A 72089-nucleotide genomic window follows, 5' to 3' on the forward strand; every position below is an offset into this window, starting at 1 on the left:
CAGGCTATGACGTCTGACACACTGCTGCTTATTCAGAAACTGGAGTGTACTTTTATTTCTCTGACTGCAAAGTGAGAGGATTCTGTAAAAGTGATCTAGGTGATAATAATGCTGGGGTACAGAATACGAATGGAAATACTGTGGCATGCCAGTTTTATTGTAACTCATTTAAATATTAGTGAATGAACTAGACACACATTTCAAATCATATCAGCAATTAGGAAAGCGCAATCGAAGCACTTTTGTGTAAATCTGGTGTGATGAAAACAAAGATTTTAGTAAGTTCCAAACAAATCCACTTTATTTGATAATAATCAAATGATAAATATTTGCTAAAACCCAATTTCCACATATTATCATTTTTGAGCTATAAAGTGTTTTTTACCAGTAAAACTGCATTTCTATTCAAATTTAGTGGCCATTTCAATGGAAAATGTACTGTCTGTTGGTAACAGTGGATTACCAAACCAATGCTCCAAAATGCACCATCAACTACATACCACATCCTTACCACTCTCCTTTCGAATGGGCATGGAAAATGTACTAATCTTGTTTTTTTTTGTATGATGCTTGGATTATTTGCAATATATAGGACTTTGGTGATTTAACATTAATTGCAGCACTCACACTCTGAAAATTGTTCCAGTAACATGGATGGTCAGGGTCAATTGAATGATGCAATTCTGCATCTGCCTCAACTTCTTCACAATTATGGAGTGGCCGCATTTGCTTCATAATTAAGGTTCCCTGGGGGGCGTGGCTTGCGCGCCGCTGAGTGATGGCGGGTCGCGCTTGAGCTCCAGGGCGGCGAGGTCCGTTGGAGATTCCTTCATCCGTTTCCAGCTGCCCTTCTGCGGTGGAAATTCTCTCCTGGTCTACTGAACATGCCGAGAGCGGTTTGTTTATATTTCCGTCGCTCTCCAGCCCTCCGTGTGTGATTTATGACAGACAGCGGTGACGCTCGTTATCTCTGTCTGCGACCGCCATTTTAGCTGCTGGTGACGGAGCTCACAATTTCCTCTCAGAAAGCACGACATGAACACAATCTTGCAGGGTCAACGAGTTCACAGGTGCCATTCCCCATATTTGGTTACTTTGTGACTATCTATTATTTTCTCTTTTTTCTCTGCACTGCTTGGCTGATATTTTGAGGCGATTTATGCTCAATGACGCATTGGATTACCCTGGGTATTAATTCCAAACTGCAGCTGCATTTGTTTCTTCTGTGTTTCTCTGCTTTCGCCTGCTAGGTTTTTTTTTGGTATTCTCTACTATTATCTCCTGAGACTGAATGCATTATAAGTCCGCCTTTTTGGGTTCTTTTGCCTGCGTGCTTCCAATGTGCTATATTCCTTACTTTTTGTAGGAATATTCTACCTTTGACCTTCCTTGCCTGCCTCTATTATACCTCAAGTGGCCTTTCATTTTTTTTTTCTTCTGTGGCTGGTATCCCATGGCTTCAAATATGGGACGGTCATCAACTACTAAAGATGTTAAAGACCCTGGTACCTCTCTTAAAAGAATCAAATCACAGTCCCCTACGCCTGAGTCTTCTCAATCGGATACCAATACCACTCTTGATGCAATCTTGACCAGACTTAATGAAGTTCATGATATTGCGCAGTCCACAAAGACTAATACAGATTTACTGCAAGTGGAGGTGTCTGCTATCAGGAATGACTTTAAGGCTCTTTCTATCCGTGTTTCGGCCACAGAATCACGTATTAGTGGGGCAGAGGATAATATGCAGAAGCAATCTAGGTCTCTCTCCAGCATGGAGCGCTGCGAAGGGATCTCACGGAGCAGGAGGATCGTATCTGCGCATTTTTGGGCTGCCGGAAGATGCAGAGAAATCATCCTCTTCTATGCTTGACTTTTTATACCAATGGATTCCTTCTACTCTACAAATCTCCTTCCAGAGAGACTTTGAGTTGGAAGGGCTCATCGTGTTCCTACCTTTCGTTCTAAATCTGCCACACAGCCAAGAGCCATAATTTTTAAACCATTGCGTCACCAACACACGGAGCAGATTCTTGCCCACATGAGGAAGGTTAAAGCTGTTATCTGGGAAGGTAATCGAATCTCAATCTCTCAGGACTTCGCCAGGGATACGGTGATAAGGAGAAAAGGCTTCCTTAATCTTCGGAAACGTCTTTCTGACATGAACATCCCTTTTTCCTTCTCTGGTCCATCGAAATTTCGTATTACCTTCAAGGGTCGCTCCAGAATTTTTGACGAACCCGCTGACCTAACCTCCTTCTTGGACAATCAGATGGAACTGCAGATGGAGCTTCAAATGGCGACTTCTCTTGATCCTGGTGCTTCTGGCACTTGAAATGTATACTTATATCTTCTCTGCTTTCTCTTTTGGTTTCAGATCTGTTGTTCTATTGGTCTCTTATAATCTGTTTGGTGGTTTGATGCTTCCCTGTTGTGGATATATTGCGATTGTCTGTTTCTGGCTTAACCAATTGGGTGGTTTGTTCTATGCAATGACTTATTTTTCTTTCAGATTCATTAAGTTTATTTCTTTTTGTTCTGTATAGTATTTTTACTCTTCACTGTTGTTTGTATTCTTTTACTATCCTGTGTGAGGTTTGCCAACTAATGATTTACGGTCTATCTTCTTCTCTCCCTTCTCTATGTGTTTTCTATTTCTATGTTATACTTTACCACTCTTTTCGGTATATCTTATTTATTTCTCTTCTAACCTTTTTGGAGCTATTCCTTTTATTTATGTTGTCCATATTCCTATTTGTTTTTTCTTGTACTTATTCGTCTTCTTCCTTCCCTTTGCTTGTTCTCTGCTCGAGTTAGTTTTTCGGTTCTTCTAGTATTTCTTTTTCTGCTTCTTTTTATTTCCCTTTCTTTTATGTATGAGTCTTGGTCTTATGTCCCTCTTTTCTTCTTCTCTTTCCTTTGATTCTAATTTATCTCCCATTTACTGTTGTTGTTGTTTTATATGTTCATTTCGTATGGCTTTTTTGTCATCTGGTTTGTTCTTCAATGTTTACATCGTTACTTGTTAATGCATGATATTATACATTGGTTAGATAAACTGTTTCATAGATGCTTATTATGTTCGCTTATATAGTTAATGCTCAATTCCTATTATTGTATAAGTTGTCCATATATCTAGCTTATGATAAGTCTCATCACTTGCTTCGTTACCTAGTATTATAATTGCCTCTCTATCCTAGTTCTAAGTTTTCTATACTTATTCTCCATATTCTAGTCTCCTGCTCTCCTATTTTTCATTACTCTATAGTTAATATGTTCTTCTATTTTTAAACAAAAAATCAAATTGCGTATTACAAGTTATTTCTATTTACTAAATTTACTTAATTGATTGTCGTTCATTCTTGCATATACATCTGCCTGATATGGCGGTTTTTTCTATTTTTATCCTTGATTTTATTCTCTCTAAATCCTGATTTTGTTCTATATACATCCTCGTTTACTTCTCTATGTTTTTGGCGCTTTCTTTTAATTCTGACTTGGCATATACAATTTCACTATTTCTTTTCTCTGCTAGATGTCTTTCTCTCTTCTTCCTATGCAACTTGTCTATGATATACTCGCTATATTACCTATGTATTAATTTGCTACATGCTTACTGACTCTTTAGACCCACATTATGAATTGTTTTTGCATATAATCTAATGGTTTTAGTTCATTTTTCAGATGTTGCTTTCTCCTCATTAAGCTTAACCAGTTTATACACTGTATTAGGGTTGTTGTTGTTATTATTGATTGAATTTTATTCTTCTGACGGTATCCTTGCTCGCCTTCCCACGTTCCCCCCTAATATGAAGTTGGTCTTTTTCAGACCTCCCCTGCTGGTCCCTCTCCTTCTTCTTCTTTCTTCTATTTTCTCTCTCTTCTCCTTTCGGATTTCCCCCATGGCCTCCTCCTCTTCGACAGGTTTGTTTCTTGTCTGGACGCTTCTATTCGTGCTCTCTGTTTTCTTTTATTTTCCATTTAGGGTCTATGTTATCCTTTTCTATGTATATTAATGGCCGGTTTGAATGTGTTGTCCCTTAATGTTAAGGGTTTAAATCATCCAGTGAAACGATCGAAAATCTTAGACTATTGCAAATCTCTCTCATCAGATCTAGTCCTTTTTCAGGAAACTAAGGTTTCTACTAGAGAGGCGCTATTTCTGAAGAAGGAATGGGTATCAGATGTGGTTTGTTCTGATGCTTATGGTAAAAGAAATGGATTCATTACTTTAATCTCAAAAAATTCTGATTTATCCATAGTCTCTTCTGATCATGATACTGAGGGTCGGTGGTTATTAACTAAGTTGTCTGATGGCAATACGGATCTTTGTTATTTACAACAAGGGGTGGTGATGGACAGAGTCTCTGAATTAAGCAGAGTGCTCTCACCCAGTCAAGAGATCAGGGCTAGATCCAACACCGTTTTTTAGCTCATTGCACCATCCCAGTTTCAGAACCTGGCTGTATGCAAATTAGTCTGTCCCTGGCCCAGTGCATCATGGGAACAGGGCAGACCAGACTACAAAAGCCAATTCTTACACTGGGAAGGAAACAAGCTTCCGGGGACCGGTTTCTGCCATTTCAGGCGTCTTCGGCCCGGCTTGCTTGAATCCTGATGGTGCAATGAGCAAGGGACTCACATCTGAGTATACCCTTCCACGCTTAGGGTGGACAAAATTATTTACAACAAGGGGTGGTGATGGACAGAGTCTCTGAATTAAGCAGAGTGCTCTCACCCAGTCAAGAGATCAGGGCTAGATCCAACACCGTTTTTTAGCTCATTGCACCATCCCAGTTTCAGAACCTGGCTGTATGCAAATTAGTCTGTCCCTGGCCCAGTGCATCATGGGAACAGGGCAGACCAGACTACAAAAGCCAATTCTTACACTGGGAAGGAAACAAGCTTCCGGGGACCGGTTTCTGCCATTTCAGGCGTCTTCGGCCCGGCTTGCTTGAATCCTGATGGTGCAATGAGCAAGGGACTCACATCTGAGTATACCCTTCCACGCTTAGGGTGGACAAAATTATTTACAACAAGGGGTGGTGATGGACAGAGTCTCTGAATTAAGCAGAGTGCTCTCACCCAGTCAAGAGATCAGGGCTAGATCCAACACCGTTTTTTAGCTCATTGCACCATCCCAGTTTCAGAACCTGGCTGTATGCAAATTAGTCTGTCCCTGGCCCAGTGCATCATGGGAACAGGGCAGACCAGACTACAAAAGCCAATTCTTACACTGGGAAGGAAACAAGCTTCCGGGGACCGGTTTCTGCCATTTCAGGCGTCTTCGGCCCGGCTTGCTTGAATCCTGATGGTGCAATGAGCAAGGGACTCACATCTGAGTATACCCTTCCACGCTTAGGGTGGACAAAATTATTTACAACAAGGGGTGGTGATGGACAGAGTCTCTGAATTAAGCAGAGTGCTCTCACCCAGTCAAGAGATCAGGGCTAGATCCAACACCGTTTTTTAGCTCATTGCACCATCCCAGTTTCAGAACCTGGCTGTATGCAAATTAGTCTGTCCCTGGCCCAGTGCATCATGGGAACAGGGCAGACCAGACTACAAAAGCCAATTCTTACACTGGGAAGGAAACAAGCTTCCGGGGACCGGTTTCTGCCATTTCAGGCGTCTTCGGCCCGGCTTGCTTGAATCCTGATGGTGCAATGAGCAAGGGACTCACATCTGAGTATACCCTTCCATGCTTAGGGTGGACAAAATTATTTACAACAAGGGGTGGTGATGGACAGAGTCTCTGAATTAAGCAGAGTGCTCTCACCCAGTCAAGAGATCAGGGCTAGATCCAACACCGTTTTTTAGCTCATTGCACCATCCCAGTTTCAGAACCTGGCTGTATGCAAATTAGTCTGTCCCTGGCCCAGTGCATCATGGGAACAGGGCAGACCAGACTACAAAAGCCAATTCTTACACTGGGAAGGAAACAAGCTTCCGGGGACCGGTTTCTGCCATTTCAGGCGTCTTCGGCCCGGCTTGCTTGAATCCTGATGGTGCAATGAGCAAGGGACTCACATCTGAGTATACCCTTCCACGCTTAGGGTGGACAAAATTATTTACAACAAGGGGTGGTGATGGACAGAGTCTCTGAATTAAGCAGAGTGCTCTCACCCAGTCAAGAGATCAGGGCTAGATCCAACACCGTTTTTTAGCTCATTGCACCATCCCAGTTTCAGAACCTGGCTGTATGCAAATTAGTCTGTCCCTGGCCCAGTGCATCATGGGAACAGGGCAGACCAGACTACAAAAGCCAATTCTTACACTGGGAAGGAAACAAGCTTCCGGGGACCGGTTTCTGCCATTTCAGGCGTCTTCGGCCCGGCTTGCTTGAATCCTGATGGTGCAATGAGCAAGGGACTCACATCTGAGTATACCCTTCCACGCTTAGGGTGGACAAAATTATTTACAACAAGGGGTGGTGATGGACAGAGTCTCTGAATTAAGCAGAGTGCTCTCACCCAGTCAAGAGATCAGGGCTAGATCCAACACCGTTTTTTAGCTCATTGCACCATCCCAGTTTCAGAACCTGGCTGTATGCAAATTAGTCTGTCCCTGGCCCAGTGCATCATGGGAACAGGGCAGACCAGACTACAAAAGCCAATTCTTACAGTGGGAAGGAAACAAGCTTCCGGGGACCGGTTTCTGCCATTTCAGGCGTCTTCGGCCCGGCTTGCTTGAATCCTGATGGTGCAATGAGCAAGGGACTCACATCTGAGTATACCCTTCCACGCTTAGGGTGGACAAAATTATTTACAACAAGGGGTGGTGATGGACAGAGTCTCTGAATTAAGCAGAGTGCTCTCACCCAGTCAAGAGATCAGGGCTAGATCCAACACCGTTTTTTAGCTCATTGCACCATCCCAGTTTCAGAACCTGGCTGTATGCAAATTAGTCTGTCCCTGGCCCAGTGCATCATGGGAACAGGGCAGACCAGACTACAAAAGCCAATTCTTACACTGGGAAGGAAACAAGCTTCCGTGGACCGGTTTCTGCCATTTCAGGCGTCTTCGGCCCGGCTTGCTTGAATCCTGATGGTGCAATGAGCAAGGGACTCACATCTGAGTATACCCTTCCACGCTTAGGGTGGACAAAATTATTTACAACAAGGGGTGGTGATGGACAGAGTCTCTGAATTAAGCAGAGTGCTCTCACCCAGTCAAGAGATCAGGGCTAGATCCAACACCATTTTTTAGCTCATTGCACCATCCCAGTTTCAGAACCTGGCTGTATGCAAATTAGTCTGTCCCTGGCCCAGTGCATCATGGGAACAGGGCAGACCAGACTACAAAAGCCAATTCTTACACTGGGAAGGAAACAAGCTTCCGGGGACCGGTTTCTGCCATTTCAGGCGTCTTCGGCCCGGCTTGCTTGAATCCGGATGGTGCAATACGGATCTTTATGTCATGAATATTTACGCCCCTAACAAAGATGATCCGTCCTTTTGGAAAACGGTTACCAAAAAATTGAATGACACACCTCATTCTGGGAATCTTATTGTTGGTGGAGATTTTAACTTACCAATGGACCCCATGCTTGATAGGAATTCAGCTTTTCAATTTCGCCCTCGAAAATCTCATAAACAAATGCTTAACATGTGTTCCTTAATTCATCTTCAAGATGTATGGCGTCTTCACAATCCCACTGGTAGTGATTTTTCCTTCTTTTCCTCACCTCATTCTACCTTTTCTCGTATTGATTATTGGTCCACTCCTCTCTAGTCTCGGCTTCCTCTTCTCCGCTTATTCATCCTATCTTGATTTCTGATCATGCCGCGGTTACTTTTACTTTGTTGTCCTTTGCTCCTAAATCAAATGCTCGTTCCTGGAGGCTTAATACAGAAATTTTGTATGATGAGGCCCAAGTGGATCAATTTTCTACGGATATCGAGACCTTTTTCCTTGAGAATGAAGGCTCGGTCTCTTCCCCAGTTGTCCTTTGGGATTCGTTTAAATGTACCTTCCGTGGACAGGTTATTAAATGTATGTCGAAAAGGAATGCTAATATTAAAAAAGAACTTTCAGATTTAGCAACTGAAATAAAATCTCTAGAGTCTTCCTTTCGACACTCTAAGGATAAGTCTTGTTTACAGGCTATCAAGTAATTAAAGTACAAATATAATACTATAGTTACCAAAAGAGCCCATATAGGGGTTCAAGCTCAAAAATCCAAAAGACTATTATTAAAACATCGTGCTGGGAAGATTCTCGCGGCTACATTAAAATTTCAGGATTCCTCCTTTAAGTCTTCTCAAATCTCCTCTATTAATGATCATCTTGGTTCTAAAAAATTTCAGACTGGGGAAATTCTTGAAGTCTTTCGTGACTTCTACGATAAATTATATACCCCTTCTAATCAAGCTTCTTTTGAGCAGTGTCAGGACTTTTTGAAAAATGTCCCGGTGAAGTCGATATCTGAGGAAGATAGCACTTTTTTAAATGGTCCGATAACTCCTGAAGAAATCATTGCCGCAATTAAAGCTACTCGTTCTGGGAAAGCTCCAGGGCCTGATGGTTACCCTATTTTGTTCTATAAAACCTTTCTTCCAGTGATTGTTCCCAAGCTTCAATCTGTCTTTGAAGCTTTTATTAAGAATGGCTCTGTCTCTGGCACTGCGGCTGAAGCTACCATTGCCGTGATTCCAAAAGAGGGGAAAGATCACTCAGAGCCCAAAAACTTCCGTCCTATCTCCCTTCTTAACATGGAGGCTAAAATTTTTGCTAAAATCTTGGCCAAGAGATTAGAGTCCTTCATTCCTGAATTGGTTCACCCCTCTCAAACGGGCTTTGTCAAAGGCCGTCTTGCGCGCGATAATATACGTACTTTTTGCCATATTCTTGGTGCAGCTAAACGTTCTCTTCTCCCTGCCGCGGCCTTGGCCCTTGATGCTGAAAAGGCCTTTGACAAGGTCTCTTGGCCTTTTCTTCGAGCTGTCTTGGGTGCACACAATCTTGGTGACTCCTTCATTAATATGGTAATGTCCCTATATTCTCAACCTAAAGCTAATATAAGGGTCAATGGGGCTACCTCGTCCTTTTTTACTCTTCGCCAAGGTACTAGACAGGGATGTCCGTTATCTCCACTTTTGTTTCTATTATCCATTGACCCTCTCCTCAGATTGATCGACACAAATCCAAATATTAAAGGTTTTGCTTTTGGACCTCATTGTATTAAAACTGCGGCCTACGCGGATGATGTTCTTATTTTCTCAGATGATATTGTTTTGGCTATCCCGGCGATCTCGGATACGATTTCCCTTTTTTCGAAAGTTTCAGGATACACCCTAAATAGGGATAAGACTGAGATGTTCCCCTTGAATGCCTACTGTTTTTCTACGCATATGGGTTCTGCTGGTTTCAAATGGCAGTCTAAGCAGTTAAAATATTTAGGTATCTATTTTTGCTCTACCTTATTTGCTACAATTGCCTATAATGAATCTCAGACTATTCTTAAAGTACGACGTCTTTTGGATACTTGGTCGCCTAAACACATTTCTTGGTGGGGTCGCCTGCAGACCCTCAAAATGATGATTACGCCTATTATTAATTTTGTATCTTCTATGCTCCCAGTAAAGTTATCGGACTCCTTCTTTCACGAAATTGATGTTCTGACCTCTAAGTTTCTATGGAATGACAAACGGGCTAGGATTGCATATAAATTCTTGCGAAAGCCTTATGATATGGGAGGTTGCAATCTTCCTGATTGGGAAAAATACCAAACTGCCTTTTTGGCGTCTCAAGGTGCTCTTTGGTTTTCTGTTCCCTCTATTCATATTCCTTCTTGGTTATTAATAGAGCAGGAATTGGCGTCTCCATTACCGACTGCCTCCTTTTGCACTGCATCTACCCTGTCTATCCTGTTCTCCCGCTCGATTATTCTTGATACTCTTGCTGCGGTTCGGAGGGTAGACAGGAAAGTGGCGATACCACTGCACAAATCCAGGTGGTCATCTATTTGGCGGAATTCTAAAATCAAAATTAATATTGATCCTTCTCTGATGTCTTATTGGGCTACTAAGGGGATATCGCTTGTTAGACACCTTTATGGCTCTAATAATGAGCCACTTCCCTTCTCATCCTTAGCTCAACAACATTCTTTAACTAATTTGGACTTTTATACTTTTCTTAAAATCAAAGTAGCTCTTGCTAAGGTGCATTTTCATCCTACTTCCCCTACGATTTCTCTCTTACAAATATGGACTAAATCTGGTCATGTAGCCTCTAAAATCTACAGATTCTTATCAACCATTTCATTACCTACTCACACGGTTGCTCAACATAAGTGGTTGCATCATTTTGATCATGGTGTTACTGACCATATTTCGTCCGATACCTGGCAGATGATTGGTAAATTTTCTCTTCGCAATAAGATAGCCCCATCGTTAATGCAATCTAAATTTTTTTCCATTAACCTCCTTCATTGGACTCCTGTTCGTTTACATTCGCTCAATCTCAAAGAGGATAACCTATGTTGGAGCTGTGGTTTGCTACCAGGTGACTTTCCGCATATGTTTTTTGAATGCTCCCTCCTCCTTCCCTTTTGGGACCTCATTCACAAACACCTAATGCTCATCTTTAATATTAAGCTCCAACTTTCCTTTCCATTAATTCTTCTGGGTCCACTAGCTGCCCCAGTTCCACTTCCCTTAGATACCTTGGATTTACAGCTGCTGGATCTCCTATTGACTATTGCAGTAAAAGTAATTCTTATGGAGTGGAAATCCTTTTCCGCTGTTTCTTATCACACCTGGTGGGCTTGGGTTTCCTTTTTACTCAGTGCCCATACTTCGGTCGATCATGCTCACCTTTCTCCTCCTATTTCTAGTGGGGTTTGGAGTTCCCTGGATAATTATATGGATTTGTCAGCAAAAGGGTTGATTGCACAATTTTCCTTCGATTTGTCTGTATGACTGGTGTCCTGTTTGTTGTGGTAGTTTGGTGGAAATCCTTCTCTCCTTTTTTTTTTCCCTTCTTCTTCCTCTCTGTCCTATTTCCTTTTCCCATCTTTTTTCTTTTTCCTCTCTCTCTTTTTTCTTTCTTTTTTCCTTTCCTCTCCTCCCCTGATTATACCAGCTGATAGTGATACTTTTGATTGTAGACTTTGCCTAGCCACTTACTTTATTTCACTTCATCCATTTATCAGTTTTTGGCAGGCTGCTTTTGTTTATTGAGGTCCTGGGTACGACTCATTTTTGAATTCCAATTTCTAATTGCTTCTTATTTCTTTTTTTATTGATTGTGTCACTTTTTCATGTATTGTGTATATCTATTTGCTTTTTTCTAATAATAAAATTCTTTTGAAGTAATAATTAAGGTTCCCTGATTTCCATGTTTACAGATTTTTGAGTGATTCTAAATACACTTTGCCATGAGTGGCAGGCCAATAACTGTGTAGATTGATAGGTAAGGGGGTTAAAAAATGAATTTTAGTAAAGAGGCTCAAATAGCAGTAGATATGCACAAGGCTGATACTGAAATCTGCTTATTTTCATATAAGTGCATTGATTTATCTTCTCTGGGTGTTCATATACCTGAAACCTGGCAGGCATTCAAACATGACTGCATATTTATTGGTTAAATAAATGTGGAACTATACCGGGTTCAGCTTTATTTTTTTTCACAAAACCCAAAATAAATATGGATAAATACAGATAAAGTTGACAAAAAATAAATATGGATAAATACAAACGGAAATGTAAAAAAAATAAATGCCAGAGAACCAGGAGACCTATGCATAATCCACCATTGGCAATGCTAATAGGCATTGAAATGACAAAATAACTAATACTGCCATAGAAGTTGGCACATTGTGTAGCATAGCTTTTCCTTTCCTTCCGGCATCATTTTATTAATGCTGCTGCATGATTTGATTCTCCGTTGCTGCAATATTTCAGTGGCATTGGTAATGGATTGTCTTCTCTTAGGGAAACCTCAACCATCATGTGTGTAAGCCTACAAGAGTGCTGTTACTGTAAGGAGTTCTGAAGTGTCTAAAGGCTGGCTTTGCTATCAGCATAAAGAACAGTTGATGGACAGAATGCAGAACAATGTCATACATTCACCCCAGTACAGAGCTCTGGGCCTAACTTCATCGTTTTTTTGCTCACCATGCCATTCCAGTTTGAACCCAGCCATATGCAAATCAGTCTTGACCCTGTGCCTCATGGGAACAGTCCAGACCGAACTGCCAAGCCAGGCCCAGCCTGGACTGGAAACAAGCATCCTAGGACCGGTTTCGGGGTTTCACCCCTCATCAGTCAGAATAGCTTGACTCAAGTGGCATGGAGAGCATGGGACCCACGTCTGAGCACACCCATCCCACTCGAGTGACAAATGCAAAAAGAACAGTTGATGGACAGAATGCAGAACAATGTCATACATTCACCCCAGTACAGAGATCTTGGCCTAATTCCATCATTTTGTTGCTCATCATGCCATTCCAGTTTGAACCCAGCCATATGCAAATCAGTATTGACCCTGTGCCTCATAGGAACAGTCCGGCTAGAACTGCCAAGCCAAGTCCTCCGTGGACTGGAAACCAGCATCCAAGGACCGGTTTCGGGGTTTCACTCCTCATGAGCCACGATAGCTTAACTCCAGTGGCATGGAGAGCATGTGAACCACGTCTGGGCAAACCCATCCCACTCGGGGTAACAAATGCAAAAAGAACAGTTGATGGATAGAATGCAGAACAATGTCATACATTCACCTCAGTACAGAGATCTGGGCCTAACTCCATCGTTTTTTTGCTCACCATGCCATTACAGTTTGAACCCAGCCATATGCAAATCAGTCTTGACCTTGTGCCTCATGGGAACAATCCAGACCGAACTGCCAAGCCAGGTCCTCCTTGGACTGGAAATAAGCATCCTAGAACCGGTTTCGGGGTTTCACCCCTCATCAGCCAGGATAGCTTGACTCTAGTGGCATGGAGAGCATGGGACCCACGGCGGGGCATACCCATCCCACTCGGGGTGACAAATGCAAAAAGAACAGTTGATAGAATGCAGAACAATGTCATACATTCAACTCCAGTAAAGAGATCTGGCCATTTGCTTTGCTTTGCTATCAGAGCATAACCATGTGAGAATATTTACCCGAAGCAATATATTTTTATCTAATTAGTTTTTTATTGCAATCTGATGTAAACATAACAAAGGGCAAAATATGACAGTCACCAGTCAATTGTACATTCATTTTAGTAAACATATCAGTACACAGTTCGGCTATATTTAGCTATGGCTAAATTAACTCAAGATAAAGTATCCCAACTGAAAGTGTTCCTGCCATCCTTCCCAAATCTTGATATGTGTCTGAGGACATACTCGTTCCCCATAAATAGGTTTCATCGAGAACATATATTTATTTATTCCATTCAGCCACCTAAGACTTGAGAGCGGGGGTGGTATGCCACCCTAAAATATGTTATGTCAAGACTAGCCCAGGTGCAGTAGTGCCTCCAAGTATTGGTCTGCATCTAGGACTTTAAAGGTGGCAGCAGGGCTAGTTTGGGGAGCACGGGTAGAGCCACTCTATCACTCAAGATAAAGTGGTGAGTCTCTCCCCCAGAAGAACTTGTTGACAGTTGTCAGAACCCATTCAATGTCCATGGGGCAATCGGGGGTCACTGCGCCATAACCATGATGGAAGCCTTTTACTACATGCTTTTCCAGGGCCTGACCTACTAGGACACTGAAAAGGGAACACTGAGTACACACTTTCAGCACTTAACCATCAGTGTAGTGGTGCAAGTAGTCCAAGGATTTTCAATGAGGTAGTTTGGCCATTGGAGATTCAGAGCTTGATTATTACCAAATAGCAGGTAATAATAATTGTTGAATCCACTGCTTAACTTTGATAAAAAAGAAACACTTTATTATACTAAAGCAAAATACTCCTTAAACAAATACGTTCATGGGCATAGGCTTCCTTAACAGGTACTACAGTGTAAATTGACGAAAATGTACCACGTTAGGAATAATATAAAGGTGCAGGCTCACTGTGAATAGCATGCAGACTACTATTTCTGAGGCCTGTAGGCCAGTACTTCAATGCCCCAGCCACTAGCATTCCCTATCATACCTATTCTTAAAGCCAAAATAGTCCCAATGTCTAGTGAGCACAGTTTCAGGGTTGCATGAGGAAGCTGAGTGTAGCAGCATCAAGGTTCCGAGCATAAAGCCCTCACTCGGTGTGCATGTGTCATATTTATTTATTTATTTATTTATAGTCTTGTAGCGCGCATGAATCAGCCCCGAAGGGGTATCTCCGCGCGTGGCTTCTGAGAGAGATAAGGCAAAACTGTAGGTCGGGAAAAGGCAGAGGGGGAGCTAAGTTAATCCTGTGTAAATAGGTAGGTTTTCAATTTATTCCTAAAGTTAAGAAGATGAGGAATTTGTCTTAGCTGGGGGGGGAGGGAGTTCCACAGCATTGGACCTTTAAGGGAAGGGGCACGACCACCCTGTCTTGCTCTGTTTACTTTAGGGACGTATAGCAACATAGTGTTGCTGGAGCGTAGGGTACGTCCAGGAGAGTAAGGACGAAAGATATCTTTCAGATATTTGGGACCAGAACCGTAGATGCATTTATGCATAATGCAGCAAAGTTTAAAATGGATCCGCTGTTGTACCGGGAGCCAGTGAAGATGGGAGAGGAGGGGGCGGGAAGGAGTGCGGGGGGGAGCATTCAGGATGAGTCTTGCCGCGGTGTTCTGTACTACCTGCAGTCTGCAAAGTTGTTCCTGGTTGGCAGATATGAGTAGACTATTACAGTAGTCCACTCGTCCAAGGACTAGTGCCTGAACCAGCGTCTTCCTATGGATGTTTGGTAGGAAGGGGAAGATACGCCGTAAAAGACCAATTGTGCGAAAACACGTTCCCGCAACCTGATTGACATGATCTTTCATAATCAGGGATTGGTCCAGGCGTACCCCCAGATTCTTAATGGTTTGCTTGGGCGCTGGGACAGGTCCGAGCTCAGGTGGCCACCATTCCGGGGACCAGAGCAGGGAGGCCCCTCCAAACAACATGACCTCAGTTTTGGTCACGTTGCATTGGAGAAAGTTCTGGGCCATCCAACCTGCCACCGCTCTCATACCGTCTTGGAAAGATTGCATGACTGCGGGTGTAACGGTTTGAAAGGGGAAAAGCAGCTGAGTATCGTCAGCATAAGAGATGGGTGAAAACCCGTGAGATCTAATGATCTCTGCTAGGGGGGCCACATATACGTTAAATAACGTAGGGCTTAGACATGAGCCCTGTGGCACCCCCTTGGTAAGCTTCCTGCAGACAGATTTATAGGAGCCTAATTTGACCCCTTGTTGTCTGTCTCCAAGGAAGCTTTCCAGCCACGCAAGGGCGGTCCCTTCTACTCCAGCTCCCTTCAGACGGCCGAGAAGAACTTCATGCGACACCGTGTCGAAGGCAGCGGACAAATCCAATAGCACCAGAATCACTGAGCTCCCTCTGTCAAGTAGCATTCTGATGTTATCTGTCACTGACAGAAGGGCTGATTCGGTGCTATGGTTGGGCCTAAAACCAGATTGTGAGTGGTCTAGGCCGCCCGCTGCCTCGATGTAGTTGGACAGGTGTGCATTAACATGTTTCTCGGCCATCTTGCTGTAATAGGGTAGGAGCGAGATAGGACGGAGGTTGGAGAGCTCCGTCCAAGGAAGGGCCGCATTCTTGCGGATTGGGTTCACCACTGCTCTCTTCCATTCAGTTGGTACTTTTCCCTCTTTGAGAGACTGGTTGATGATATCCTGAATGTAGGGAGCTAACAGGGTACGAAGTGGGGTTAAAATTTTGGCGGGAATAAGGTCATCCGGAGATCCAGATTTGACTTGAGTCATTATTGTGTCAAGCTCTTCGATATTTATAGGGGGGAATGTAGTTAAGGTAAGGTTAGTGTTCTCATTGAGGGAGGAGGCCTTTTGAGAATCGCTATTAGGTTGAGATCCTAGGATTTTGTCATAAATGGATTCTATTTTATTTTCAAAGTAAGATGACACTTCTTCACATAGACTTAGTGAGAAGTCATCTGGGCAAATACATGCTATAGGTTTAACAAAAGTGTCAAGAATCCTATACAATTCTCTAGGAGAATTATCAGCTTCCATGAGCTGTTGAGCGATGTTGTTTTTGCGGGCAGCCTTGATGTGTTTATAATAATTAGCTTGGGCTGCGCGATGTGCTTTTTTATTTTCCTCAGAGTATGATTTCCTCCATCTCTTCTCTATCCTTCTGCATTCTTGTTTCTCTTTTCTTAGGGCCTCGGTGTACCATTTTTCCTGTTTGGCCACCGGAAACTGTCTGAATGTTTTCAAAGGGGCAATTTTATCGATAGCTACCGTCAGAGTATGTTGAAGCACGGTTAGCTTTTGCTCTACTTCGTCAGTGTCTCTGATCTCGGGTTTTTTCCACGCCTTTTCTAACGCATCCAGGGTAAGTTTATGCCACTGTCGGCGTGTGGTGGATGGAAGGGGTTTCTGTAGAGAGCCCTTATTTACTTTGAAAATGCTGAACTGCATTAAAAAGTGATCTGACCAGTGGACTTGGATAGGTTTATGGCACCGAATGTTGTCGAAGTTGGTATATATCAGATCGATACAATGACCGCCTTCATGGGTGGGATCCTGATTCTTTTGTGTTAGACCGATAGTTGTCATATCAGTCAACAAAGTTTTTGTCCCTGTAGAGTCACATTGGTCTGTATGGATATTAAAATCTCCGAGGAGAAGAAAATCTTCATTGGCCCGCATATAAGGGCCAAGTATCTCTAAAAGAGATGTGGAAAAACTGGGGCATGGAAGAGGGGGGCGGTAAACAAGAGCACCTTTAATAGTCTTTCTATTAGGGAGGATAATTCTAAAAACCATTGTTTCCATATCTCTGCAACATAGTCTATCTAAAATGTCCAATTTCATAGACTCCCTGTAAATTATAGCAATGCCACCGCCAATTTTATCAGGGCGGTCAGAGTGGTGAAGTTTATAACCCATAGGTACTCCTAAAGTAATAGCAGCCACCGTATGGGGCTTTAGCCAGGTCTCAGTTATGAAACATAAGTCTGGGGATAGGGAATGTAGTAAGTCCCAGATCTCAGTCTGGTGTTTAGGCATTGAACGGACATTCATAAGAATGCATTGTAGGTCACTATGAGATTTACTAAAATCATGGAAATTGTTTAGGAACAGAGAAGTGTAGTGACAATTGTAGCACGAGAACGGGCCATTAAAACAAGGTCTGTTATCCTCAGTATAACATGGGGCAGAGAGTTGCCTCAATGAGGTCAGGAATGTGGAATCATACCTGATGTGTTTGTCAGCGCGAAGTGGCGGCATGATGTAAGAATCCCGCCCCGTCGCCACGTCCTGTCGCGGACGGGCGCAGACGGGCAGCTCTTTGGCTGGTCTTCGGCTGAGATGAGGCTGCGCGCAATCGCTGCGCGCTTCCTGTGAGGCGATGGCTAAATAGCCCTCAGTTGAGCACTAGAGCGCTGACCGCTCGCCGGAAGTGTGGCCCTCACCTGTCCGCCCTCCGCACAACGGTAATAATTACCGAGTCGGACCGAGGCGGGCAGGCACAGATATCGAGACCAGCACTCCGGGTAAATTTTAAAAAGTTATTAAACAATGTGGGTGTAGTACACACTCTAAAATCGTGCGCAAGATATTTTAAAATGAGGAGGTTTAAAAAGCGCTATGAATCAGTAACGCTCTACCGTTTACCAAGTAGATTTGTCAGCTCATCCAGTAGCCAGCAAGCGGAGTGGGACACTGCCACTGTCTTCCCCCGCAGCTGCGCTAACCTGAGGCTCCGCCTAAATAGCCCTCAGTTGAGCACTAGAGCGCTGACCGCTCGCCGGAAGTGTGGCCCTCACCTGTCCGCCCTCCGCACAACGGTAATAATTACCGAGTCGGACCGAGGCGGGCAGGCACAGATATCGAGACCAGCACTCCGGGTAAATTTTAAAAAGTTATTAAACAATGTGGGTGTAGTACACACTCTAAAATCGTGCGCAAGATATTTTAAAATGAGGAGGTTTAAAAAGCGCTATGAATCAGTAACGCTCTACCGTTTACCAAGTAGATTTGTCAGCTCATCCAGTAGCCAGCAAGCGGAGTGGGACACTGCCACTGTCTTCCCCCGCAGCTGCGCTAACCTGAGGCTCCGCCTAAATAGCCCTCAGTTGAGCACTAGAGCGCTGACCGCTCGCCGGAAGTGTGGCCCTCACCTGTCCGCCCTCCGCACAACGGTAATAATTACCGAGTCGGACCGAGGCGGGCAGGCACAGATATCGAGACCAGCACTCCGGGTAAATTTTAAAAAGTTATTAAACAATGTGGGTGTAGTACACACTCTAAAATCGTGCGCAAGATATTTTAAAATGAGGAGGTTTAAAAAGCGCTATGAATCAGTAACGCTCTACCGTTTACCAAGTGGATTTGTCAGCTCATCCAGTAGCCAGCAAGCGGAGTGGGACACTGCCACTGTCTTCCCCCGCAGCTGCGCTAACCTGAGGCTCCGCCTAAATAGCCCTCAGTTGAGCACTAGAGCGCTGACCGCTCGCCGGAAGTGTGGCCCTCTTTCCTCCAAAGCCCCTCTCCCAAACAAGTGAAAAGACCACTTCCAATGCCAGTGATTCTTCAGTGATCCTCCTCTCACTGGCAGAGTCAGCACAGGCCTTCAGGTGCAGTCTTTGGAGGACATGGAAGTGGTCATGGTTTCTTGCCTCTTCTTTCTCCTGGTTGCTGCAGCACACCAGCAATGGTCTAAGCAGCATTCACGAGGTAGGGAAGCCCACTCGAGAATGTATGACAACTGCTGCATTCCTGCCTTTCCTTATGCTTTAGTGCTGCTTACTTATCGATATCTAACAGTGATTGGGGAGACAAATACACCCACTCTAGCACTTGGGTGGGCTCCTGAATGGCTGCCATGCCGGTCTGCACCTCTGTGCTGTCGCTTCAGTGGCGGCTGCAAGGAATGGGGGTGGTAAGGCTTTGAAAAAGAATTACTTACCTGGTTACAACCACTGCCTCTTCTTTGTCCTCTTCTGCTCCTCCTGACTCTCAGAAGCAGGAAGCTCCAAAGCTCCCTTAAGCCAATCACGATGATGGTGTCACAAGCATGGCAGCAGCTTTGTGATTGGTCTGAGCGGCCTGTTTGGCTGCTCAGGCAGTGCCTGGGAGCCTGAGACATTTTTCCTCTGCAACACAGCCGGGTGGAGAAATGCAGAGTGCATGACAGTTTGGCCGGCACAAGGCAGCCAGCCAAACCATCATGCACACTTAGCAGTGCCCATACCACTCCTCCTGCAAACCAGCCCCGCCCGCCTCAACCTGGCTCTGTGCAGAAAAATAAAATGGTAATAATAATGTGTTATTATCATTTAATTTTTAATTGTTGCACTGTTCTGAGTGTAGTGAGGCGACGCACCCCCGCCTTAGTGGAGGAGCCATCCCTGTGTCCCCCCCACTCCCCTCTCCAAGCAGGCAATGCAAGCCTTGGTACCAATACAGTCCAATGGCTTCTCCTGAAGCTCCTTGCAGATTTTTCAGTTGATGTCTTTCCAAACCTGGAAGACAGGCTGCCAGTGAACCAGCCCTGGATTTTAGGAATTCCTCTAGTACTCTGTAGAGTAGCACCTCTTTAGTCAGCAAGAACCAAGTGGAGAAGTTTCCATCCCACTTTTATAGTCAAGTTGCAGACAGGGAATGTGAATTTAACTGTCAAGGTCCTGGAACTGGTCCTAAATTCAGAAGGTAGTTAATTGAAGAAAAAAATTATTATTTGCGCGAGGGATAGTGAAAAAGGGGATCACTTTTTCAAGTTTCTCTATGGAAGGAATCGGGAAGACAGTGATGGTATTATCAAGCAACTGGGTGTATTACATATACCCAAGTATTTAAAGCTGGATTTTTCTCTTCAGAGTTTAATGTCACAGTGTGTTTTTTTCCAGGGCTAAGACCGATTCTGAACATTTCATATTTAGGCCTGAAATTAAGGAATTGCATCATTTGCAGGACAGAAATGAGAAGGGTAGCTAGGATAAAAAGGAAGACACTCAGAATTTAGGAATACCTTGTCTTCCATGCCCAACAACTAGCAGAAACCCTGGACATCATCATCTGTCCTCAGCCATCTAGCAGGGGGCTCAATGACTAAATTAAATAGCAAGGGAGAAAAAAGGGCAGCACTGTAAGGTTCTTTTCTTCATAAAGAAGGGAGTGGAGAGGATTCTGTCACCTTGTACCCTGGCAATCTGTTATGTTTGCAGTAAGCGAACATAGGATAGAAACAGATGTCTAAGGCCTGTGCCAATCAGTTGCAAGGAGATAATCCCACCCCACCGAGTGAAAGTCCTTTACAGGGTTGATCAAAGGGTGATCTCAAGAAGAATAGAAAGCCAAATGAATGAGGATAGAAGAAGACACTAGATGAACTGCAACATTTCTTTCGACTGTTTATATTAGTGCGTGTTCCTGGAGTAGGTTATTGTTTTTTTTTCTCTATGCTCTTGCCTATCCCACTTGCCCACACTGAAGCTGATTGTTAACAGTTTTATGCTGAAGGCTGAATGTTGATTTGTCATCCTACCTGACAGGATTACTGATTGCAGTTGCTGCTGCTACTGCATGATTATTTTTGCTTTTTTGTGAACATCTCTTTATGGGAAGTTCAGCTGATATTGACTGATTGAATTTTGAGCTTCATACTCTCTCACTCTTGCCACTCGAACATGAACTCTTTATGGGTTTCTGCTAATATCCATTTCACCTCATTCTTTAGAATAAGGGTTCTTTCCTTTATGGAACAAGATGATGTTAAACCGTTTTTAATTAAATGGATTCCCACTCCAGCAGTTCCTTAACATAGTTCTGGAAATTTACTCTGGCCAGTAGCCATCGCATAAGATTTTCAAAGCTGACTGCCTCTCCCATGATGGAAAGATCACCTGACCCATTACTAGATGTCCATGTTATCATTAGTATATAAGCAGAAATGTGAATAGCGACCCTCCTGATAAAAAAAATCATGCTTAATAGTTTGTCTTTCTCCTCAGCTGGTAAAACCATAATCACAGGCTTCTCCCTTAGGCACCCGCCATGACAAGAATAAGCTTTGATGCATTGAAGTTGCTCTCCTGAATACAGCCTCAACTTTGACGAGCTTACGTGAAAATCCTGTTTTCCAGTATTCTGTTATAGAAGTGGATTTGGAGATGATGGTTTGACCATAACAGATGTCTGCCTAGTAATTCGCTGAGCCAAGTCACTTGGATAACGTAAAATATGTGGTGGAGTTGCCCACTTGCTGAAACAACCATTTTACCACTCCCATTAACGTAGAGCGTTTAATAGTATAATACTGTCTGTCTTATTTTCTTATATACATTGCCTTTACACCAGCTTGTACCTTGCAAACTCAGGCCCAGATTTATCAAGATTTGTACTGGCGCTTATATGACACAGACCAATGCAACAATAGCATTGATCAACTATTGCATGCAAAAGTTTTGTTTCCTCCAAAAGTCTCAGTGAGTGTAGTGCAACATGACATTGCATCACATAGCATAAAACCCCATATAATGTATGTAAAATGGACGTTATGAGATTGGAGTTGTTCCAACACCAACTGAAGTCACTGGAAAGCCATACTGCTAAAGTCATACAAAGTAGTCTGACCTAGTGCTGTGTGGAATACTGAAAAATGTAAGCTGGTGCAAATGATGGCGGGCAGCACATGCAAACTCCTACAATGTACACATGATATACACAATTGAGCAGTCATTGGTGTGAAAATAATTTTAATAAATATTATGCCTCATCCACAAAGGTGAGGGGGTAGCACTCTCAATATTGAGAAGTGTCCTCCGGGCTCCTCAGATGTCCTTACATGAAGGTTTCTTACAGGGTTGAGTATAAAGATAATAGTAAAGTTCAAACGATAATGAGTGTTCAAGTATTTAATCAGATATTTTTTCCTTGCATCTCATTGTAATCACAAGTATACATTGCATGATGTCATGATGATTCAGTAAATGCACTCAAACATTCCAATGCATTTCGGCATTACAATCATGCCTTCGTCAGGGAATAAGTTCTGTTGACAAAAAGGAAACAATGATGGTCTAAGTATTGAATGAAGGGGTAAGTTACATGTTTCAACGTGATTAAGTGTTCGTGTTATAAAAGATTGGGGTCAGTGAACGTGTAATTCAGAATGAAAACAAGTGAAGTGCTCCTAACGTGCCTGTTAAATATCATTAAAAAAATCCACTAGTAGCGTGACGATGCGGTCCAATTACCCTACTAAGATAGATGGCAGTCTCGGGGAAAAGACGCGTTACGCGGCGGGTGTTCGTCAAAAAGTTCAGAGTGAAGGATGTAGTTCAGTACAATACTTATAATCAGCAAGTGCTAAAATAACCAAAAAGTGAACGTGCAGCTTACCGTTAACGTGCAAAGGGGTTCCGTTTCGTGTGTGCCTGGGTTCTCATACCGGGAATAGATAAGGCTAGAACCCGGAAGTGTTTAAGAGGGAGGTTACATAGACGGGTGGAACAGGATTCTTAAAGGTACAGAGTGTATTAGTCCCGAGTAAGGATTAGGTTAGAAAAAAAAACAAAAACAAAAAAAAACGCGATCAACAAATGAAAAAAGACTAAGTGTTATGGTACCAACTGGGATGGGGAGAGCAGGGTGTGTCGAAAAATGAACCTGCGGTGCTTGAAACGATAAATCGAGTGATGGTTCCAAACAATAAATACATAATCGTGAATCTATGGATCAACATACTTGCCAGCAACGAGTGGATATAATTCGAGGTTGAAAATCAAAAGGTGAACAAGAAGTCCCAAGGGGGTTGTGGCTAATAAAGTTATCAATACTAATGATGTGACCATAAAGGTGACTGAGCTAGTCACTTAGCGCATTAAGGGAGCATTAGTCAGAAAAAACAGTCTATTATAGATAACATAGATATTCCACACGATCATTGAGACCGTGTGGTTTCATGCTGCACAGGGTAAAAATCCAGAAATTCTCTCTTCTCAACAGTTCAATGTGATTGTCTCTGCCTTCTTTCTTGATGACTGTTTCCAAGGCACAATATCTTAATTGGCTGATTCCGTGTCCTGCTTCAAGGAAATGTTGTGCCACCGTGGATTTAAGTTGTTTAGTGCTGATATTAGATTTATGTTCATTGAGACGTATTTTTAGTTTTCTCTCCGTTTGTCCAACATAAATCTTCCCACAGGGACATTTTAGCATGTAGATAGCATTAGAGGTGTCACATGTCGCTGTTGCTCTAACCTTGATTTTGTTGCCCTTCATGGGGTGGTTTATGGTAGTACCTTGAATAACACTGTTGCAGTGATTGCAGTTTCTACATGGAATTGTTCCTTTGAACTTGGTGATTGTGGGTTTGGGAGATTTAAGAACTTCTCCTAGATTTTTTGCTCTAGTGTAGGCAAAGATTGGTTGGTCATCAAAAATCTTGTTGAAGTCAGGTTCTATTCTTAGAATCTCCCAATGCTTTTTAATGATCTGCTTGAACTTGTTGCTGGACGTCGAGTATTTAGACACGACGGTGATGGAATCTCTTTTGGGTGTAGTTGTGCAGGATAGTAGATCGTTTCTGGATTTTGTTTCACAACGTTGTTTGGCCTGCTCGAGGACTAGGTCAGGGTACCCTCGAGATTTGAATCTCTGTATGGTGGTTTGAACTTCCTTCTCAAAATGGTCAGTGTCAGAGGTAATCCTTTTTGCCCTAATGAGTTGACTGTATGGTAAGTGATTTTTCAAAGGTTTGGGGTGAAAACTTGAGTAATGTAGAGTGTTATTCCTGTCAGTGGTCTTGCGGAATAAACTAGTCTTGAATTCTGTAGTGGTTTTTGTGACTTTGACGTCAAGAAATGTTATGGAATCAGTTTGAATTTCATGGGTGAATTGGATCCGTTGATCAATGTTGTTGAGTTCAAATAATTGTTGTTGCAGAATGTCTTGTGGACCTTGCCAGATCAGGAAAATGTCATCAATGAACCTCACAAACATTTTAAGGTGGTCCTTCCATTCTATCTTGTTAAGGATGTTGTCTTCTTCAAATCTGTGCATAAAAATGTTAGCATATGCTGGTGCTGCTGAATTGCCCATGGACGTTCCAGTCATTTGTTGGTACCAACTGTCTTTCCAGGTAAAGTAACTATGGAACAATGTAAATTGTAACAGTTCCATTAAAAAAAGTTTTAGGTCATTTTTTAATTCAGTTCTCAACAAGCAGTACTCAATGGCTTCTATGCCCATAGAGTGTGGGATGGAGGTGTATAAGGATGATACATCCACTGTGCATAGTAACAGTTGGCTATGGTCCTCTATTGGCACTTGGTGAAGTTTTATGAGGAAGTCTGTGGTGTCTTTGATGAATGTTGGTAGAGTTATGACAATCGGCTGTAAGTATTTGTCTAAAAATGTTCCCACTGGGTCGTGGATGCTGCCAAAAGTGGAGACTATAGGTCTGCATGGAGGTGTCTGGAGATTCTTATTTATTTTGGGCACCAGAAAGAACGTGGGGCTTTTAGGATGTTTCGTGACTAGATATTTAAATGTTTTATCAGAGATCACTCCGTTTTCCAGGGCTGAATTGAGTATGTTGTCGAGTCTTTCCTTGAACTGGACAGTAGGGTTATTTTGTAGCTTGAGATATGTGTTAATATCCGAGAGGTGAAGGGATGCCTGTTGATCATAATATGATGTGTTTAGAATCACGATGGCTCCACCTTTGTCTGCCTTGACACAAGTTATCTCGGTGTTGTTGGAAATGGATTTGAGGGTTTCGATCTCCTTAATGGTGTAGTTCTTGTTGTTAACTGAACGGTTGCAGTTAAGCTTTGATAAGTCATTCCTGACTAAAGTCTCGTAGGTGTCAAGAGTCTTGTGTGAGACAGGTGCTAGGAAGTTGCTTTTGGGTCGTAGACCTCTAAGTTGATCTGATGGTAGATCTGCAGGTGTTTGTATCACATTTTGAAAAAAATGCTTAAGGCGTAGTTTCCTCACAAGTTTGTACAGAGCTATTTCCAACTCAAGTTTGTTGGTTTGAGCCGTGGGAATGAATGACGTTCCTTTTTGTAAAATCCTTGTTTGTGTTTCACTGAAGTTGTAATCAGAGATATTGATGACGAGATTGTCATCTACTTCACTTTGAGTTTGTCTTTCTTGCTCGTTACTGTTCTGGTTTGGGGAGGTTCTTTGGTTTTTTCTTTTTGCCCTCCTGGTTCCTCGCCTGGATCGTGGCCTAATTCTAAAAAAGGCTCCGCTGATGTTGAGGCTGTTTCCGTGTTTTGTTGTAGTGCCTTGAACGTTGAATGTTGGTTTCTGTGTTGTAAATCTGGGTCTCCTCCCTTGTTGATTGGTTGTATCCTCCTCGGAGGATGACGTCTCCGTGTTGGCAGTGTAGGGCTTATTTTGTCGTCGTTTAGCATAGATGTCTGCCCAGGTATATACCTCGCCCATTTTATAATCTATAGTGTCTCTCCTTAGTTTTCTGATTTTGCGTTCACTGACTTCCGCGGCGTGTTTGTTTAATTGTACATTAATGTCATCCATGATTTTTTGAGCTCTTCTGTGGTATAGCTGTTTTCCAATTCGGTCTTAACTCGAGATATATCGGTGGATAACTCTTCTAGGATTGTGGATAGTTCCTCAATTATCAGTAATATAAGGCCTAGGCTGCACTTGTTTAAGATGGCGTACCATAGGTCTTTACATTTCTGGACATTTTTGCATAAGGATGGTTTTAGTGGTATCCTTAAACCCCTAGGAATTCTCTGGGCTTTGTGGTACTTGACCATGGTACTCGCATGCAGGCGTTGGTTAATTAGCTTCTTAGATAAGTACAGCAATTGTCTTATGTTCTGCTCCTTGGTGCGGTTCGTGGTTAACTCAGTAGTCTCCTCGCTGATGAGTGCATAAATTCTACTAGCTTCATCATTAGAGTACGCAAAAGTTTCTGCTCTTGTTTCTGTGAGGTTGAATATTTCATCCATTTTGTATGCGTGCTGACCAGTAAATGCAGAAAAGTGAATATATACAAAGGGTTATAACTGGGCGCACAGCTGTTTATATGGTATTTTTGATTTTGTAAGGTGCTCCAGAGTATCGCCTTCTGACTGGAGGCGTAAATAATATGAGGGGGTAGCACTCTCAATATTGAGAAGTGTCCTCCGGGCTCCTCAGATGTCCTTACATGAAGGTTTCTTACAGGGTTGAGTATAAAGATAATAGTAAAGTTCAAACGATAATGAGTGTTCAAGTATTTAATCAGATATTTTTTCCTTGCATCTCATTGTAATCACAAGTATACATTGCATGATGTCATGATGATTCAGTAAATGCACTCAAACATTCCAATGCATTTCGGCATTACAATCATGCCTTCGTCAGGGAATAAGTTCTGTTGACAAAAAGGAAACAATGATGGTCTACGTATTGAATGAAGGGGTAAGTTACATGTTTTAACGTGATTAAGTGTTCGTGTTATAAAAGATTGGGGTCAGTGAACGTGTAATTCAGAACGAAAACGAGTGAAGTGCTCCTAACGTGCCTGTTAAATATCATTAAAAAAATCCACTAGTAGCGTGACGATGCGGTCCAATTACCCTACTAAGATAGATGGCAGTCTCGGGGAAAAGACGCGTTACGCGGCAGGTGTTCGTCAAAAAGTTCAGAGTGAAGGATGTAGTTCAGTACAATACTTATAATCAGTAAGTGCTAAAATAACCAAAAAGTGAACGCGCAGCTTACCGTTAACGTGCAAACGGGTTCCGTTTCGTGTGTGCCTGGGTTCTCATACCGGGATTAGATAAGGCTAGAACCCGGAAGTGTTTAAGAGGGAGGTTACATAGACGGGTGGAACAGGATTCTTAAAGGTACAGAGTGTATTAGTCCCGAGTAAGGATTAGGTTAGAAAAAAAAAAAACGCGATCAACAAATGAAAAAAGACTAAGTGTTATGGTACCAACTGGGATGGGGAGAGCAGGGTGTGTCGAAAAATGAACCTGCGGTGCTTGAAACGATAAATCGAGTGATGGTTCCAAACAATAAATACATAATCGTGAATCTATGGATCAACATACTTGACAGCAACGAGTGGATATAATTCGAGGTTGAAAATCAAAAGGTGAACAAGAAGTCCCAAGGGGGTTGTGGCTAATAAAGTTATCAATACTAATGATGTGACCACGGAATCAGCCAATTAAGATATTGTGCCTTGGAAACAGTCATCAAGAAAGAAGGCAGAGACAATCACATTGAACTGTTGAGAAGAAAGAATTTCTGGATTTTTACCCTGTGCAGCATGAAACCACACGGTCTCAATGATCGTGTGGAATATCTATGTTATCTATAATAGACTGTTTTTTCTGACTAATGCTCCCTTAATGCGCTAAGTGACTAGCTCAGTCACCTTTATGGTCACATCATTAGTATTGATAACTTTATTAGCCACAACCCCCTTGGGACTTCTTGTTCACCTTTTGATTTTCAACCTCGAATTATATCCACTCGTTGCTGTCAAGTATGTTGATCCATAGATTCACGATTATGTATTTATTGTTTGGAACCATCACTCGATTTATCGTTTCAAGCACCGCAGGTTCATTTTTCGACACACCCTGCTCTCCCCATCCCAGTTGGTACCATAACACTTAGTCTTTTTTCATTTGTTGATCGCGTTTTTTTTTTTTTTTTTTTTTTCTTCTAACCTAATCCTTACTCGGGACTAATACACTCTGTACCTTTAAGAATCCTGTTCCACCAGTCTATGTAACCTCCCTCTTAAACACTTCCGGGGTCTAGCCTTATCTAATCCTTGTATGAGAACCCAGGCACACACGAAACGGAACCCGTTTGCACGTTAACGGAAGCTGCGCGTTCACTTTTTGGTTATTTTAGCACTTGCTGATTATAAGGATTGTACTGAACTACATCCTTCACTCTGAACTTTTTGACGAACACCCGCCGCGTAACGCGTCTTTTCCCCGAGACTGCCATCTATCTTAGTAGGGTAATTGGACCGCATCGTCACGCTACTAGTGGATTTTTTTAATGATATTTAACAGGCACGTTAGGAGCACTTCACTCGTTTTCGTTCTGAATTACACGTTCACTGACCCCAATCTTTTAGAACACGAACACTTAATCACGTTAAAACATGTAACTTACCCCTTCATTCAATACTTAGACCATCATTGTTTCCTTTTTGTCAACAGAACTTATTCCCTGACGAAGGCATGATTGTAATGCCGAAATGCATTGGAATGTTTGAGTGCATTTACTGAATCATCATGACATCATGCAATGTATACTTGTGATTACAATGAGATGCAAGGAAAAAATATCTGATTAAATACTTGAACACTCATTATCGTTTGAACTTTACTATTATCTTTATACTCAACCCTGTAAGAAACCTTCATGTAAGGACATCTGAGGAGCCCGGAGGACACTTCTCAATATTGAGAGTGCTACCCCTTCATATTATTTACGCCTCCAGTCAGAAGGCGATACTCTGGAGCACCTTACAAAATCAAAAATACCATATAAACAGCTGTGCGCCCAGTTATAACCCTTTGTGTTCATCCACAAAGGTCAAATAGCATTCACTGGATAGTGTTTTCTTAGTGGTTCAATTGTAGAACGAGTTTCATATCACATGATCGTCTTATTATTTGTGTTTGTGATAGTAATGTCATCATCTATCCCCGTGCCACGCACGTAAGTGAGATGTAGCATTACATTTAATGTTTGTGCAGCTTTGTGTTGTAGGTTCTTAGTACATCTACCCCTTAGTTTCCTAAGTCATACTTTCCAAAGATAAGTCGGCCTTGTCTACAAATCCAAGAATATTGGACCTTGATTTGCTATCGGCATGTACTGCATTACAAGCTTAAAATCTAGTAATTCTAGGCATCGATGAAATGCTGATTGGGTCGACATGTTAGGTGTTATTAATTTTTACATATGGTTCCAATTACTGTTGGTAACCATAGTTAAAATGTAATAAACCTGTCAAAAATTGGCCTCCCAACTCCAGTGGAGGAAGGAAGGCCAGTAGACATAATCAAAAGTAGAAGAGTATGTGTTGTGTGTTGGAAATAATCCTGATAATGTTCCTTTCCTTGTAAGGCGAATGTCAAGGTTAAAAGAACATTACTTGCCCACTTAACAAAACTTGAAAAATAGCTGTAATAAGTTCAAAACTCTCCTTCTTGGCGTTGCTTATTACTTCCTTTAAAATATCCTGACTATTCTCTTCTAAAACCTCCAAGATGTTTCTCCCTTTTACCAGTATCTCCAGAGCCCTTAATATTTATTTTTACTCATGTTCTTCTGAAAACCAGTTCTGGGTGATTCAGTACTACTTCCCCACTAACTTTGGCAAGATCATGTTCTTTGCTGCTCCTTCTACTAATGTGTGCCTCACCCTCACTGCTCCTTGATTTTGTTACCTGCATGAGACTGCCATCCACTAAGTGGATGCATACTTGTTATCTTTCAGCCCTATACCAGAACCTCTTCTTACAGAAGTCCTTTACTTTCATAAATCTTATCATGCTCAGCACCCTTCTTCACAGGCTAATAATAACAATAATGATATCTCTTTTTGGTTTAATAATGTGGGAATATGTTGTTCTTTAGCAATAGTTTCTTATACATTTATACTTTTTTTTGCACTGGAGCCACAAAGTCTAGTTTACATTCATCAGAGAGCTCCAGTTGGCATTAGAAGAAACAAAGATGCATGTACTCTTTGTGTTCTTTTTCAGAGAAGTCATACTTAACGTTGTACTGACTAAAAGACATTACTGAACCTACGAAGGAACAATGTAAATCACTCGTAATGCAGGTTATTAATATAGTAGATGGGGGATGGGAGCACACTGCTTCACCTCCCTGCACAGTTCAGCCCTTAGCATCCTGGTAAATGCATTTCAGTTTAAATATCTACTTGAAATTTTGCTGAAGTGTTTCACCAAAGTTGGCGCAGGTTAGTGCTGTTAATCTCTAGACACATGTGTTTCTGGATATTATCCTTCATCAGTAGAGATAAAACCAAAATTCATCTGGGGTTGCTGAGAAAGCTGTCACAAACCTCTCAGGTCTCTGTACCTCTCCCTGGCACACAGGTGCATCTCCAAGAGCTTGTCAGCTGAGTGGCTCAAGGGAGCCTTTTTAAACAGAAGGGGGATGGGAGCACCTTGCTTCACCTCCCAGCAAAGTTCACCCCTTAGCATCCTTGTAAATGCAGTTCAGTTTAAATGTTTACTTGACATTTTGCTGAAGTCTTTCACCAAAGTTGGTGGCGGTTAGTGCTGGTGGTAAATTTGCACTCATTCAAGAAGTGCAGATTTACTACTTATTTGGTAAATAAGTCAATCGACACGGTCGCTGTGACAGCAAAGAATGGCCGCACTCCAGGAATAGTTGTTTAAAGCACGTTTACACAAGGTTATGTGTTTCGACCACGAAGGTCTTTGTCAAAGCATCATCTATAGCAGACATATATATATATCACATACCATGTCATGAGTGATGTAAAATATTAGGTCATAAGCAGTGCATTGCGGGGGCGTACATTATAATTAGCTCAGGTAACTATAACTGCTGAGTTTCTATGTTTTAGTGTGAGCGAAAACTGAGGCTAACTAGAACGTCCATGTTACCTTTGTGTTTTTTCAGTGAGTTTCTACCTATTTTTAAAATTATATTTTCTAACTATAATGCCTGTGTAACATTTGGTTTTTCCAGTGAATTTAAAGCATTTTTATTTTATTTCCTAACTGTTACCTGTGACCTTTTAGAGTGGGTGTATGAGTGACTGTATTGGTAGGTGAGTGAGTGTGTGTGAATGGCTGTATGGGTCTCTGAGTGGGTGTGTGAGTGGCCTTGTAAGTGTGTGAGTGAGTCTGTGAGGGGCTTATGGGTTTGGGAGTGGGTGTGGGTGTGTTAGAGTCTATATTGGTCTGTGAGTGACTGTGAGTAGCTGTGTGGTGTGTGAGTGGGTTTGTGAGTGGCTTTATGGGTCTATGAGTTGATGTGTGAGTGGCTGTAGGAATCTGTACAGTGGGTGGAGAAAGGAGGCAGTGCATTGATAAGCTCTCATCAATACCGCAGTGTGGGATTTACTGGTGGTAACTGGAGGGGTTCTTTACCCCCAACGATCCTCCGCATCCAAGGGGACTTTATCCCTCAACCAATAGTGCACCAGGAGGAAAGTTTGCAGAATGCTGGGTAACAAGTTTGGGGCCTCCTACAAACTCTCACCAATCCCGCTGTGTGGGACTTATTGGAGGTAACAAGAGGGGTTCTTGGCCCCCAAGGACCCTTAGCATCCAAGGGGACTTCATCCCCAACCAGGAGTGTGTCAGGAAGTGCATTTGCAGAGTGGTTGAGAAAGGGGTCGGGCCTCCAACAAGCTCTCAACAATTCCACTGTGTGGGACTTACTGGTAGTAATAGAAGGGGTTCTTGACCCCCAGGACCCTCAGCATCCAAGAGGACTTCATCCCCCAAAGAGTAGGGCACCAGGAGGTCTGTTTACAGAGTGGTTGACAAAGGGGATGGGGCCTCCGAGGAGGTCTCAGTAATCCTGCTGTGTTGGACTTAGTGGTGGTAACAGGAGGGGTCTTTTGTCCCCCAAGGACGCTCAGTATCCAAAGGGAATTTATCTCCAAATGAATAGTGTGCCAGGAGGAGCGTTTGCAGAGTAGTTGACAACAGGGGCGGGCCTCCGATGAGCTCTCAGTAATCCCGTTGTATGGGAATTGGTGGTGGTAACAGGAGGGGTTCTTGGCCCCCAACGACCATCAGCAGTCAAGGGAACTTCATCCCCCAACCAGCATAGCGCTATCAGGTGTGTTTGCATAGTGCTGGACAAAGGGGTGTGGCCTCCGATGATCTCTCAGCAATCCAATGTATGGGACTTACTGGAGGTAACATGAGGGGTTCCTGGCATCCAAGGACACTAAGCATACAAGGGGTCCTCATCCCCCAATGAGTAGTGTACCAGGAAGCACCATTGCAGGGTGGTGGAGAAAGGGGGCGGGCCTTTCATTGACCACTCAGCAATCCCACTATATGGGAGCTACAGATGGTAACAGGTGGGGTCCTTGGCCCCCAAGAACCCTCAGCATTGAAGGGGGCTTCATCCCCCAATGAATAGTGCACCAGGAGGCACGTTTGCAGAGTGGTGGATAAAGGGGGCGGGCCTTCATAATTTGAGCCCTGGAGAGGTGGTCCTGCAGCTTCAAACAGCCCCAGGAAGGGTCTCCACCAAAAACCTCCATTAAAAAAATTAAAACCCCACGGAGAGGGTTGTCCCAGGGCTCAAATCTGCCCATGGAGATGGGTCTTCGTGTCCTTCTCCAATAGATACATAAAGCCTAGGGCAGGTTCAAAAAGCCTTAGGAAGGGGGCTCCATGCACACCCTTCCTGATTAAAAAAATGCGCCCGGATCCTGGCTCAGCCGGGGCCCTAATAAAAAAGTTAGTCAAACATTTCACTCGTACAAAACCAGAGAAATTCTGCCATTATAGTTAGCTGAGCTAACTATAACTCACGCCCCCGCAATGCACTGCTTATGGTATCATATATTACATCACTCATGACATGGTCAGTGGCATCACTGATGACATCACTGATGACATCTCTAATGACATCACTGATGACATCATCCACTTAAATTCTGATGTACCTCGTCACACCCTAATATAACCTTTCAGATACCCAGTCTAAAAATAGACTACCAATCTCAATATCATAGACACACCAATACTAGTTAGTACATACCACTTACTGATTCTAAGGTCTACACACACATCCACTCACTAACCCATACATTTGCTCATTCACGCAATCACTCATCTACACAACCACTGATATATGCTATCATATACCCATACAGACACTCACACACCACCACTCACCCATTAAGTTACTTACACACCTACTCAGTCATGCAAAGAATCAATCATATTGCCATTTACTCACTTATAAAGTTATACACACACCACTTCACTTATTCATACAGAAACTAACACATAGTTATTCTCTTATACAATCATTCACACAAGCACACACTTGTCCATACAGCCACTCTAACAATCAGTCACTCTCACATAGTCACTTATATACTCCAACACTCACATATACTGCATTTCCCGTCTGTAGTTACTCATACATATACCACTAAGACATCCATTCACTCACCGCCACAGTCATACGCAAACTCACTCACACATACAGCCTCACGCAGATACACTCATGAACCCATACAGCCCCTCACACACGCACTAATGAACCCATATACTCACTGAAACATCTAGTCACACATCCTTGCAGGGAGTCATACACAATACCCACCCACACACACACACACACACACACTCGAACACCCATACAGGTACTCAGAATACCAATCATTAACCCATATCCACACTCATTCAGCTACTAAGCCCCCATGCTGTCACTTACACACCAACTGACAGACTGATACAGACATTCACACAGATTAGTCTTTCTCCCATGCATACATTAAGACATGTTTAATCACTCACTTATACAGTCAGTCATGCACCTACTAAATCATCCAGTCAGACACTTATACACCCACTCATTCTGCAATATACCTTGGCGCATATATACATAACATTCTTAAACTATTTAGAAACACTCCATCAATGGATGATGTCATCAGTGATGTAATTTGAGATGTCACTGATCATGTCATGAGTGATGTGATATGTGATGTCATCAGCAGTGCATTGCGGGGGCACAAGTTATAGTTAGCTCAGCTAACTATAACGCCCGAATGTATCTGGTTTTGTCTGACTAACTATAACGCCCCTGAAACGTGTAGTTTTTTTCAGTGCATTGGAAAGGTTTTTTAAATGCTAATTCCTAACTATTACGTCCTTGAAACCTGTGTTTTTTTCAGTGAATTGCTATGTTTTTGTACAGGATTTTATTTTTTAAAACATGTTTGAAACTATTTTGTTATTCTATGTCTGTCTTTTTAACTATTTGTTTTGTTTAAAAAAAATTATAATCTGTTTTTAAAAAATGTATAACATAGCTGATGAAAGATTTATAGTGTTATCTACTTAATACTGTTTTATTGTTTGTAATTTTGATCAGTGTGATCAAATATAATAGAATTTTCAAATGAAAAAAGATTTTTATTTTAAATATTGTTTTTTTCAAATTATTTTTTGCTAAGTTAAATTTTGTAAGATTGCTTTGAATACTATAAAAGTTGCTTTGTTATATGTTTATGGTAACTATCTTTTTAATTTATAAAAACGGATCGCTCACCCTACGCGATCCCACGCAATGGGTTTGTGCATCTGGAATACAAACGTCATGCTCAAAAACATACTTAGAATGAATTAATATATGAATCAAAATGAATCAAAAATTAACTTTATTTGGTTTGTCACAACCATAAAGTATACATATACATTTTGCAGTTTTAGATCAAAAAATATAAAATATATTTCTATTTTTTCGATTCTTAAAAGTAAAACATTATTTTACAGTTCCCACTATTAAATTAATTCGGTTTTTAAAAGCAAAGTCTCTACTTTATTCATAAATTTCACCCCGCGGCATATTAAAATGTTCGAACCCGCTCCCATCCAGCTGGTGACAGCCTGCCTGCAAGTACGGATCTGAAGAGCATTTAGGACTGATTTCCGCAAAGTTCTTCTCTCATCTTTTATTGCCTCGCACGTGCACAATAGGTGGCATAAGGTTTCCGTATGGTACCCACATAGTCTACAACTTGGCTTTTGGTGTGTACTTTTCCATGATGGGATCAGATCTATACAAGAATGGTCGCCCAATCTAAAAGCCATGAATTTCATTTTTAAAGATAGCCAAAAGTGTGCCACGAGGTAAGGTTACGGTTTTAATTGTTTTTATGAATTTAATACAGTCCATGCGTGTCGACGTTTGGCCAAAGTCTTTTTATCTTCTATCAGAGACAGAGCTTTTGCATTTAGTTTGCAAATCTTTTTAAAGGATGCCTCCTCCAGTTGGCTGATCCAGATTTCCTCTAATTTAAGGGTTTTTAAGGTTGTGCGCAGATCATCGCCCCAAGAGTTTGGTTCTTGTTAATCATATTGTTTTTTGATTTCTAGCCAACATAGATTATTTAGTGATCCTGGTTCTGCTGATCTAAGCTTCCAGCACCATTTCGCTAAGACCGCTTTCCTTTGATATGATTGATTTTGTAGGCCAAATTCCAATCTTATTTGTGCTGGGGCTGATCCTTTGTCTAGATTGAACGTTGATTTATATATTTTTATCTGCAGTGAGTTTAAAATATCAATTTCTTTCCCATGCCATATTTCTAGCCCATAGGAGAGAGAAGGTAATAATTGGGCAGCCATTACTTTTAAAAGGTGGTCATATGATGGACATTGAAGTTTCTTTTGTAGTGTTCTGTAGGCGAAACTCAATGACTGTGCTTTAGCAATGATGTTCCTTTTTTGATGTAATATGGACATATTTTTGCTTACTGTGACCCCTAAGTATTTATATGATGTTGTTTCCTCAATATGTTTGTTTTTTGTATACCATTTAAACGATCGTCTACTTGAGCCCGCAAATCTCATCACCTTCGGTTTTTTTATATTTAAATCCAGACCTTCACAGTCAAAGTATTCCGTTAATTTGGATATTAGTCTTTGGAGACCTATCGGTGTTTGACTTAAAACCACAATGTCATCTGCATATTGTAGGAACTGGATACATTCGTTAGCTAATTTTGGTGAGTGTCCGTTCACGTTCTGCAGATGACTTTCTAAATCTGCCAAATATATGTTAAAAAGACTTGGAGAGAGCACACAGCCCTGTTTAAGGCCATTTTTTATTTTTAATTCTGCGGATATTCGTCTCCCATCGCCAAGCTTTACTTTTGCCCACGTTCCGCTATATAAAGCTATTATGATGTCAATACAAGGAACCGGGAGACCCCACGTTTCAAGTTTTTTCCATAGACGGTCTCTTGGGACTCGGTCAAAAGCCGATTTCAGATCTATGTAGCAGGCTAGTAGTCCGGTCTTCTTTTTTCCCGCTCCTTCGATTAGCAGTGCCAGTGCTGAAAGATTGGTTGTACAACCCATGCCTTCCATAAAACCTGTTTGGAATTTTGGTACTATTTTGTTTTTATTTATCCATTGTCGGAGGTGAATCAGTATGCAGGATGCGAAGAGTTTGCCTCTACGTCAATTGGGGCTATCAATCTGTAATTCCCGGGTTCCATTCTACACCCGTTTTTATATATTGGGTGGAAGATGGTACCCTGCCAGGACTGCGGTACCCTTTTTTCCATATAAAGGTAATTGAATAACCAAGTCAGATATTTTGCCCAAAAATCGGGGTCATATTTGAATAGAGCATTTGGCAGCCCATTGGGGCCTGCTGCTCCTGCCGCTTTCAGTTTTTTTATCAAGGCGGTAGTTTGTTTAACTGTGGTCAGTGGGGTTAGTTCTTCTAGATCTGGACTTTCATGCTGATCATCTTTTTCATGTCCGGTTGCTTCTTCTCTCTGAACCATTCCTTTTTTAACGTCTTTATTTATTTCTTTGTGTGGTTGATTCCTGTGTGTGTTATACAGGCTTTCAATATAATGAACCCATGTTGTTTCACTGATTCCGATATTGTGCTGTCCACCCGTTCCTTTTGATAATTTATTAATTATATTCCAGAATTCACTACTATTTGGGAGTTTGCTCGTCCGTAGTAAATCTTCCCAAAATGTCTCCATGTGTGATCTTTTCGCTTTTCTACATTCCTCTTTATATTCTTTTCTCATTTTCAGTATTTCATTGTTGTCTGCGTCTTTTCCCAACCTCTTTTCTGCAGCCTTTGTTCTTAGTGTTTTTGCAATTTCCCTTTTTTATCTCTTAATTTGGTGGTGTACCATGAGTCTTTGTTAGCATCTTGTCCATGTTTTACTGATGTTTTTACCGAGAAATTTCCTAGCAAAAGTTTGTGTAAATTCTCCCATTTTCTTTCGAGCGATTGGTTATCAAAGCTCTCCATGGTTTTTACTTGTTCGAGCACCATTTCCATTATCTCGTTTTTTATGGGACCCTTCCATTTGAGTTTCTTCAAATTATAAATTACCGGATTAAATCCTAAAGATTCTATCTTTGTTTGTTCTTTGATGTTTATGCACAGTCTGGTCTCTTGTGGGAAGTGATCACTCTCCGGTCGGGTTATTATTTCAAAATGATCCACCATCTTTATTAGATCTTTGCTTATTAGTGTGAAGTCTAGTATGGAATTAATATATGTTTTAGACGAAGAGGTTTATTACGGACTACATAAAAATAATAATGTCTTTTAAATTTTTATTCCAATGTTTTGACATATTTTTGTGGTCGCAATGGTATTGTGTAGGGAAAGCGGTTCTACGCGGTGGGTGCATGAACCCTGCTGTCATATATTTCTGAGATCGCGTAGGAGTCACGACTTCGGCATTGTTTCAAAACTCTAAAATATGACTGTTTCTATTTAAATATCGGTTTTACAAAAGAGTTTTCATTGAAATACTTTGGAACATCATGTCTTAATAGCAAATTACCGTTATATATAACACCTAGTTCATTTTACAGGTGCACAACATAAACGCGCAGGGTGCGTGACCCCTAAATAGAAAGAAAGCTTCTCATTGGTTGAACAGCTTTTCATTCTGTTCATGGCTGGAACCAGCACCTGTTACAGTCCTTTCATTTTGGGTGTGTCCGCAATAAAGACAACCTGTGTTGTAGGCTCTGTAATTTAAAAAAATTTTGTAGTGTTTTTCATTTTCCATCTTGAAAAATGGCAGCAGCTTTCCCAGAGGAGTACGAGAAGAGATGGAGGATATTGAAGAGCCAGTGAAGAAGAGGGCAGAAAGCATTGTGTGGGCCTTCTTCATTGTGCCAGAAGGCGAAAAGAAAGTTAATGCCCAAAAAGTGACACATAACATCTGTCACAAAACATGATCGAGCTGCTCTGAGAAGAAGTACTCTTGTGGTACTTCTTCTATGAAAAAGCATTTGGAAACTATGTATCCAATTCGCCTGGCACGTGAGCTGGAGCGTAGAAGGCAAGAACAAGCAGCCAACAATGATGGACAACAATCATTAACATCTCCACAGGTTGTTTTGACCACTCTACAACACCTGATAGTTCCGGAGTTGGCGGATACTTCAATCGTCTGCCGCTACTCGGTACGACCCTGTGCGTGGGAGAGCTATCCATTGATGCTGTGAAGACACTCATCAAGTCACAAGTGTTAATTTTTTGTTTTGTTCTTTCTTATGTTTCTAGTTATGCAGAAACAGCAGAGTTGGTCTGTTTAACTTTTCTTTTTTAAACAAAAGAAAAAAAACAAAAGAAAGAAAATCAGAAAATAAAAAAATATATAAAATTGTTTTAAAAAAAGGTTCTAATGGAACCACCTAAACTGGTAAAAATGTGAACAATTGTACTTAATGAAAGTGAATGATTGTATGAATATGTGATAATTAATGTTTGGGTTGTGTGTAAGTAGTGTTTTAGTAACTAAATGAATGCATGGATAGTATTTGAGGTCATGGATGAATGCAACCGTAGTGTCTAAGTGATTGCATGAGTGTTTGGATAGTGTCTGGCTTATTGACTGAGTTAGGGATAGTGCCTGGGTGAATCGAGGAGTGCATGGGTAGTATCTAAGTAATTGCAAGAGTGCAAAGATAGTGACTGTGTGATTAGAGGAGTGTATAGGTAGTGCCTGAGTGATTGCATGAGTTCAGGGGTAGTGCCTGAGTACGTGGATGAGTGCATGCATAGTGTTTGAGAGAATGGATGAATGCAATACAAGTGACTGAGTGCATGGATGAGTGCATGGGTAGTGTTTGAGGGAATAGATGAGTGCAACAGAAGTGCCAGGATGATTGCATGAGTGCATTGGTAGTGCCTGGGTGATTGAAGGAATGCATGGGTAGTGTCTGAGTGATTGCATTAGTGCAAGGGTAGTATTTGAGTGCATGGATGAGTAGATGGGTAGTGTTTAAGGGACTGCAATAGAAGTGCTGAAGTAATTGAAGGAGTGCAGTCGTAGTTCTTGGCTGATTGCATGAGTGTATTGGAAGTGCCTGGGTGATTTAAGGAGTGCATGGGTAGTGTCTGAGTGATTTCAGGAGTTCAGGAGTTGTGCCTGAGTGATTGGATCAGTGCATACGTAGTGCCTGAGTATATGGATGAGTGCATGGGTATTGTTTGAAGGACTAGATGAGTGCAGCAGTAGTGTTTCAATGATTGCATGACTGCATGGGTAGTGCCTGGGTACATGGATCAGTGCACGGGTAGATCCTGAGTGCATCGATGAGTGTGTAGGTAGTGTTTGAGGGAATGGATGAGTAGTGTCTAAGTGATAGCATGAGTGTATGGATAGTGCCTGGCTCATTGGATGAGTGTAGGGGTAGTGCCTCAGAGATTGGAGGAGTGTATCGGTAGTGTTTGAAGGAATGCATGAGTGCAACAGTAGTGTCTAAATGATAGCATGAGTGATGGGTAGTGTCTGCCTGATTGCAGGAGTACAGGGATTAGAACAGTGCATGGGTAGTGCCTGGTTGTATGGATGAGTGCATAGGTAGTGTTTGAGGTAATGCATGTGTGCAGCAGTAGTGCTTGAGTGATTGTATGAGTTCATGGGTAGTGCCTGAGTGCATGGAGCAGTCCATGGGTAGAGCCTTAGTGCACGGATGAGTAAATGAGTAGTGTTTGAAGGAATGGATGAGTGCAACATAAGTGCCTGGGTGATTGCATGAGTGCAAGGGTAGTGCATGTATGATTGGATGGTGCCTGAGTGATTGATGAGTTCATAAGTAGAGCCTGAGTGCATGGATGAGTGAATAGGTAGTGCCTGGGTGACTGGATGAGTGCATGGGTAGTGCCCGAGTGCTTGCATGAGTGCATGGGTAGTGTTTGAGGAAATGGATGAGTGCAATAGTAGTGCCTCAGTGATTCCATGAGTGCATGGGTAGAGCCTGCATTCATGGATGAGTACATGGGTAGTGCCTGGGAGATTGGAGAAGTGTGCATAGTTAGTGCCTGAGTGATTACATGAGTGCATGGGTAGTGTTTGAGAGAATGGGTGAGTGCAATAGTAGTGCCTGAGTGATTGGATGAGTGCATGGGTAGAGCCTGAGTGCATGGATGAGTGGATGGGTAGTGCCTGGGTGATTGGAGGAGTGCATGAGTTTTGCCTGAGTGATTGCTTGAGTGGTTGGGTAATGTTTGAGGGAATGGAATACATGTAATAATAGTGCCTGATTGATTAGGTGAGTGCAGGGGTAATGCCTGAGTGATTAGAGGAGTACATGGATAATGCCGGGTGATTGCATGAGTGCGTGGGTAGTGCCTGAGTACATGGATAACATCATGAGTACTGTTTGATGAATTGATTACTGCAATAGTAGTGCCTGAGTGATTGCATGAGTGCAGGGGTAGTGCCTGAGTGGATAGAGGAGTACATGGGTAGTGCCTGAGTGCATGGATGAATGCATGGCTAGTGTTTAAGTAAATGGATAAATGCAACAGTAGTGTATCAGTGATAGGATGAGTGCAAGGTTAGTGCCTAGCTGATTGCATGAGTGCAACAGTACTTCCTGAATGATTGGAGGAGTGCATGGGTAGTGCCTGAGTATATGGATGCGTGCATAGGTAGTGTTTGAGGAAATGGATAAGTGCAATAGTAGTGCCTGAGTGAATGCATAAGTGCATGGGTAGTATTTGAGGAAATGGATTAGTGCAGCAGTAGTGCCTGAGTGATTGTATGAGTATATGGGTACTGCATGGCTGATTGCATGAGTGCAAGGGTAGTGCCTGGTTGATTTAAAGACTACATGAGTAGTACGAGAGTGTATTCATGAGTGTATGGGTAGTGATTGTGTGAAATCATGAGTGCAGGGGCACTACTTGGATGATTGGAGGAGTACAAGGGCGGTACCTGAGTAAATGGACTGATTCAATGATAATGCCTAAGTGAATGGATGAGTGCATGGGAAGTGCTTGGCTGATTGCATGAGTGCAAGGATACTACCTGCGGGATTGGAGGAGTGCATGGGTAGTGCCTGAGTAATTATAGGAGTCCATAGGTAGTACCTGGGGGATTCTTTGAGTGCAGGGCTACTGCCTGGGTGATTGGAGAGGTACATCAGTACTTTCAGAATGCACAGATGAGTGCATAGGTATTGGTTAAGGGAATGAATGAGTGCAACAGTAGTATGTGAGTGATAGTATGAGTGCATAGGTAGTACATGGCTGATTGTATGACTGCAGGGGTACTGCCTTGGTGGTCAGAGGAGTGCATGAGTAGTGCCTGAGTGAATGGATGAGTGTATTAGTACTGCATATGTGATTGTATGACTACATGGGTAGTGCTTTGATGATTGGATGAGTGCAGGGATTTTGTCTGGGTTATTGTATGAGTGCATGGGGTTTGACTCTTTGAAAGGAAAAATGCAAAGATAATGTTTGAGTTATCCAATTAGTGCAAAAGTTAAGCTACATAGATTACATTACAGGATGGATATTGTTTGTGGGAAAGGATCACTACGTGGCTCATGTTTTTTTAAAAAGTTTTTATATAGTGTATAGGATCAACATTACTTTTATTCGAAATAAATAACAATAAAATGAACTTCAAACATTGTTTACGTTACTTTGCATATTATGGTATGTGTTCTTACCTTTTGTAGTATTTTAGATACGTAACTCTATTGAACTGTTTGAGAGTAGTATTTTAGAGTAGTATTGTGATGAACAGCATTAAAACTCTTTTCAAACTTCACCTTTACCTACTGTAAACAAAAATGTAATGTATTATACAAATATAATATTATAATTTTATGAACACAGTATAATTTTAGATTTACATAACAGTTTCAGTTTCCCTTTTTTGCTGTTCTCAGATTCTATTGAATATCACCATGCTCAGTGATTTCAATGTAGTATCATCAATGAAGAGCGTAGAAGAAAAACAATTAACGAGATTGTAAAAAAAAACAAGTTAGAGCAGAAAATTACTGGCAATATGTGTAGCTATGTGTTTATCTAGCTATACTTTCTTAATTACAACCTTCTTGCACATTAACTCTATTATTTCTCTCAAGTACATTTGCTGAAATGTACACTCTCATTTACATCTGGTACAATATAGACAATACATATAAAATCTATTTCCAAATGCAATATCAATTAGCACAAATAGTAATCCAAAGTCTAAATTAAATAGTAATTCTTTCAATGGTGTCTATTTTCTGCTCACATCTTGCCAATAGGCCAAATAATTTATTTAAAACTGTTGCTTCAAAAGAATGCAATATAAATGTGTTATTTTAAGTTCACATCCTCCCAATAGGCTGAATAACGTGTTCAAAACTTTGGCTTAAAAAAATATTAAATATGAACTTGGTAATTCATAAGGCAATCTAGGTTTGAATTCCAAGTGTGCATCATTGCAATGTGTCCATCCTTTATTACACTTTAAATAGACAGTATAGTCTCCAGATGTGGTAGTAGGTCCAGCATGGAAAATATTAGCCACTCCTATAAAAGTTCTTTCTTAAATAGATATTTGACTTGCAACAAATAAAAAATTTTGTTTCCAATTTTCTTCCATTTGCTCTACAATGTTTTAGCATTAAAATTAGGTATTTAATAGGGGTGGTGGAATTTGCGTAGTCGCGCTACGCAAAGCTCTGCAAAACAGTAAAAATTCTCCGCTAACACACAGAGTTCCGCGAACTCGCAGAATTGCTTGTTTACCCCTTTCGCAATGCTTTTTTCCTGTTTGCTAACGCTGTTTGCGTGCTCGGAGGGAAATATCTTGCGAACACGCATTTTGCAAGTGCGAACAAGCAAAAAATTCTGCTGAGCTGCGGATTGCGGAATTTTTGGCAATTCCGCTTTCTCCGCGGAACACAAAATTACTAAAAATTTGCAAGCGGAACAGAATTTCCCGTCCAGGCCTAGTATTTACCATATCTTTCTATATGTAATGTAAACAACATCTGTGATTTACAATGTGAACATCTCATGTCCTGATTGACTGTTTTATTCAATTTATTAAAAGGTAGTGATTCACCGAGAATTGTCCCAAAGGTAAGTCCCAGGATTGGTTTGATTCCAAGTGCACCCGAGCCTACGCAAATTTAAAATATGAACTTCACAAGGCACCCAGAAATGTAAATGGCGTGAGGCAGGCAAGAGTGGAGTATAGATGTGCGCTTAAGGAAAGAAGATTTACTCTTAGAAACAAAGTCTGAGAATCCCTACATGAAGCCTCCTTAATGAAAAATAGCTTGTACTTCTGGAAAGCAGTAAAAGCCCCATTTTTGACAGCTGGATATGGTCCTACAATTGAAATTGCGATAACTGAGGATCAGTGGATCAAGCACTTCTCAAAGGTATATAATGGGTAGGGTACCCACGATGTACAAATAAATATTAATGAGGGAGAAGATAGCATGGATCCTTCAGTTTTCTACTCTGATCTTCAATTTACACTGAAGGAAGTGACCCGGTCAATTTCGGTAAGTCAGGGTAGCAAGGTCCCAGGGCCAGACGGTGTCCCTGTAGATGTATTTAAGTCAAACGTGGATCTATGGGGCCCAATAATTATGCAGGTAATTAATGCCAGCTGTGCTGCCCCTTTTCTACCAACTTGGGTGGAATCCACCATTGTCCCAATTTTCAAAAAGGGGGACCGTCAGGACTCGGATGTTATAGGCCCATCTCTTTACTGGATTCTTTGAAGTAGTTGGTCAAATCCTTTTAGAATGCTTACATGAGTGGGCTGAGGATAATATGGTCCTATCTGACCTTCAATACAGTTTTCACGAGGGCTTAGGGACGACTGACCAGAGTTTAAATCTAGCTATCTTGGTGGGGAAATATGCCCGGGCTAAGAAGGGGCAATTGTTTTTAGCGTTCTTGGAGCTCAACGCCGCCTTTGGCTAAGTGATGCACGACAAGCTGTGGGAGATCCTCGAGCACATGGGGATTGATCTAAAAATCATTAATTTTCTCAGCGCCTGTATAGTAATGCAAGGGCGCGTGTACGTTTTTGCTTGGCCAGTGAGTGCTTGGCCTCTCTCCCAATAAGGAAGGGGGTTAGGCAAGGTTGTGTCTTGGCCCCCTTTCTTTTTAATCTTTATGTTAATGGGCAATATAGGCCTCAGAGTTAATATCTCAAAGACCTACATTATGAGGTGTGGCCGTGGTAATCAGAGGTGCAGGGACATGTTGTGGAAGGCCAAAAGCTCGGGATAGCCAAGAGTTTTGCTTATCTTGGTATAATTTTTAATCACAACAGCCTATGGGCCCAAACTGTTTTAACCAAAAAATTGCTACTAATGGAAGAGGCAGCCAGGTTTTCAAGAGGTTTGCACTGCCCAGTCTAGTCACAACCTTTCTGGAATATTGCCCACCTCAAATGGCCAGCTTCCACTTGACCATAAAATTAAACACTTCATACAGGGGGTATGAGAGGCAACATATATAGACAGTAAGTTACAAGGCCTCTGTTGTGAAAGAATGAGTCCACGTCGCTGTTTGTAGCCTTGGTGTGTCTTTATTGCAGAAATGCTTGGTTTTCATAAATGCACAGCCTAAAAATAAGCTTTTTTAAGAACAACTTCTGCCCTTATTTATTTATTTATTTAGAGTTTTCTATAGCCCAAACCAGACCCAAGGTATTGTATCAGAGCGCTTTACATAGTAAGCTAGGTATGAATAGCACAATAGTAAAAACATGGCATACAAAAACAACACATACAAAGTAATAATATAGCAAAACAGAGATCGGGGATAAAAGCAGAGTAGAGAATTGTTCTGAGCAGTGAGAATCTGTTCCAGATTGTGCATGTCTTAGCTTTGAATTAGCAGTGGATGTAGAGTATAGGCAAGTTTGAGGTTGTAAGCTGGAGTGGTGTTTGTGCGGATTCTAAGGGAAGAATTTGCTCATCAAGAATAATTTTGCTTCCTTTTTGAAGAGAAATCTAGCCCTTGCTAGATTTGCTAAAGAGCTGGGTAGGAGACCACCAGTAGAGCTTATTCAGATCTACAAGGCAAAATGTATCACCATTGCAATGTACGAGGCAGGGCTGTGGGGCTTCACAAACACACTTTCATTTGCAGGTGGTAGAAAATTCCTTTTTAAGATACATTTTAAGTGTACCGATTAGCACCTCCTCATATGTTTGCCATGCGGAGTTGGGGTTACCATTTATAACTGATCTTATTAAAATAGAGCCTATTATTTTGTAGCATATAATCTGGTCCAAAGAAGAGACAAAGTTAGATAGGGACATTCTATTGGACAGCATTAACCTGGAGGGGGCCCTAAAGATTCCCTGGATTAAATATGTCAGAGATTTTATGCGTGATTTGGGTCACTCAGAGTATTTTACTGACCCGAGCTCCATCCAGACGATCTCGAGGAATAATTGAAAAAAGAGGCTTTCATATAGCTGGACTCATTGAGAATGTCGGCCGAGATTGTTAAGCCGTCTGTCCAGCATAACCAGCTGATCTTAACTACCTTCAGGGTCCAACCGTATTTAAACTTTGTACCGGGGGGATACAATAGTTTTATATTGACTAGATTCAGGCTGGGGGTTTTTCATAGACTTGTTAGTGTCCCCAAGATGAATGATTGGGCCTGGGAATTACAAGTATGTTCCTGCGATAGTCTCTCTGAACAACCAACCATACACGTAGTTTTATTTTGTAAACTTTACATGGAATTAATGAAAATTTGGATAATTCCAATTTTAAAATCCATGGGGATTCGGCAGTGCCGCCCGGAGTTCATCAAGTTGCAATTCCTGGATAATGTACATAATTTATGGAGGATTTGAATGTATCTAGAGAAGGTTCTTTGGCAAAGAAATCTATGGTAATCTAAGTAGAGAATTTTTTATGTAGCATTGGATCATCATTATTTTCTTTTTTAACTCTTTTTTAGCTTGAATTTTACAATGTATTCTATAATCGTTTGAGATTTTTATGTGGTTTTATGATTGTATGTAACAGCAATCGAATAAAGCTAATTTTTACTTCGACAGTCTGGTATTGTCAAGTATAAAAATCATTCTGTTTGTATTTCAGTGATGGTAGAAAAAAAACACTCTTCACATTTATGATCCCAACTGTAACTAAGTCCAAATAAGTTTTCAACCACAATTCCTTCACCTTCTAACACTGCAAACATAACCATTAAAAATTCTTGAGTATCCTGTTGTATTTTAAGAGTAAATGTCAGTGAACCACTACATATATCCAAAAGATGACGAACTCCAGAAGCAGTATGGATTTTAGTTCTGTCATTTACCAACCGTTGAAATAGATGATGTAATAAAGACCAAAATCTTTTTTCATGATTTCACGATAAAGCTCTTCTAGATAAAACACAACATTCAAAATCACATTAGCATAGCAGTTGATACTTGAACTATTTTCCAACTGGTATCCTACAATGTCATCAACTGTGTCCATTTACTTTTTCTTTACACCTTCAGGTTTCTCTTAAAAAAGAAATCTTTTTTTGAACCTCAGTTCCATCTTTGACATATTTCCATTTTGGACAGACTATACATTTCTCATATATGGAGTATTCACCTAAATCAGGAGCATAAGTCTCCTTAAACGATTATACTCTCTTACACAATTTGCATCAGCACTAACCTTTTTGTCATCAAAATCTAACAAATACAAACCAGACAATTTTCTTACTCAAGATGATACTACATATGCCATTCCTTCTTTGAACACTGTACTTCCAATATTTACAAAAGCAAAAGCGCTGTCTATACTTAAATCTTGAGAATAGTTACTGCACATGCTAAAGACAAAGGAAACTGTTTTCTGCAAACATACAAGTCTTTCACAACCAAAAGACATACAATTCAACTCCCAAACTGTCTTACCTCTTTAACCTGATCAAATTTTATCTTCAAAAATTCTATACAATCTCTGTTCTTAAAATTTACAAAATCAACAACTTGTGCCATTACTCCATTTACTAAACCTTCTTCAACATTCAAATTACGCCGTAAAATTACCCGACAGTTTATACATACATGTAAAGTCTTTTCTGAGCCCGCAGTCTTAGATACAGACTTTTGCAAAGAATCCAATTTTGATTGTGATTTCTCTTTGAGAAGAATAGTCACTCCTTGATGTTCAATTTCCTCAATAGCAGTAATTTCCACTATTTGTTGTTTTTCCAGTTTTAAAACTTCTTGATGTAGAACACTCTCACAGTGTAGCATTAGGCAAACTATAGACTTCTTTTCTCCAAGCTTATTGTACATTATTTAAGCCTCTGTGGTTTCCAGTTGTAAACAAGTTTCTTAGTAGCCGACTTTCTAAAGCTTGCTTACCATGTTTCGTCAAGACACAAATTCTTATATCTTGAAGAATATTTCCATAATGTTCATCACTTGCTTGTCGCATATTCATAATAAGTACTTTATATTCAAAATGAGACACAATGTTCACATTTCCAATACTTTCCAAAGATTTTCAAGTATCGTCATGGACACATGTTTTAAAAACAGGTTGCCCTTTTGCAGCAGTAAGTTTTAGTAGATCTCCAAATACAATTACATGTTTTCCTCCAAAAAGAACATTGTGATCAGTTTTTAAAATCAGTTGCATTCTCAAGTGAACAAAGGCAAGCATCAAGTTTGAGACCATTCTCACCTCATCAATGATTAGAAGTTTCATTTTCTTCAGTACTCTTGAGACTTCATATCAAGCTTCTCCACATGGCTTGTGATATTCCAATTTATTTTCATGTTCAACAGGTAGCATAAGTAATCGATGTAAAGTAATCCCTTTTATGTTATCTGCTGCTAATCCAGTAGAAGCTGTAACAACACAAGATGCATGTGATTTTGTAGTTTCGTATGGATAACTAGTCAAAACTTTAGTTAAGAAGCATTTTCCTGTTCCAGCTTGACTACTGATGTACATTATATTAGGTTTAAATGATGAGCATTGCATTCTTTTGTTTCATGTTGCAAACCATGTTGTATTTGTTTTGTTACTTGTAGATATATATATCATTCTGTTCAATGTTTAATTGTTCTTCTAACTTTTCCAACTGAATAATATCCTGTTGTGCTTGTTGCGTTGCAGTTCTACTTCATTCATGGCTATTGCTGCTTTATTTTCAATAATTGGTTGTCCTAATGTATCTTGACTAAGTGGACCCGAACTTTGACTATCTTGAGAACTGTCTCTAGCTATTTCAGCTGTCTCTAGCTATTTCAGTTTCTTGTTCAATCTCATTATTTAACATTTGTAGATAAGTTGGGAAGATTGTGCATTAATCGCTATCTTTAGATGCATTAAAAGAATCTTCATAGCAGTCAAAATCTCCAAGTAATTCCACTTCACTACGCCAAGGCTTGAACAGTTACAGAAGTGCTAAAAAGAAAAATTCCCTCTTATCTGGACTTTCGTAACTGAGTTTTCAGTGGCTAATAAGATTTCCTTTGACATGTTTTACCAAACATCTGTCACATCCAATTACTGCATATTTTTCTTCATTTATATTTTCTGTAATGTTTCCTTTAAAGCTATAATGTTGAAGTATTTCATAGAGACATATGTGGTCCTTACACAGACTCCTTTTGGGATAGTATGTATCGAACATATTAGTTTTACAATAGCTGTACTTTCTGGTTCATTCAGTGCTAAGCATTCGATTTCTTGTAAGGTTTTCAATACTATATTTCGTGTACAGGCAAGACCTCAACTTATCCAAATGATTCCTCTTGACTTTGAATATAAACTCGCAGAGCTCAACCAATCCGAACAATCCTAGGATCCAATCTCTCTGTGGAAAAGCATTTTCAAACTGAAGCTGTACAATTTTTTGCTAAGACTCTTTTTCTGCGAAATTTCTTCCCACATTTCTTTCATCTCTGTCTTTTCAGATTTAGTTATATATGATGTAACATAGCGAGCAACAGCAATTGAATTATCTGCAACATATTGAATATCCATGTTTGCATTCCACAAAATCATTGGATTGTAGTCATTAATACACTTTGAATCTTCAATTCTTTTTAAGTTGTATGTATTCTTTTGAGATTTCCGAGTTTCTGCTGACATAAAACTATTTACTCTTCCTTCAGAAAATATTTGATGTGGGAATCCAAAACAACATTTTGTGTAATCAAATTTTCCCTTTGACTTGTATGTTCGTTGACAATATTTTCCACATCGATGACTTTGAAACCATAAAACTTGTTGTCTCAAGCTGTTTTCTCCTCCTTCTTTTGGAATGGCACAGGTAACATACTCTTCAATGAAAGACAAAACAGTTTCATCGTTATTAGTTCCAAATGTTGGTACATTCTTGATCCATAATAGCATGTGTATTTGAGGAGCACCTCTGGCTTGGTACTCCTTTCTCCAAAAGAAATCAGTAACTTCTCCAGGAGGTAGACTCTTTTTATTGCAGATAAAAGACATCATAGCTTGAAACCTATGATTAAAATATCTGCACACATTTACAGGATACAAGGAACAGAGTTCTCCAGCTATCTTCAATTCAATATTTTTAAATTCAACAGAACATTTGAATTTACTTCTTGTAGAAATTCAAGTATATCTTCCCATGCATATTCAGCACAGCTAAGTGTTACAAACCACGTAGGGGTACCAAAGTTTTGTAACATAAATTTAAGTTCTCCGTGATGATGATACCAATACTCATTGGTACCACGTTGACATACCATCAAATTAATTAACTGAGTTGCTAAATGATCATCTCTTTGTTGAACTTTGTCCATGAATTCCTTTGCAGAAACATGTGTAAGATGAACTCCCGTTTTTAATATGTGGTTCACTGCATATGTAAGTGCAGACAAGTCACTTTCCAACAGAAGATGAAATATATATGGAATGCACTGTCGAAATCTTGGATCTTCTGAGTACAGTCTTGTCGAGCGGTATTCTGAATCTGGAATCTGTACTGCTCATTCAACATATTGTCCACCTACTACAATGGGGAACAGCTGTGGAAAACAACAAGCTTCTAAACTTTTTTCCCATACACTCATGGCAGTTCCCTTTGCTTTTTTCATTTGAAATAATTCAATACTGTTTCCTATCACTTCTTTTGAATGTAGAGGATGTATACTGTAATGTTCGAACATCTCTTGGACTTGTACACTTTTTCTATTTGTCCACTTTGAATGTCTGTTCCATCTTCTTAACATATTTCCTGTTCTTCCACATTTACAGTTTTAAAAAAAATATTGTTCCGTACACAATATAATGTAGCCTTTTGAAGTTTGTTAACATCTACTAACTCTTGCCATATTTTTTTAATCTTTGTTGGTTCACCATTAACTAGAATAGCTACATGCCCACTCTCTTCTCTCTCTATACCAATAGTTTTAATATTTCTCTTAAAATCTAAAGGTAAGTACACAACTCCTCCTTTCAGACCTCTTTGTAAATCATTTGGAAGAAGCTTACCTGTTTTAGGCTCCATATCATATGAACAATGGCCTGAAATGTGTGCACAGATTTAATTAGAATGGACTCACATGCATTTAAATCTGCCAGTTCCAGATGTATAGCTACCAACTCTAAGTTGCTATGTACAGCTCTAGCTGGCATTTTGTTCTCTTCTAACTTGTTGTAACAATATCTACAAATAAGTTGATCAGTACCCAACTCAAAACGACCTTCCACCAACAAATAAGTAGGCGGAATTTGTGGAATTTAGGCAATTTCGAGTTCTGCGGAGAATGCAGAATTGCTGAAAATTCCACGATCCGTGATGTAGCTGAATTATTTTCTTGTTCTTGCTTTAAAAATGCATTTTAGCTCACGTGATAGCGACTTACCGGGATCCCTCTGTTCGCCGATGAGTTTTCCTATCCGTTCACGTCCACCATGAGATTTTGGTAGCCGGCCGCCTGATCCCGCGAGAGTGTGCTATCGCAAACACATCATTCGCCACACCATCGGACACCTCAAGAGTTTGCGCTCATGAACACCTCATTCGGCGCACCATCGTGCACCACAAGAAGGATTGCGAACGCAAACACATCATTTGGACGCGCCATCGGACATCCGGTGGAATGTTGGTGAAGCTCGCGATCCCGAACATGCTAAATTTTCAATCAGGAGAAGAAGAATATCTCGAGCAGCATAAATCTTCTATAAAATGGTGATTTGGATGAAAAAAACTCATAGATTGACATTTGGCTGTTCTTTTTTGTGCAAGGAGTCCTTTTTAAAAAAAATCTTTTTTTTGGGAGAGGGAGGAAGTACCACAGAGCCTCCAACTTCCTGTTCCTGTACAGCAGGCTCCTCCCAGTGCTTTGTCCATCTCCTTTTTCATTTTCATTTGGATTTTGAGCCAGCAGGATCACTCTTTGTGTCTGCTGCATCATTATCATTGGATTTGAGGACTTTTGGACTTGAGATTTTACAAGTAAGTTGGTGTTGTTGTTTGTTTGATTGGGTCATTGCAGTTGCTGCAACTACAATTTTGGTACTCTTCACTTTAAAAAAAAAATTGTTGTGGGTAGCCAGTAGGCCCAGAGCCACTCATGGGTGGGTGCATGATGAAACAACTGTTTCTGTGTGTTCTGTTGAATTTAAACATCATTTAGGGCATGGATGGCATTGGATTTAATTGCAAAATGTGTATTTTTGGGTGTGTGTCAGTTTTGGGTTTGTGTTAAATAAATGCCTTTGATGTGTGTGGTGTGTTGTGTACCTTGCAGAACTTGTTTAGCCCTGTGGAGTTTTGTTTTTGCATTTTATTGCATTACAGGCAAAGCAGTGTGGTTTAGCATACAGTCTTTGCCTGGCTATTATGGTCTGTTTTCAGTATATTTTTTTCCAGGCCTCCTGCTTGTGATTTGTGACTGTCCATGTGGCTGGTGGCTATTTCTGGTGGGAGTTATAATTGTGCTGCTCTTGCCATATAGGCGTGGATGGTTTTCCTCTTGGCTTACTGATTCCATCCATCCCCTTTGCCAGCTGCAGCTCCTTGAATGATGTGATGAGCAAATAATCCAATGCCTAACAGGGTCCATTTCCATTATATTTGTATTTATGTTGTTGTTCCTCTTCTTTCCTATCCTTCCTGAGAGTGTACACAGTATATTTTGAAAGCCCTTGTTGACAAAGTCTCAGAAATGGCTACACTAAGTTATATATTTTATTTGTTTGTACTATTAGTAATTTAACCACAACAACAAATGCATCTTTTCACACATGTTCTTCTCCTGGCTTCTTTGCTTTTAGGTGCACAAAAAGACAGAGGAGGATGTGTCATTATCACCTGTTTTACTGACAGACAGAAGTATCCGTGGGACCACAGACATCTCTGCAATTTGTGCACCTGCGTCCTGTTGACATCTGAAGAAGATGGCCCCAAAGAAAGGTACCAGGTCCTCCAGTGCCAAGAAAGTTGCCTGTGAGAAGAAGGTACAGAAGAAGGAAGTGGCACTTGCCAAGACTGGTGTGCCGCCCAAGTTGTTTTTTTAAGAAAAAAAACGTACCCCTGCAGCAGGGGTGTCCGTCGGGAATAAAAGCTGGGAGCAGCACCCCGCATCTGCGGACCCACCCCACAACCGAACCTAGGCCCAAGCCCATGAGTGTGGCAGAGGTAGCCAGTCTACTAACGAGCAGTGATGTTGAAATGTCATTATTGCAAAGTAGTACCTAATCAACGCACTCGCAGGCGGAAACTCAGAAGATATGTGGGCAACATCATCCGCAACAACAGCCGCAACAACAGCCGGAAAAACAGCCGCAACAACAGCCGCAACAACAGCAGCAACAACAGCCACATCAACAGCCAAAACAACAGCCCACAATAGTAGTTGTGTCTCCTGAAGTAGGGGAGTTCAGGAAATCGAGCGTTTTGCAGACGAAGAGGAGCAAGCCACTGTTTCAGAGAATCCATTGTCTTTCAGACCACCAGCAAGGAAAAGGAGGCTTAGTCCATCAACTTCTTATTCAAGCCCCGCTTCTGATAATCGAGATGCCACTTAGAAGCCACCAGCTCAGTCTGAGAGTGATGCACGCCACAAGACAAGGCTAGTGAAAAGGAAGGTTTCAGAAAACCTTAGAGTTATGGAGGTAGATGTAGAAGAAGGGGGTGATGATGATGACGAGCCAGTCATCATGAACTTTACTCACGGCCCAGAGGAGATGGAGACCAGCATTATTAGACTATCCAAAATCCCTGCGAGGGATGTAGCACGGATACCACCAACACAGGTAACACCAACACGACCTCCAGCTTCCATATTTGCATTAACCCTGGGCGTAGTTCACGAAGTAGTGCTACGGAAGCTACGCGAAGTGCACTTCACACTACGCGAGCTTCAAGTAGCACTATGCGAGCTGCGTAGTAGCATGTTCGCACTGTGTAAGATGCATTTTCAATGATTGCACAGTGCGGACAAGCATCCGGCACTGTGCAATCATTGAAATCGGCATCTTGCACAGTGCAAGCTGTAGTTTTCTGCCCAGTAGATTTTTACTCGAGCGGCAGCTTTCTCAACGCGGACTGGTAGTTTCTCATTGCGAGTGGTCGCGAGCATGCGCGACCACTCGCAATGAGAAACCTGACCTCCCTGCATTGAGAATCTCGCCGGGATGTCATTTTGCTTGCTCGCGGTCGCGAACATGACGTTGAGGACCGCGAACAAGCAAAAAATGACCGCTGCACTACGCTACGCTGCGCTACGCGTGTTCGCACTGTGCTACGTGCAGCTCGCGTAGTGCGAAGTTGCGCAAACTTTGCAAACTACGTGAGCGTAGAGTAGTGCTTTGCCCAGGGTTAATTTGCATTTGCAAATGCCCGGAAGGGACCTACATCCATCTCACCACCACCTCAATATGTAGTGGTACTGTAACTGCACAAAATCCAGGCATACCTTCCAGTTCATCTGGTATTGAAAGTAGAACCTCCAGCAGTGCCAGAAAGTTCTGCTCCCCAGTTTGGGACTTTTTTTCGGTTAGCAGTAAGGAGGAGAACATTGCTATATGCTCAATTTGTCGACAAGCTGTTAGGCTGTTAGGCGAGATAAGCTTGGTACAAACTATGGTACCGGAGGCCAAACAAGTCATCTAAAAAAATACCACATCATCCAGTGGGTGGCTCACCTACTTTGCTTATAAAAAAGTTGAACTGCACCCATTGCTGTTGGTGGGGATGAAGAAGTAAAAGAAGATATGATTGCGGTGGAAGGTCAACAAGAGGGAGACATTTCTAGCCCTGTCCCTAGCAGTGTATTGGTACCGCCCACATTCTCAGCAACAACTCAGTGGCACCATAGTAAGAGTCAGGCTGAGACACCAAGGCAAGGGAGTACTGCAATCAAAAGCAGTGCGCCGTTGAGCCTAACTGGGATCAAGAAGACAGCTGCAGTACAAAGGAAAATAATCCAGCCTACCATTGACAGCATGCGTAGGTCGGAGGGGCAGTACCAATGCAACCACCCAACGACACGGTTGTACAATGCGAAGCTGACTAAAATGTTAGCGCTGGACCTTCTCCCTTTTTCATTTGTGGAAGGGGTGGGTTTCCTTGAATTTGTGTCAGCCATTTGCTCTAAACAGAAGGTTCCCAGCCGGTCCTATTTCACCAGAGACGCAGTTCCAGCACTACATCACGATGTGCTGGAATTGGTTGAACAAGCTTTGCAGCAGAGTACGGTTCACAATATCCACCTGACAACAGACATGTTGACCAGTTGCCAAGCCACTGATTACATGTGCATTACTGCACAATGGGCCTCTTTTGTGGGGGTTAGAGAAAAGCTATCTGAAGTAGGTGCTATTGACACAGCTGAGATTTTTAATGCTACTCGGAAACATGCAACTGTAGCCATGTTCACCATGGAGAAATCTCATACTACTGCAAACATTTTGGAAGAGTTTAACAGCAAGGCCTTTGAATGGCTGCACCCAAGAGGGCTTAACATTGGTTTTGTTGCCATGAATAATGGCAGTAATGAACTTAAGCTTAAGATGAGTGTGTTACGTATCGCTAGTAATAAACATCTCAGACACCAACCTCACCATGAACCAAATTAAAGTTCTACAGAAGGGTATATCATTCATTCCCACCAGCAATACCAACCTCCTCGAATTGGAAGTTAGCACCTTTAAGTTAACCAGAAAACTGCGACTCAAGCACTTTTTTGAAAGAATTTTGGAACCATCTAAAGAAATCAAACCAGACTTGCTACTTGGATTACGACCCACTAGCAATTATATGCCTCCTAGTAGTCATAAGAGCATTGACACTTTTGAGACCCTCGTACGATAAGACATCGCCAAAATCAACTTCAGGAAGCAAACTCGAAAAAATCTCACCAATAAGGACTTTGACACACTCAAAAACATCGCCAACAACCCAAACATAAAATGTTTGAAAGCCGACAAGGGAGGCGCCCTAGTCATCCTCAATACTGATCTCTACAACCGCAGAGCAAGAGAACATGTTCTTGACACTGACACCTATTTACCCCTTGAGGGTAACCCCACCAACGAATACAAGGCCGTTCTACTTGACATTGTAGACAAAGCAAAAGAACAAGACATCATTGACGAAAGAACCAGGCGATACCTGATAGTTGATCATCCTAGGAGTCCCACTCTAACGATGCTCCCAAAAATTCACAAAGACCTGATGGATCCACCTTTTCGACCAATCGTATCTACAAGGGGTTCAATCCACGAACCGATTGGCAAGTTCATCGACCGCTATTTACAACCGATGGTCACCAACCTAAAGAGCTACACCAGAGACACCACCGACTTCATCAATAAGCTGAAGGTTATTGAAATCAACGAGGATGAAGAGATTTTGCTGTGTACGGCTGACGTCAAAAGTTTATATACCTCCATCCCCCATGCCGGTGGGATCGAGGCTATTGAACAAGCACTACTGAGATCCGACATCACGGACGCCATGAAAGCTTTCATTTTAGAACTTATGGTTTTTACCCTTTACCATAGCTATTTTTCCTTTGAAAAACAATGGTACCTCCAGATGTCCGGGATGGCCATGGGCAATTGTGCCGCGCCCACGTACGCGAACATTTATATGGGCAACTTTGAACTTGACCACATACTAACGAACACCGACTGGAATGCCAACCTCAAGCTATACGCACGCTATATAGACGATCTATTTTTCATCTGGAAAGACTCTCGTGACCATTTGGAATCAGCACTACACACTTTAAACTCCAAAGATGACCGGATCGAACTTACTTGGAACATTTCTGACAAAGAAATCACGTTCTTAGACGTATTAGTGAAAATTACCCCTGAGGGCATCGAGACAGATCTTTATCGAAAGCCAACCGACCGCAATAATACCCTCTTGTATAGCAGCTTTCACCAGGATTCCCTAAAGAGACATTTACCGTTCAGCCAGATGCTCAGAGTCACCCGAATTGTATCCAATGAGGATAAAAGAGATTCTCAACTCCAATCAATGGCCAGGAGATTCTCGACTAGAGGCTATCCACATGACGTCATTAAAGAAGCTCAAGAAAAAGTAAAATTGATCCCACGGTCAGAAGCTCTAAAAAGTAAAAAGAAGGATTCTACTTCCAGAATGGCACTGGTCTCCAGGTACTCCACCTCAAGTAAGATCTATAAAAAAACCATCTTAAAACACTGGCGCATCTTATCATCGGAACCAGACTTTGGTGATTTGTTCAAAGAACCTCCCATCTTCGCGTACAGTAGACCGATGAACATTAAAGAAATATTATCCAAACCAACTGCGACGAAAACCCATCACACGGGCACTCGCCCTTGTCACCATTGCAGCAACTGTAACAATGTCATTGTAGGCAACACCATGAATCACCCCATGAGAGGCTTTAACATCAACCTCAATGTAGACGCCACATGTGATTCAGCCAACTTAATTTATCTGCTCAAATGTCCATGTGGAAAGTCCTATGTGGGAAAAACCAGCAGAAAAATTAAAATCAGGCTTAACGAACATAAGTCAAACATCAGGACGAAGAATACTAAATCAAATGTGGCTGTTCATTTCAATGAAGCCCACCACAGTGTGGCACAATTGAAATACCTTGTACTGGAAATGGTTGCCCATATTGAGGGCAGGGATAACAACAAGACCCTCTTACAACGAGAAACCTCGTGGATTTATAGACTCCAGTCCTTGAAACCTTTTGGCCTCAATGACCGAACTGAACTCAGTTGTTACCTGTAATTGTTATGTTTTGATGCTATGTCCTCTGTTCTGTACATACACTTCTCTAGCCACCACACTCCACTCTAAGATGGCCGCCCTCACTTCCTTACACTTCGGTGTCCTTCGTCTATTTCTATCAGCACTCACCCTCCCAGTGAACTCCGCAGTAACTCCGCGAAGTTCGTGATAGTCGGTCCACCTTTTGAACCTCCCCACAGTAAGTAACTCGTCACTGCATGCCCTTCAGCGCTTTTTTGATCCCACGCACCATGCGTTTGCTATATCTTACAATCCCCTCTTTTTCCTCGCAGCACTGATGTGAGCCTTCCGCCGAGTGCGTTAATGTGAGACCCGTTTTACTTTTTGTCACAAACTTCCCTTGTTTGCATCTGCATGGTTCACCCTGCGGACTTCCGCCGTCACGCTCCAGATTTAAACCGCACATGCACCGGTCCCCTCCTAGACACCCCTCATATTTTAATTTCCATCATTATTTTAATTTCCATCACTCTTATTTGCATGATACGGGCTACACCGTTTGAACTCACTTACTTATCCGCGCATGCATGTTGAACCTATTATCACAGCACATTATATTTCACGTTATTAATTTTACCTCCCAGCATCGTTGATCTAAGTTGCATTTTTGTATCCCTCCGCAGCGCTCCTTGACAAAGGACTTCTTATAGTCCGAAATGCATTGGAGCACATTCTGAAGAACTTTGTTGGATTGCATTCAATTATTTCGCGTGATGTAACGCTTGAAATACAAGAACTTATGAACCACTAAAAATTAACCATATGATGATACCTTCGTGTGGACTCCTCATTTATTCTTTTCATTGAACTTCCTTTTGAGTCAGGCATTCTGAACTCCATAAGTGTGCCCACTACACAGGGATGTGTCTACGTACCACGTAACACACTCATCTTAAGCATCAGTGGACGCACTCGGCCAGTTGCGTCGCCTGTTGGAGCACCTTTATACCATTTCAATCCACTATCAGCTTCTCCTAACTAACCTCTCAATTTGACGCTGTGCGCCCAAGCCCCTCTCCACTTTGAGTAATGAACTTAAGGCCATGGAGGTTGGTGCCTATTTTAGGGTCCTGTGTTTGGCGCACTGCAATAACATTATAGTTCAAGACTTTCTGAAAAAAGAAGCCATAGTCAGCAACTTACTGACCACCAGCCACATAATAAGCACTAATTTCAGCCATTTTTTTAAAGCCGGAAGCAGCTGAGGATCATTCAACATGACTATAGAATGCCAGTCAAAGCTATCATCCAGGAGGTAGCAACACATTGGAACTCAACGTATTACATGCTTGACCGTCTGTTTGAGCAGTACAGATCAATCAGTGAATATGTCATGCGAAGGGTGGATGCTACTGTGAAAGGCATGACCCTTCAGATGGACCAATGGTACCTAGTTAAATGCCTTACAGAGATGCTTCTTCCTTTCGAGGTCTTCACACGTGAAGTCCACAAGGAGGACTCTACTATCGGCCAAGCTATCCCATTGTTGCACATGCTAGAGCAACAGCTGAAGGAGGCGTCTGAAGCATACATAGGTGTGGAGATAAAAAAAGAAGGATATGAGATGGTGGAGAACTTATCCCGTCGCTTAGCTGAAACACAAGGGTGCAAACTAAGATTTTTTCACAAGAACATTACATTTGTGACACAGTTCTGGTACCACTGTACAAATCGGCACTGAACAGTAAGACATTACTTCCTTTCTCAGAAGTAGATGTTGCCCGGTACAAAACTTGGATAGCTGAGGCAGCCAGTAATTGGAAAATGAACGGCTGGTAATTAACCCCTTCCCTGCGCATGACGGAACCATGCCGTAATGAGCCATGGGTGGGGTGTGCTCATGACAGCATGGTTCCATCATGCTGCAGCCGCTCCGCCCACGCAGCACTGATTCCCCGCCTGTGCAGGCGAATTAGTGAGTGGGCGGGGTCGTGACGGCACCACACCGTCATGACCACAGTTCGCCCGTGACTCATGACGGCATGGATCGGTCACAAGCAACGCGGTGCCGCGCTCCCCACTCCCCCCCCGCCACGGCCAAGGGGTTAAAGGTCTGCTACTCAAACCCACAACCGCAAGTACTGCAGCAGGGCATCCGGCATCAAGTTCAACTTCAGAGCCTGAGGGCACTGCGCTTGGCTCACAGCTGTCACCAACACTATTGAAAACAGCGAGAACCAGATCATCATCACCAGCCCCAGTAAAAACGGCAAAGGATTGGTATTTACAGCAAGGACTTTCTAGGTCCAGTGCTGAAGCAAAGACAAAAGATTCCAAACAAAGTGTAGCACCCCTGAACATTGAGCGGATGGTCCAGGCTGATCTGGATGACCCAACAGAGGTCTACATTGATCAAAACCCATTGCAGTATTGGTATGGCAAAAAGTCCAATGGCCAGTGCTCAGCAGGCAGGCGATAAACTATCTGGCTTGCCCTGTCGCAAGTGTCTCTTCTGAACATGTTTTCAGTGCTGCTGGTTCCATTGTAACAGTGAAAAGGTCCAGTCTCAAGCCCAAAAACGTGGAGAGGTTAACCATGATCAAAATGAATCAGCAATTTATACTACAGAATTACACAATACATGAATCAACGCAGGAAGATGTGGACAGCGGCTCAGGTGACGGAATTAGCATGTTAGATGATGATTACCTACTTCTGGATGAACCCCCAGAGTTTGATGATGAACTATACTTCCCGGACAACTAGGCTTGCACTTCTTACTGTCTTCCCCCCTTATTTACTTTTATTTGTGTGTCTGTCTTCCTGGTTCGAAACTTTGAATCACAAAAAATCCATCACCACCATCTTCTAGTCTTCTTTTTATTGCCATATATGAGTTTCAGCTGTTTGCATTTCAGTCCACTCCTCCGATCCTGCTCCTCCATCCTCCTGAATCACACTAAATCCATTGCCCTCAAAGCCAGATGATGATTGGATGTAGCATCATAGAAGAAAAAAGAAAATCTTGCCTCGTTGAGTCCCGCCAAAAGAAGTGGAACAAACATGATGATGACTACTATAGCTATCCTCCCTTCAGAGCCGAGAGAGACTGCCCATTAACTGAAGATGAGAAGGAACAGGTAATGAATGATGCCATGCATTGAACACTGCCTGGGTGATTTGTGTTGTTGTTGTTTGTTGTGCATCATATTAATTAATTGTGTACTATTATCTAATCTATACACTAAATGTAACTCAAGGCAATGTTTGTTTCCCTTCTTGTTTTTTCATAACAAATTTGTACTTCTACTGCAGGCCGATCCATTGCATTTTGAATATGGAAAGGGGACTCAATCTGTACACTGCACATTGAATTGGTGGTTGATGACCACAGTGACATAATATCTTGGCAGTCACTCAGTAGGATCGGAGATGATTGATGGAATAAGTCAGGGGGTTTCATGAGTGGCATAAAAGGTAAACAGTTCAACAACAACCACTGCAGACCTACATGTCTGTGAAGTGGTGGAGTCGAGTGTAGTGTTGTGACTGACATTGGTACATTGATTTAGTCACTTAATTTGTCAAATTCTCTGTTCCTACTGTATATGTTCTTTGTTTGCCTCTGTCAAAAAATGTACGCTAAATGGAGGCAGGTCAATCCTCATGCCACCACAGCCAGCTGCCTTGTACCTGCTCCCTGCCGCCCGCCTGTTTTCCCACCGTATCCCGCTCCTTCCCGCCGCTGCGTCCCTGCGGCTCCGCCCCCCTGCTCCCACTGGCCACCCCGCTCCCGCCTCCCAGCTGCTCCTCCCTCCCTCTCCCCCTCTTAAGGAGGCCGCACAGAGACATAGGAGCGACCTCTAACCCTGCTCGCAGGCAGATCGTTCCCCATGCCACCACAAAGCCACCAGCTTCGTCGTACCTGCTCCCTGCTGCCCACCTGTGTCCCGCTCCTTCCCGCCGCTGCGTCCCTGTGGCCCCGCCACCTGCTCCCCATTGGTCAACCTGCTCCTGCCTCCCAGCTGCTCCTCCCTCCCTATCCCACTCTTATGGAGGCCACGCGCAGCGGGCGCGCTGCTGGTGCGCCAAAGGCAAGACCGTCGGCACCCATCCGCGCTTGGACTGTGCCCAGCACCAGAACCCCATGACCCGAACGCCACAACACCAGACTCTGCTACAACGTCAGCACCCTCTATGCACCCAACGCCGGCCGAAACCACACCAGCTTCCAAGCCGCACCGAAACAGACTCACGGACCTTTCTCCTGCCACACCTGCAGCGTCACCTGCAACAGAGCTACCAAACCTCCAAGGACTGGACCCAACCACCTACGCTGCATACTCCTCAACACCCGCTCTGCACACAAACACTCCGTCGAGCTCTGAGATCTGCTCGACACCTCCGCCCAAGACGTGGCCTACCTGACCAAGACGTGGTGGAACGACTCCTCTCGGACGACTACAAGATCACCGGCAGGGACCGCGCCAACAGAATCGGAGGAGGAATATCCATCATCCACAAGTCCACCCTCAAGGTCGCCACCCACGCAGATGACACCCTCTACACTGCCGAACACCTGCACTTCCGGATCCACACCAACCCCAACACCACCCTCAGAGGAACACTCATCTAGAGATCCCCCGGAGCCGGAGCTCAATTCATCGACTCCATCGCCGACCTCGCCAGAACCCACGCACTCGCCTCCACGGACTACATCGTCCTCAGGGACCTGAATTTCCACCTCGAGAACAACAATGACGCCAACTCCGCCACCCTAATTGACAACCTCTCCAACCTCGGCCTCAGACAACTTGTCACTGCACCCACCCACGCCGCTGGCCACACGCTGGACCCCGTCTTCTCCACAGGCACCCACGTCACCTTCGACCACACCACCGAACACCACTGGACCGACCACCGCTGCATCCATTTCACCTTCAATCAACCAACCACGCACCACCACACCCAACAGCTACCTCGCCGCTGCTGGAGCAAAGTCACCGAAGACCAGCTGATCACCACCCTCGCCCAAAACCCACCCACCGACCCCACCAACCCAGACACCGCAGCCAGCAACCTCAGACAGTGGATCGACGATTACGCCAACACCCTCGCCCCACTCAAGAAACCCTTCAACAACCATGCCTGCTAGAGAACCACCTGGTTCACCGACGAGCTGCAGACCTCCAAACACGATGCCGGAAACTGGAGAAGATATGGCTCCGGACAACCACGCAGCCCACAAGGATGCCACCCGCCGACATCACCACCTCATCAGATTAGCCAAGAGATCCTCCTTCAAAGACCACCTGGATAACAACGCACACAACAGCAAAGAGCTTTTCAGCATTGTAAAGGAACTCTCCAACCCCAGCGGCAACGCCAACGACAAAGCGCCCTCACAAGAACTATGCAACTCACTGGCCATCTTCTTCCTCCGCAAAATCGCTGACATCCATGACAGCTTCAACACCATGACTGCCCCGACTATGCCAGACCCCACCTCCCCTGTGAACACACTAGCGCCAGCCGCCTGACCTCCTGGTCCAACGTCAACGACGACGAGACACGCAAGGTCATGAACTCCATTCACTTAGGATCTCCGTCAAACCCGTGCCCACACCACGTATTCAACAAAGCAGACGCTGCCATGGCACCCCAACTTGGGAAGGTCATCAACATCTCCTTCGAAACAGCGACATTCCCGGAAAGCTGGAAACATGCTGAAACAACGCCCTCCTCAAGAAGTCCAAGGACCTCAAGAACTTCCAGCCCATCTCCCTGCTCCCGTTCCCGGTGAAGGTCATCGAGAAAATCATCAACATGCAACTGGCCCGCCACCTGGTAGAGAACAACATCTTGGACCTGTCCCAGTCCGGGGTCAGATGAAACCACAGCACCGAGACAGTCCTCATCGCCGCCACAGACGACATCAGGCGCCAACTAGACAATGGCAAAACATCAGCCCTCATCCTCCTGGACCTGTCAGCCGCCTTCGATACCGTCTGCCATCACACTCTAAAGACACGCATCCTAGAAGCCGGAATCCAAGAGAAGGCCTTTGACTGGACCACGTCCTTCCTTTCCGGCAGTACCCAGAGCGTCCGTCTCCCGCCCTTCCGATCCGAGGCCACCGACATCATCTGCGGCATCCCCCAGGGCTCATCCCTGAGCCCGATGCTGTTCAACGTCTACATGGCCCCCCTCACACAAGTGGCCCGCCAACACGACATCAATATCATCTCCTATGCTGACGACACCCAGTTCATCCTGTCCCTCACCAATGACCCGCACACCACCAAAACCAACCTCCATGAGGGAATGAAGGCCGTTGCCGACTGGATGAGGAACAGCCATCTGAAACTGAACTCGGACAAGACGGAGGTACTCATCCTCTGACCCTCCCCCTCAGCCTGGGATGACTCCTGTTTTTTTTTTTCCTTGTCAGCCCTCAAACTTGTTCTTATGGCAATGGTCCTTTCACGTTTAGACTATGGTAATGCACTCTATAACGGTATCCCCAACTATGCCTTGCGTCGACTTCAGCTTGTACAAAACCAAGCGGCCCGGTTGGTCCTTGGTTTATCCAGATCCCAGCACATCACCCCCGCCCTGTGTTCCCTTCACTGGCTCCCAATTAAAGAGAGAGCTTTGTTCAAACTTGGCTGCCTCACTTTTCAAGCCCTGGCCGGAACAGCTCCGGCCTTTATTACGTCCATTGCTCACCCTTATGTTCCCAGCAGACATCTGCGATCCTCCGCCCTCTCTCTCCTGGTGGTTCCCCGCTTTAGGAGGAAGAGGTCGGGAGGATGCAAGTTTGCTGTCCTTGCCCCTTCCTTTTGGAATTCCTTACCCTTACCCATCCGTTCCTCAGCCTCTTATATTGAGTTTCGAGGGAGACTTAAAACTTTTCTTTTCCGACAGGCATTCCCAGCCTGAGCTGGTTCTGAGTCTGTAATCTGAATTTGAGCCACCTCCACAGCGCCATGAAACCGTCTGGTATATGCGCGCTATACAAATATGTTTAAATTAAAAAAAAAATTAAAAAAATTCCTGGTGACCGACCACACTGGGAACAGCACCGACACCCACCAACCATGCACGCAACCTAGGATTCATCGTTGACTCCTCCCTCTCCATGTCTAAAGAGGTCAACACCGTCTCCTCCTCCTGCTACAACACCCTCCGCATGCTCCGCAGGATCTACAAGTGGATCCCGACTGAAACAAGAAGAACGGTGACACAGGCCCTCGTAAGCAGCAGACTGGACTATAGCAACTCACTCTACACAGAAATCCCAGCCAAACACCAACGACGACTACAACACATCCAAAACGTCTCAGCCCGACTGATTGTCAACGTCCCCCACCGCAGCCACATCACCCCCCACCTGAGAGACCTACACTGGCTCCCCATCGACAAGAGGATCACCTTCAAGCTCCTCACCCACGCACACAAAGCACTCCACAATGCCGGACCAGCCTACCTGAACAGCAGACTCAGCGTCTACATCCCCACCTGCCAGCTCAGCTCCGCCAGCCTCGCCCTCGCCGCTGTTCCCTACATCCAACGAACAACCTCCGGCGGCAGATCCTTTTCCTACCTCGCCGTTAGGACATGGAACACCCTCCCTACCCACCTGCGGCAGACACAAGACCTATTCGTCTTCAGAAGACTCCTCAAGACCTGGCTCTTCGAGCAGTAGCGGCACCCCCTCCCTTCAGCGCCTTGAGACCCTCACGGGTAAGAAGCACGCTTTAAAAGTACTCTGATTTATTGATTGATTGATTGGATCATGGGTGCCGTGGGTCTGTGCTCTGTCCTGTTTTTGTTGTAGGTTAATGCTGGAAACAGACTAGAGTAGAGATGATGTATCCATGCCACCTCTGATAGTAGTCTTGTTGCATTCCACCGTAATTTATGCATTTTCTTTCGACTTGATTTTTCAATATCCCTTTTGTTTTTCCATCTACAATTACAGGCCAGCCCTTACCCTGTGCTATACTGGGAAAAACAACTCACACTTACCTTACCAATGAGTCTACATCTGCCAGGAAGGCAGTGGCATCACCCAAGGTTGATGGCTGGAGCGTCCATAGACGGGAGGACCAAGAGGAATGCCGAGATGCAACTCCCCATTTTGACCAGGATAATAACATACAGTAACTGTATCAACTTTCATCATCTTTTAAATAATTTGATTCTTTTTTTGTCTTCAATCATTACTACTGTGCGCTGTTTCTATTATTATGATTGTTCTCTGCTTATAATTCAAATTCATCCCTACAGCTATTTTTGAATTTTCTTTGCTATCTTTAAAAGTAAGCCCGGTAGAACAGAACAGAAACTGTATGTCATTCAGGTCTCTGTGAGGGCAGACAGGCAAGAAAAATTGCATAATATACTGCTGCTCTGTACTGCCTTATTGTCTAGTAGTAGTTATTAAGTACTACTTATCATTAACTATCAAGTTATCATCATCACACATGCATTTCTTTTTCTCCCTTAACAGATTTATGGATATGGTCGTCTGCCTAGATTGTGTTTTGTTGTTTGTCCATGGGTACTGTATTTCTTTGTCAAACCTTTCCCAAACCACCCTTCCCAACCATTCATCAAACCCTAAGCCTCTTTCCCCGTTCTGTGTGATTTATTGAGGTGTGACTAAATTAAATGTACATCAATAATTGATCACACGCTATCTGGGGGCGAATGTGGCAAAAGCATCACTAATTCAATTTCAAGGCAGGGCGAGGATCTTCTTCAGCTTGCCCACCCATGATCAGTATATTTATATTTGCGAGGTAACTTTTTTACCAAAGGAACCTAATCCATCATCATTAATTGCCTGCATCGATTGGATTTGTCATCATACTATACACAGCACTAAATGTTATGTTTGTGTTGAGTGTATGCCTAGTCGAGTGAATTGACACAACTACAGTTTATAACTTGTTGTACTAGGCTGTCCCCGCCAGCATTATGTTTTATTTACTTCGTTCTACTACTCCTCCCAAAGTCTCAGGCGACTGACTGTCTCATTTTCTTTTTTTGCAAATGCTACTGCCAGTGTCTACTACTACCACCACAACCATGGCATCTCCATTCTCTTGGAAAACCAAACAATCATTGTTATGCAGCTATCGCTGTGCCTAACTTAAACATTAATCACAGGAAATATAAGAAGTTTGGGAGAGGTATAATAATAGACTAGGAGGAGAGACTGACAGCACTAGTAGAACAAGTCACTCAGTGAGGGGTACCGCATCTATCTGTTTGTGTGTTACAAAATCAGAAGATTACTAAATCCAACACTGGTTGCAGCCCTGCAGCAGCAAGGAAACCATGTTTGTGACGTAAAACAGTTACCCCCCCACAAAACATTAACAATATACTGCTATGTTTCAGTAGAAATATAATGTAATACCCTAACAAAAATAAACTATGTAAACAATCCCATAACACCCGACGCACCCCTCTCCCTAACCCCAACCAATGTCCAAAACGATAAAGTCCAATCAATGTCCAAAATGTCTATATAAACCCCAATGCAACGCCCAATTCCCACCCACCAAAAAAAAGGATTAAAAAAGGGGCAATGCATCAGGGTAAAGTCTTGGCAGGATCTTTGGTTTGCCTTCTCCAGGACTTTTAGCCTCTTCTTCACCTCCTTTAACTGCTCCTCTAGGCGCGCATTCCGGAGGAGCATGCGGCGCGCATATGGCCTGCAGTTGCATCCACGGTGGGGCAGCAGTGCTATATATTGGCGGGCGGCTGCCTGACCGTGGCCCCTAGCAAGCACAGTACATAACATTTGTGGTATGTATCTATCCTCCCACTTACTCAGCCTCTAACATTTGTTGGGGTTTCTGCATTATGCTAGCACTATGTATAGACTTGAGTACACAGTACACCAGTCTTCTTCTTCTCTCTTGTTTTGCCAAATTAACATGACTTTGTTGTAGCTGGCATGCCAGCTCAGTCAGCCTGCGACCAAGACAAACATACTAGAGTCATGACACAGACTTGTGTTAGTGTTATTTACTACTGTCTGCAGGTGGGGAAGCTCTATTATGGGTGGCACTGGCCATACTCTGTTACATCAAGGGCAACTGCTTAATTTCACTTTCACCCAGCCCTGACTACTAGAAAAAGGCAGATGAGATCTGATCCAATGATCATTGTTTATATATGGGACGACATGAGGTACTTTGTTTTGATTGATTGTATACCAGCCGATAGGCCACCCATGGCAGGCAGGCTAACACAGTTGAAAAAAAATTAACATAGGTAGGAAGTTGTCCTCTGAGTCGGAGGAAGGCGCTTGATGATAACTGAACACATACACAACATATATGCTGTACTTGCAAACTAATTTGAGTCAAGGGAGCATTCTGAAAATACAACTTATATTCTCCTCGGCTTTGCTACTTTGGCGCGGTTTCTTTTACATTCTCTTCAAACTAAGACTCTTTATCCAGAATACCATCCAGGCATCCATCCATTCAAAGTAAATGTCTATCATTCTTCGTAATCTCTCAACAAACCTAAGTTTGTTTCACCAAGAACAAACATGTATTCGTTTTTTTTAAACCGTCACCCATGCGTCCTTTCCTTCCTTGCTTGCCTTGGCTTTGAGCTTGACCCATACACCACTGAGGATTCTTGCTGTCCTACACCCATACAGTTTCATTCACCCAGGCAGGCATCTTTTCTTACACCTTCCACCCGTCTTTCAACCACCCTTGCATTTGATTCCTATCCGCCACCTATGTATACATCCCACGTATTCTTCTCTGCCAGTCATAAATATTACATCTCGCTCATCCTTCCTGCTTCCATCCTTCTTTCCTTCTCCGTTCAACACACCCATCAAGGTCATCTGATCTGACTTTTAGTCTTCTCCATAAAATTTTCACAGCTGAGTTGAAGTCAGATATAAGAGGCCATTGGTTACTCAACTCCCGCAGCTAATGCTATTGCTAATGCTAAGTAAAGGGTGTCTTCTTCAACCGTTGTTCACAACAACTTCTTACTTACTAAGTGTCAACAGTACAGTGTACACCCTTGCAGCGAGTGTAATGTCATTAAGTGAGGATAACTTACCACCGCCTGCCACTGCTGCTGTCTCACCCCCGGCAGCCCCTGCAGTTGCCGCATCTCCTGCCCCCTCTGGAATGGCCGCATCGCCATCGCCGCTGGCCCTGGCACTGGTAGCTAGAAAGAACATTACAAATTTTTTAGATGCCATATACACCTCCCCCTATTTATTCTTTTTCACCAGCAAGATTCAAACAAAAGTTAATGCATACATATACAACAGACATCACTAGTCCAAATCTGGTACTACTACAGTAGAGTAGACACTAGTAGTGTTATATGGTCTCTAGGGTAATTCTAGTCTCTTTGCTAATTTAGCCTGAGCCACGCAACTATTTTAGCTTTGTGTCTTTTATTTTTGTGCACGTTCCCTCACAGCTTGTTCTGTAAGAAGCCTTGAGCCCACTCGAGCTCATACTGCTACTGTCTGAGCGTTGCTTACAAGTTAAAAAAACAAGCAACTTTGTTATGGTGTTCTGGGGGTCAGTCTGCATTGCTTAGCCATTGCATGCTACACTTTTTGGCATGACTGAGAAATGCTTGCAATATACTAATGCGCACCATTTTTCTCATTACAGACGGAAGATTCCCCTCTACGAACCAGAGCTTTGCAGAGCTTATGATGTATCCAGTACTTCTAGGTTCTTCTAAGGTGAGGGGGTCACCCAGAATTCGCTCAGAGATCTTCATTTATAATTTTATATAAACTATATTCCTGCCAAGAGGAGGGTGGTTCTTCAACCACTGTTCAGTTATCATGGTTTCCCCTTGGACTTGTACTTGTAACAATGTTTATTGTTTAAATCTTATTATTTTGCTGTTGGTGCTGGCTCGTATACTGCATTATAGAAAACGTACAGCGCTTGTTAGTTGAAAATAAACCTTTTGAACTTACATAGACTCTATGGTATTTGATGTGGACTTAAACGTTTGAGTGAGCGAAAGGGTGTGCATTGCGTCCACGACTTTGAGAGGTTGAGAGTGTAGTGTTATGTTCTGGGTTGTCTAATCATTGGGTTTCTTCGGGGGGTTAGGGGAGCTAATGAGACAATATAGCTAGTTGATCAGGGGATTGTTGGTGAGGTATGCGGAAGATTCAGCCTCCTATCAACAATGTGCTGTGCATAGTTCGGTATGTGCAGAATTCTTACAACAGTAGGATTAAGAAGACTAGAAGAGGACAACCCAAAGGACTGGACTCAGTGGCTAGAGCGATTGGTGAATCAGAGTTTTATTGAAAACCTTTTACATAAAGAGTGGGCATCTAAGCAAGCTTAGGCTCAGACAGACTATTAGTAGTTGTAGTAATAGAGTCATAGCAATGGCAGTTAGAGGCAGGGATAACAAGAATTTAGAAACTGATTGTCTAGATTGAACATTGAAGAAGATGTTGTAAAACATAGAAATAGGAAATCAAAATAATATTTCAGAAAAATAAGATGCTGGTGCAGTAAAAGTTAGGGTAGTACAATTATCAATATTAACAACAGGAAGACTTACTGGGGCCAGCAGCAGAGCCCTCAGTAGAGGAGCACTCCTGGCCCTGGAAAGCATCTGCTCCAGCTCCCGCGGACTCCGTCCCCGTCTTCCTGCCCCTGGCTGCTGATCATGAAAGATGTAAGGAAGAAAGAGACAAACATGGATGATTGGTGTAAAACAAGTAAAATATTTTAAAAAATGCTCAAAAAAACATTTATGGAAAGAACAATTGCAATAAAATTGACCTTTCTAAATCTGGTTGACTTGTATTGCGGGATTTGCAGTCCCTCTTGTTATTATTTAATGTATTTATGCACACTATTCCAGTGTTCCATTCTGATTCCAAAATACTAACTAAGCCTAAGTACCACCTGACCTAGCCCACCTATTCCAGACGGGCCAATTGTTCACTAAGTCTGCATTTCCATTTCTTTTAAGCCTAAAAAATGCATAGATGGAGGACACATTCATACATTTTTGCACACACCAAATTGTAGATTTGGTTGGTTCCTGCTGATGTTCTGCTAGTGATAAGCCTATATTACCACTCAATAAACAAGCTACAAAAGGTTCTACTAAGGACTGGGGTAAGCAACACTCAACAACACATGACATGACAGAGGATGCATCACACAGACCACTAAAAAATGACCTAGTAATAACACGTAACTACACCTATCAATCCACCACTATCTCTTCTTAGTGGCAGGAGGACAAAGGAAGGACTAGAGTTTCTCAAGCATTACCTAACTTAAGTTCTCGGAAGTAAACTCTTACAGAATCATGCCAAGCGAGTGCAAAGTTGCAAACAGGTAAGATTAGTAGCGCCGAGCACCTGTGTCATGATAATCACAGAAGATTTTTAAACATAATTTACCTGCAATGTAAGCAGCAACATTCTTGCTGTTCGGGGAAAAAAAATATTCCCAATATAGAACAGAGCAGAAGAACTCAAATTAGTAATATTAAATAGCTACTCTCCAATCCCCGGGACATCTACTCCTAGCATGTCCAGCAGATCCTGCTCCCGGTCCAGGATATAGGACCATTGGTCCATCAGCTGGGTATGGGTGCGCCGGACACCAGAGCAGCAAAACACTGCCCGGTGCACCTTTCCCCACTGCTGGCGGCGCTACCGGAGCCCATACCCGGACCCAGGCCTGCTGCCTGCTGCCTGGTGCTAGGGTTAAGGGGAGGTAGCGCTGAACAAAATAAATAAGTGCGGCCACCTCCACCTCGCCAAAGATGTCCTGCACCCCGTGTGGACAATGCCTTCTGCAGGGAAGGCGGTTGCAGCTATGGGAAGCCTTGCCCTTTCCTTTGGCCTTACCCTCTCCCTTGGCCTTGGTTCCGGGGCAAAGGAGGGGTGGAAGAAAAGGAAGAATTTGACGAGTAAGTAAAAGAAAAAGCAAGTTATAGCAAAAGATTGAAATAGTAGTAGAAAAAGTAACAAAAAGTAGAAACAAACTCCAAATATGGAATCAGGAAAATAGAGAGATAGATAAGAAATAAAAAAGATTGTATAAAAGTGTACAGAAACAAAGGATTGCAAAGATAGAGGGAGGATAAAAAAACAGGCCCTGAACCATAGCAATAGAGTAAAAAACAAGATGGCTGCGCCCATTGCGACCGCGTGGGCAAGTTCGCGCGATATTTCCCCCCGAAAATGCAAAAATCGTTGTGAAAACATAATACGCATTCCCGAACACGAACAAAAAAATACTCATTTCGAACGGGCGGGAGCATGCAATACGTGACCCAGAACAGGAAATTGGAATCGCGAATGGGTTGGACAGGTTAAAAACAAGATGGCCGCACCCATTAGCGACTGCATGGGCAAGTTAGCGACATATTTCCCCGCGAGCATGCAAAAACACATTGTGAACGGGTGGGGCAAGCATTTCCGCGTACTCGCAGGGATTTTTTGCGGTTTCACTGAGGTTTGCGTAGCGCGACTATGAAAATTCCGGCCAGGTCTACAAATAAGAACCAAATTGCTGCCACTTATCATTATTTTCCTTTTCACTTTTTAAATATACATCAACATTTCTAGTTTGACTTCTATAGTAAGTACGTTGACAACAAACACAAACATTGGCTTTCCAGATTAACTATCTTAAACTTTGTAATTTCTTCTGCAAACTTGTCAGTACTAATATCTTCCACCTGTTCTTCAATA

The sequence above is a fragment of the Lissotriton helveticus genome, chromosome 2_1, assembly GCF_964261635.1.
Source record: "Lissotriton helveticus chromosome 2_1, aLisHel1.1, whole genome shotgun sequence".
Taxonomy (NCBI): Eukaryota; Metazoa; Chordata; class Amphibia; order Caudata; family Salamandridae; genus Lissotriton; species Lissotriton helveticus.